The 71,583-nt window shown below is 38.3% G+C and overlaps 3 protein-coding genes, 1 long non-coding RNA gene and 5 other non-coding genes across 11 annotated transcripts in view; 5 read left to right on the top strand and 4 right to left on the bottom strand.

The window, feature by feature from the left end:
* The window catches only part of gmeb1 (glucocorticoid modulatory element binding protein 1), a 12,306-nt gene extending 451 nt beyond the window's left edge, over positions 1 to 11,855 (bottom strand). Inside the window, exons 1-10 of one of the 3 annotated variants that reach the window (XM_041808203.1) lie at positions 11,801 to 11,855; positions 7,788 to 7,977; positions 7,610 to 7,662; positions 7,391 to 7,506; positions 5,989 to 6,092; positions 5,373 to 5,521; positions 3,702 to 3,827; positions 3,462 to 3,599; positions 2,969 to 3,106; positions 1 to 974 (exon numbers count right to left, since the gene is read on the bottom strand). The exon at positions 1 to 974 is cut by the window's left edge and continues 451 nt beyond it. In XM_041808203.1, the coding sequence (XP_041664137.1) occupies positions 121 to 974; positions 2,969 to 3,106; positions 3,462 to 3,599; positions 3,702 to 3,827; positions 5,373 to 5,521; positions 5,989 to 6,092; positions 7,391 to 7,506; positions 7,610 to 7,662; positions 7,788 to 7,915 (1,806 nt within the window). In that variant the 5' untranslated portion in view covers positions 7,916 to 7,977; positions 11,801 to 11,855 and the 3' untranslated portion in view covers positions 1 to 120. Of the gene's footprint in view, positions 975 to 2,968; positions 3,107 to 3,461; positions 3,600 to 3,701; positions 3,828 to 5,372; positions 5,522 to 5,988; positions 6,093 to 7,390; positions 7,507 to 7,609; positions 7,663 to 7,787; positions 7,978 to 11,483; positions 11,542 to 11,800 lie in introns of those variants that run through there. The other 2 variants (XM_041808202.1, XM_041808204.1) reach the window with 2 other exon arrangements.
* Positions 11,856 to 14,615: 2,760 nt separating this feature from the next.
* On the bottom strand, positions 14,616 to 14,749 carry LOC121524617. Its single transcript, XR_005993153.1, has one exon. It is a non-coding gene; the product is annotated as a U11 spliceosomal RNA (small nuclear RNA).
* Positions 14,750 to 16,885: 2,136 nt separating this feature from the next.
* Positions 16,886 to 30,745, bottom strand: rab42a (RAB42, member RAS oncogene family a). The gene is made up of 2 exons (XM_041808005.1): positions 30,442 to 30,745; positions 16,886 to 26,421 (listed from the first exon to the last, which is right to left on the bottom strand). The coding sequence occupies exons 1-2, from the start codon at positions 30,654 to 30,656 to the stop codon at positions 25,983 to 25,985; spliced, it is 654 nt and encodes a 217-aa protein (XP_041663939.1). The 5' UTR covers positions 30,657 to 30,745; the 3' UTR covers positions 16,886 to 25,982.
* A 1,761-nt stretch (positions 30,746 to 32,506) lies between these two features.
* Positions 32,507 to 35,103, top strand: LOC121524500. Its single transcript, XR_005993124.1, has 6 exons — positions 32,507 to 32,592; positions 33,565 to 33,620; positions 33,871 to 33,926; positions 34,093 to 34,147; positions 34,400 to 34,475; positions 34,914 to 35,103. It is a non-coding gene; the product is annotated as an uncharacterized LOC121524500 (long non-coding RNA).
* On the top strand, positions 33,661 to 33,796 carry LOC121524601. Its single transcript, XR_005993138.1, has one exon. It is a non-coding gene; the product is annotated as a small nucleolar RNA SNORA16B/SNORA16A family (small nucleolar RNA).
* On the top strand, positions 33,960 to 34,030 carry LOC121524600. The gene has a single exon (XR_005993137.1). It is a non-coding gene; the product is annotated as a small nucleolar RNA SNORD103/SNORD85 (small nucleolar RNA).
* LOC121524612 lies at positions 34,187 to 34,316 on the top strand. Its single transcript, XR_005993148.1, has one exon. It is a non-coding gene; the product is annotated as a small nucleolar RNA SNORA44 (small nucleolar RNA).
* On the top strand, positions 34,773 to 34,846 carry LOC121524620. The gene has a single exon (XR_005993155.1). It is a non-coding gene; the product is annotated as a small nucleolar RNA SNORD99 (small nucleolar RNA).
* Position 35,104: 1 nt separating the features above from the next.
* ctps1a (CTP synthase 1a) lies at positions 35,105 to 46,985 on the bottom strand. The gene is made up of 19 exons (XM_041809918.1): positions 46,793 to 46,985; positions 43,956 to 44,137; positions 43,674 to 43,844; positions 43,485 to 43,585; positions 43,260 to 43,376; positions 41,567 to 41,650; positions 40,917 to 40,997; positions 40,684 to 40,835; positions 40,458 to 40,590; positions 38,994 to 39,082; positions 38,811 to 38,905; positions 38,594 to 38,656; positions 37,505 to 37,548; positions 37,306 to 37,402; positions 37,162 to 37,217; positions 36,977 to 37,073; positions 36,284 to 36,428; positions 36,102 to 36,193; positions 35,105 to 35,415 (listed from the first exon to the last, which is right to left on the bottom strand). Exons 2-18 carry the CDS (start codon positions 44,122 to 44,124, stop codon positions 36,109 to 36,111), a joined length of 1,779 nt encoding a protein of 592 aa, XP_041665852.1. The 5' UTR covers positions 44,125 to 44,137; positions 46,793 to 46,985; the 3' UTR covers positions 35,105 to 35,415; positions 36,102 to 36,108.
* Positions 46,986 to 71,583: the final 24,598 nt, after the last annotated feature.

Raw genomic sequence — 71,583 nt, 5'->3', positions numbered from 1 at the left:
TGCACTCACACCAAAATAGGAGAAATGGCTACCCTAGTGCCTGGTCGAGGCCAAGGCAAGTTGTGGATTTGAAGGATTTGTGTATTTACAGTTCCACGAGTCCACTCCTGGAGGCGTTTCTCATTTGACCTTGTTTTCTTCCTGAGTATTTTCCTCTATGACCACGATCTGTACACCCGACAACTGTCCACTGGCGTCCAGCTGCAGCCCCTGAACCCCATCAGTCTGCGCCTCCTGCATTTGGCACTGTGACTCCTCTGACTCTGCTGCCATCGTCACTTCCATCCCACTCTGGACCATCATGGTGGCTTCCTCTCTGCCTGACTCCCCGCTCAGCTGCAGCTCCATTACTCCAACTGTCTGCTCCATTGGGGCCGGGTTGATCTCGATGACCGTGTGCTCCTGGCCGGCCTCCACCTCACCCTGCATCACCTCTTGCTGCACCAGCATGGTGCCGTCCACCACCTGGCCTTCTATGGGAACCACCTCTGCCCCCCCAGCTTGCTGGCTCAGATGCACCAGCTCTAAGGGGCTCACCATCGTGCCCAGCTGGCTAGAGTCCTGCACAGGGGTGGTGCCCAAGAGCGTTAGGCCAGAAGATGGATGCAAGGTGATGGTGTCCGCCTTTCCGTCTCCGGTCACCATGTAGCGGGTGAAGAGCTGCGAGCCTGCAGGCAGGAGGGTGACCGTATTGGAGGACTGGGCCAAAGAGGCAATGGGAAGGCCAGCCACAGTGAACGGCTGACCCACAGAGGACAGAGAAATGGGCGAGAGAACAGTGAACTGCTGCGGCTGCAGAGTGGCCTGCTGGCTGATGGAAGAGGTCAGAAGGGTGGTGGCGGAAGCTGGCCTCTGGAGACGAGGTCGCTTGGTCTGACGTTTGGTGGGAGTTTTGTTTTTGGCAGGCTGAGGACAGGACAGGAGAGCTCGCACCTGCTGCTGCTTCCTCTGCTCTTCCAGCTGAACCTCGAGGTCTAAATAGAGCACACAACAGAGAAGAGAGAGTGAGGGCAGAGCAGAAAAACATTTTTCTTTTCCAACATTTGTCTCTTTAAAGGTGCTTAGTGACTCAGCAGATTCTTTCCTTGTTACATTAAATCCTCCTCTTATGATTAGAAAGTAAGCGGCATACAGTTCAAGACCAAACAGTTGAAGGTTGTAACTATTTCAGCTCTATTTTTTCTGAGTTGAGAGAACACATTTTAGTTTTAAGTAAGTACTTAAAGTCAGATTTAAGTACTCAAAATATTTGACAATCATCCCTTAATCGGTTTTCTGAGTTTTGTCAGAATGCCTACGGGCATTAAACTCTTTTTCACCATGACACAAAATCATACAAAAATTCAGTTGAAGTTTCATTTTTTTAAATCTTCTCTTGAGTCTACGACGTCACAAACTAATTGAGAAAACGTTCACTTTATGCTTAAGCATCCCATATTCACATCACATAAAAAAGTCATATTAAAAATAGTAAGAAGCAGGAAAAGGTTTGACTTTTAGTCCTCTTTGTAGCAAGAAAAGGTTTTACAAGTCTTACCATTTTACAATTAAAAAATAAAAATATTTAAGCCAAGTCAGTTTTATTTATACAATGGTGCTCATTGTTGTTTTTATTTTATTGGTAATAATAATAATAATGATAATGATATTAACAATAATAACAATTTTATTTACATCACATCTTAAAAATGTTTCCAAAGTGCTTAACAGACATCAAAAGCATAACCTCTGGAGAAATTAGAAATCAAGAATTAGACCAAATATTAGTCTAAACTAAGAATTGCCAATTTAATTAATCCAACACCAGTTAAACACTGACACTTTTTCTCCACATCAGACAAAATAAATGACAAAAGGTGGCATGCAAGTTGAATCCTCTGAGCCTCTGTGTCTCTCCTGTGCGTTTTGTCTTGAAAAGCTTTTAAAACATCAACCCTGTGGTGCACAGTCAAGCTCTAAATATCATTTTTCTGGGACAACCTGGGCTTTAAGAATATGTGTGCTGCAGTAATGTCACTTAAATTTTTAAAAAGTTACGGGACTAAAAAAATAAAGAGCTAAAAAAAAAAAGGAAAACCATGTGTGACACAACAAACATTAACAACTAAGGTTTGTTTTTTTTGCACTAACTTGTTCACTCATCTCTTTGGGACCAAAAAAATTATTCTGTGTCAAAAAGTGTTTAAAATATTCACATTTTTACATTAAAAACTTATCATGTTAGCATATGTTTGGTAGCATACACAATAAAGTATCACTATATTACCACATTAATAGTTAGCTGAAATTAAGAATTAAAAAGGGATAGTCACTTATCACCCTAGCCCTAATTTTAAGTATTTTACGGTCTAAATGACATTAAAAAGACTTTATAATTGCAGCAGTAAATTATATCAGCAAGCAGCCATGAAACAGGCTGGAATAACAATGTCAAAATCCCTGCAGGGAATGACACACATCAAATAAACCTTAATACTAAATAAACACAAAAGGGCTTGTCTGTTTTCTCTTTCAGGCTCTTAATCTTGATGTTTGCCAATTTAAGAGTAACCTGCTTTTTAAGGCCCAACACAGTTCATTTCTGTCTCTTTAAAGCAACCAGACTGTTAAAAACTCTCCAGTTTCGGCTCAGAACAACAACACTGCTGCTCTGTTGTTGCCCTATTGGTCTGTCTAAGCAGCAACTCATGTTATATTTGACAAAATTGCCAAGGTGCAGATTAGCTGTGTGGTTGTAATGCATTTGATATGAAGTTTTTTTGGACATAGTATTTTTGCACAAAAAAATGTTTTTAAAGCATTTCCTCCTAAACAGACAAAGACAGGATGAAGATTTTGTATGTGTTGAAAAGTTTCAAACAAAGAAATCAAACGAGGAGATATATCAGTCCTCCCTGGTTTACAGAGACATATTGGAAGTCCATATTTTCACTCCTGAAGTGTGGGTCTAGTTGTGTTCAGTACTCACTGTTGAGCGTACTGAGGATCTGCTCCTGGCCAGGATCCGTCTGCTGCCTCCTCCTCTCCAGTAACTTTTTCACCGAGTCGAGCAGGCCGAACACCTGGGCGAGGTTACTGAGCACCGCCACCTCTACCAGACAGGAATCTGGGATCAGTGCGGCAATCGATCAAAGGATCACATGGTCAGTCAGAAAGGAGGAACAAATTCAGCTGTTGTAAACAATCAACCATTCAGTGTTCATTCACAGAAACTAACAGTATCTGTTTGACAGCTTTCAACTGCAGCTGAATTTGTTCCTTCTTTTCTTTTGTTTCACATTTGAGCATCTTTCAAGGATGTGATTAGCAAAGGATGAAAAGCAGGAAAAACATTTCCAGCACTTATTTCTTTCACTGTGTTCTGTTTTTATTCATAAAATCCAATTTTATGGATAATAAAATCTCATGACTCAATGTTTCAGAAAGCATAACTGAGAGTTACATTAGTGTTGTAGCTGTACCTGTTTCCTGTAAAGCTGCAGGCTCTTTGCGCTGCTGCACGCCGTTCAACAGCTCCTGCAGCTCTGTGCTGATGTTGGTGACCACTTCGCCGAGCAAACCCACATCAGCAATGCCCTTCCAGAAGTTCAGTGTGTCCTCTGTGGACACACACAGACACAGAAGTCTCAGTCACTGGTGAGCTGGGGGTCATCGTTAGTGTGGAATGAATGATTTGTGCTGGTATGTGAGCGCTGTGTGACCTGAGATCTCATTAGATTCCTTTTTGTCTGCAGACTCCAGAGAGCCTGAGCTCCAGTCCGCCTTCCCGCTCAGAGCCTCGGTTCTTTCTTCACCGACTGCCCCACCATTTCCCAGAACCACCTGAGCTGCAATGTGCATGAAAAAACATCATGAATTTGGATGGTTCAGTAGTCAGCAAGTCTTTCTTAACATCGACTAATTTTTGCTACTTTGTGTGCCTAAAGAGTTTTTATTTTTCTCATTGTGTCATTTTGTGTATTTTTATTAGAACTGTCAAACAATTATCTTGTGATTCAATGAGATGGCGGATATGAACATTTCCTCCGATATTTACATCAAATTTATTGTCTGTAAATATCAGCCTTTAGCAGCTGTAAACATAAACTATAAGGTGCCTAAAGTATTCACCCCTTTAATGTTTTAACCTTTTATTGATTTGATAAATCAATCATGGTCAATATACTTTGGCTTCCTTGACAAAAATAAAAATGTTATTTAATGTTAAAGTGAAAACAGATATCGACAAGGTTATGTCAACTGAATAAAAATATGTAATTTAAAATAAATGACTGCATAAATATTTACCACCTTTAAAGTGACTGACCTAATTCAACAGAGGTCAAGCTAACTGGTGCTAGTAGTCTCACAATTAACAATTTGGATCACCAGAGTGCAGTGAATGTGTCTCAAAGGATTTTAGTATAAAGCCACCTGTGTCTGGAAGGTCCAGTCACTGGTTAGTAAGTATTTCTGGCTAACATTACACCATCCAGACAAAAGAACACTCAGAGAAAAGTTATTAAAAAGTATAAGTCAGGAGATGGATATGAAAAAACTCCAAGCCACTGAACATCCCCGGAGTTAAACTAATCATCAAGAAAAGGAAGGAATACGGCACATGTGCAAATCTGCCTAAATCATTCTATTCTCACAAACCAAGGTTATAACAGTTTTAGATTTTTCATTGGTTTTTATTTTTATTTCATTTTCATTTTCTCCGATGAACTTCAGTTTTGTTTTTATTAGTTTTTACTACTGGATTTTTAGTTAAGTTTAGTTTTTAATTTTCAAAAGTGTTTTGTTTTAGTTTAGTTTTTATTAGTTTTAGCGTTAGTTTTAGTTTACAGATAGATGTCAGGGCTGAGTGAACATCATATATTTTTAAAAACATTTTCAAACAGGCTACTCTTCACTTTTATTTTATTTATTTGAAGATTATGTTTGAATACAAATCTTGGCATGACCCTAATTTTAATAACCTCGGAGCAAAAAGGCCCTGAAATCCAGCTTCAAGGTTCTGATTTAGTCAAATACGCTGTTTAACACTATTTTGCTGTCCTGCATTTACAAAATAACTCACTGAAGTTCAATGACCCCTGGTTAAGGTGACTGCATTTACACTTCCAGGAGTTTATGTTATTTGCTGTCTTTGCGTTAAGATGAAGATTTCTATATTAGCGTATTTGTCACACTAGTTTATATGACGCAGTCCAATTTTTAGATTAAAAAAAGGTATTAAAAATGGGTAATAAACACCAAATTTTACAGTGAATGTTCTGAAAAGAAATGTATTTTTGTATTTCTCTTGTATTGTATAAATTGAGTCAAAACATGGCGGTTTGTTATAAATGAAGTGCTTTCTGCCAGACTGAATCTTGTCACGCTCTAACCTTGAGAGGACGTCGGCGTGGTCAGCCCAGTGCCATCAGGTGGAAACCGTGTGTTGTTGATCAGGAGGTCAAACTTGGTGCTGCGACACGTGTTGGTGCACAGTGTGCTGTGCTGGTAAAAGTCCAGCTGACCCGAATCCATCATTTTTCTTGGAGAGAAATCAAATCAACAAACAGTTTATATGTTGAAGAGAACTGTTTACAGCTAGATCACATAAATGAGCCCTTCAGAAATGCTGAAACATATTTCTATAATCAGCTGGAATTCAAACAGATTTTTTACATTCATGCACATAAAATAAAAAAAAATTAAAAAACACTTAAGATATGGGTTATTCAAAGAGATGGGGCATTCAATGAAAAGCCAAGAAACATCATCATCTCATTTACAACTTAAAGATGACCAAATTAAATGCAGCTGATATATTCAAATAAAGATACACAGAATATTTAATCTTGCCATCAGCTCAGATGTTTATTTAAGATTTCTGAATCACACTATTTTTCAGAAACAAGCTTTCATGCTGACTGTAATTAAACCATCCTGTTGTGCATCTAACAAGCTCAGAATATTAAAACATGGCTTTAAGGCTTGATGACAGAAATGTCTCTTCACCTTAGCATGACTCCGCCCATCCTGATGGCTCTCTTCCAGTCCTTCAGAGTGGCTTTTCCAGAAATGTGCACAAATTGCTTCGGGCTAATCAGTTGGTCCTCATACTAAAGGAGAGAGTATCAGGTAAATAAGCACACTAGGTGATGATAAAACACGGTAAACATGTAAAATTATAAGACTTTGTATGTGAGTACAAAGTAGTTTATGAATGAGTATGGCTATAAGGCGGGGGTGTAAAGATACACAGATTTGTGCCAAACCATTTTAGTACAGGACTCTGAGCACAGAGCAGAACAATCCAAATACCTCCCACATAGGCCAAACACGCCGTATAATCCAGTGTATAACCTGCACTTTTAACACCTATTTTTTCATCTGAAAAGCTGGCTGTGGCTTATATACTCAGGCGACCTGTATACGAGTATAAAGCTAAAACACTCAGTTATTATCACAAGGGCAGACTACACAAGACTGAACACTTGCTTTAATGTCTGCTTTGACAAAAGTCAGCCGAATTCTTTTTTAGTTGATTGAAATGTCAGATTTGACAACTTGTCAACATACTTAAATTCATTTCAAGGGAAAAGAGGAAACATGTATGTCAGTTGTTTGTGTATGTTGTACTTTGTTTGGTACACAAATGTTTAACAAAAAAAATTAGTTGTAAAGTCAGAATAGTTCTTTGCTTTTGATGTAAACAAGAGTGATGGCAGTTAGAACGAGTTACACATTTTTTTAAATCAACAAATGAAAAAAGATGATCGGCTCTTATCGATTATCGTCCATCAGTAGTACAAAATTATCTGTTACTGGTATCGGTTGAAAAAAATACTTATTGTGCATCACTAGCACTAATTATAGCCTCCAATTAATCATGATTAATGCATTAGAGCTGACAGCCCTAACAGTATTTCATGGTAATGCCACTAGCACCCTTTATTATTTCTTTAACTGTTATAAAAGCCTTGGAAAAACATTATTTAAGTTGAAACCCTGTGTTGCTCTTTACAAGCTCAGCTCCTCTACCTCAGACTGATCAGAGGAAGCATCCATGATTGAGCGATGTGTGAAATGAAGATGGAAAATCAATCACATTGCTGACATTTCAATCAGTATTTAGCTGTGTGAAGCTTACTAGTAACAAAAAAATAAATAAGTGGTTGTATGTGAGACACCAGAAGCAGTGCATGTTTATTTCCTGCAAAGAGACAGACTATTGAATGACCTATTTACTATTCAGCTATGTATAGCAATGTTTTATAACAAGCTGTAACTGTTTACTTTCATTTCTGACTGCTTATATATCAGTGTTTCAGCGTTTTGTGAGTCATTTTTACTCAAAATATGATCAACAGTGAAATTGGCAGTAATCTGCAACAATGTAGACCTGATGATTACCAACCTTGACACATTTGACGTTGATTCCTGGGCACACAAATTTCTTCACAAGCAGCACAGCTTTACAGTCACCACATGTTATTGGGCAGCCAATCTCAACGTCGTCTCCCTCAGTTGGTTCTAAAAGTAGAAAAGAGATAGACAATTTTGTAAGATAACCTGCTAAATAAATGCATCATTACATCTTTCCAAGTTGTCCAAACATCATCAGACAATCTCTTACCTGGATTAGCTTCAACGGCCATGACAGCAGCGTCTGTTTCTGCAGATTCATCTCTGAAAAATTAAATTTACAGTTTGGTTTTTGGTGGTTTATTTGATGTTTCAGATGGACAGGACTATTACTATGAACTCCATCCTTGCATAGACTCATTTAAGTATCCCCTGTCTTTAAAACATACCCAGTGGTGATTGGCTGTAGCTGGAGGATAACCTGAGTCTTATTAGGATCACTAGGGTCCTCTTCCCCATCAGTCTTCACCATCACCACCTCGGCCATGGACACTGTGACCTCCTCATTGGTTGCCATCACTCTCAGAGTAAACTGCAGAGGGGGGCCGCTTTAATATAACAGCTATTGGGTTTGTTCATCTGAAATGAATGAATGAATTTGAAAAAAAAACTGTGAGTGATCACAATTCTTTAGCAATGGTATCTGGATGATGAAAAGCTGGCATCATTTGAATAACTTTCATAGGGCTACGTAGAGAGCATAAGGGTTGTAAAGATTAAACAATATTGATGTTAGTTTTGATACCACAAAGACAAAACAAAATTCAAAGTATTGTCAGTTTTCATGCTGGAGGGTAGTTGTCAGAGGAAATGATTTATGGCACACTAAAATAAAAAGCCTCTGTGTACATTATCCACTGCAAATATTTACAGAGTAATACATTTCACTGTCAAAAGATGGATGAGATTTTCTCAGTAAGCAGCATAGACCGGTGGTGTTCAATCATTTTTAACTGAGGGCCACAAAATGAAAAATATAAGGATGACAGGGCTGCTTTGATATCAACTTCAGTGTTTTAAAGTTAGTAAAGCCGACCCAATGTTGGTTAAGAAACGCCAAGTACTCGAAAATTCTTAAAAAAAAAAAGTGTGCATCACCGCTTTTCATTCATGTCATCAGGGCAAATAGGCTGTCATTTTTGAGGACTTTTAGGGTGTCCAATCAGCTTTCAGGGGGACCCTAGTCTGCCAGTGCAGGATGACAACACCATGCAGCAAAGAGCAGAGATTAGAGCTTAACAATTTGGGAGAAAAATATGTTTTTTTCCCTAATATTGCAATTTATTATGCAATTATTTTCTTAATTTCCCCTTCTTTTTATTTTTTAACCATCACAATCCAACATAATATCAGATAGATTAAATTAGAGATGCATGATTTTGAAGAAATATCTATTATTTGGACTCATATTGCAAATTCAAAATGAACTGTATTAAAGAGAATGGTCATTTTTATGTCATTCATATTTTGATTAAGAAATACACAAAAACAAGGAAAATAGGATTTTTTGGAAACTACTGAAAAGAAATGAATGAATGACATGTAGAGTATAACATCTCTTTTAGTGTTTTGATGTACATTTCAGTTTTAAAAATACTGAACCTTCTGCAATTTTAAAGTTACAGTTATTGCAAATTCATCTAAATTTCAATTAATTGCTCAGCATTGGATCCAACTGTTTGTGCAACTAAAGGACGGGAGCTTTGTTATAGGTTAACGTTAGGGATCCACAATATTATCAACATGATACTGGTGTTGGCAGATATTAGCCAAAAAAAAGTAAATTGTTTGTGTCATCAGATATGAATATATCTGCTGATATTTTCCAACTATAAATTGGCTCTTTTTTTCTATATCCACTGTAAATACTCAGTGCTTAACAAGTTTATTAGCCCACCACCCAAGTAAGGTTTATGCCACAGCTACCCTAAATTAACAGCATTGGTAATTACCAAAATCATTTTATTTTATGTTTCTGCAATGGTAAATACACCAATATGTAGAAGCTCTTTAACCCAAATGATATTTTTAATGCTAAAATATAAGTATTATTGTTATCCATGAATTTTCAAATTTACTGATTTACAAAAAAACTGAAAAATAGTAAATCACATTATTTTTTCTTGATTAATATGTCAAATTATAGTTATTTACTTGCATTCCTGAACAGAAAAATTAGTTTTAATGTTATGCTTGATTAATTTCTGACAAATTTGGGTATGAAAAGGTGAATTCAGTTTGAAATTCCTCATTCCTGTTCAAAATGGTGAAACGTGGAGAGCTCACTGAAAATGAAAGAGCATTAAAGCACTTCATGATGCTGGATGGTCTCTGAGACAAATATGACAGGTGGTCTAATAAATTTGTTAAGCACCATATCTGCCATAACTATGAAGCTTAGCATGATCAGCTAACAGCCTAAGGATCCCAGCTCCCTCAGCCGATCACAGGCCTTTTTCTCAATACAGCAGTGTATTCAAATGTGCCATACGTCTTACTAAACCTGCTTGCATTAATGCTGATGCATCACACTGCTGCTGGCAAAGCTTAACCTCCTCTACCCCAGCCTCCTCCTTTATAGCATAAAGCTTGTTGCCCCCTCACATACAGATTCATGCTACTATGGATTAATTGCTTTTAAACTAATTTTATTGTATTCAATACACACTGTCATAAATGTATCTATCCATTTGGGGGTTTGTAGCCCTGCGCTCCTTGGAAAGTCAAAGCATGCTGCTTGACTAACCCAGCGAGCATCTTTTTAGCAGAGCTTTCTCTGCCAAGTAAATGGTTAAATGTATGATGATTATGCTTTCCGTTTGGAGGGCCACAAGGACACAAACTGAAGTGTAATCGTGGTGCCAAAACATCAGGTGTGTTTTTACCTAGCACTGGCTTCCTCCTCGCTCCAAACTAATATTTTCCCAAAAGCTAGGGGGCAGTGTCTTCAAAAAACACGTCTGTTGCATGTTTTGACTTCTAGCCTTCTAGCACATCTGCGTCTGTAAAAACTTTGGAGATGTGCAGAAACTCACCACATGAGACAGAGAAAGCAAGATTTTATGTTTGACACTCGTGTTTCCATGGATGTGTCAAACATCAAACCGGCTTTGAAACAAGAATGAAACAGGAGTGTTTCTGTTTTTCATTCTTAAGCTTTGAAGAATGTGTTGAGGACTCATGTTTTAAGTCTGAAATACATACTTAAACATCAGTATTGATACTGGTATTTGCTGAAATGAATCTCTAAATATCTGCATCAGATATTAGAAAAATCCAACAGCCTGTCCTGCATCCCTAGTTAATTGGGCTGTGTTCCATACTTTATGACACCACACTTTTAAATATGAAACAATCTGTTATTTAAAAAATCAGCAGCATGGAAAAGTACAAAACAAGTGACTAGATTAAACTACTATATTAGTGAGTCCCTGAATGTAAGTATTTGTATTTAGTTTGAAAATATCTGTGCATCCCCAGAACTAACTATTGCAAATCATAACTTTAAAATTTTCTAATTTATCCATCTAAATTTTCTGTAATGGACATTTATGACCTTTTAAATGTATTTATAACCAAACATTTAGCCAAACATTCGTATGTCAGAAATGATGCAACTGAGCCTGAATTATATATTGTTAAGGTTCGCTTTTAAAATTGGCATTCATTTATTACATTTAATGATAATGAAATGAGAGCTATATTTTTTTAAAGCCACAACGAAAAGCAAACTGTCATAACCCGTCCAACTTCTCATCATGTTTCAAAGCTAGAGCTGGCGTTAGTGTTATTTCCCTCTGTGCATGGAGGTTTAAAATTGCAGCTTGGTGTGATTCATGAGGATGCTAACTGATCGGAGGAGACTCAACCGTTACTCAAACGTAACTGCCAAATTCGCTGCAGATGAAACGAGAATGATTCCCTCTACTTGCTTGTGATATCACGGTCACAGTGGGAAACTGACAGCTTTTCTCGGCTGAGATCCACACAGCCACTCAGACTAGAGTCGACGGTAGCCATTACAGCTAACGCAAGGGCGTAACATGATGTGTGAGAAACGGTACAATATTGTGAACTATACTGACCGAGACGGTTAAAGCTTTGCATTTACAGTGTGACGGTTACGTGCCGCTTGTCTCTGAACCGTACGTCCCTTCGTAACTCTGCATTTTAACTCTCCGCTCCCCCTCAAAATGACGTCTCCCTGTGCGGCGGCACGTACAGCAAACAACGGCACGGCGACGGCGTTACCCCTCCATTCTCTCCGAGCCTGGCTGCATGAACCCCTCCGCAATTTACCCGAAACCCCCGGCTTAAAGTATCGTTAGTGTCGTTAAAACGTCCGATATTTCACAGACAAGTATGCTGAAAAACACACAGTAAACTGTAAGCTTGTCCTTACCGTTTTATGAAGAGAAACGCAGCCCTAGATTGTACAGAGCTGCGGCGCATGCGTGCTTTGCTGATGTAGCTTGACTTCCTGCTGAATAGCGCTTGCTTGTTTTCACGGCGACAAAATCTGAAACTTATTTTATAGACTCTGGCTTTGCTCTGCTTTATTGCAGCTTCACTTTGGGAAATACTGAATAATGACTGATACTACATGTTGATGTGATGCGTGTTTAAAATGGCCACAGAACTGGACTGAATATGTTCTGCATAACTAACTTTGTCTGTTGTGCACCTGCCATGAATAGTTGAATACATCTTTTGAGTACTACAGCATATCTCTGTTTATCTAGGCCTCATCTATTAAGATGTCTTATATGATAATTTATCTTTATTTTCCATCACTTATCCTCATTCATGTTGTAGTTTAACTTAAAACAATAATATTGGTGTCATAAACGTTTAGATTTTCTGCTACATACTTAGAAATGCACTGTTTATGAGAATTTAGGACGTAGGCTACTGAAACAGAGGGTCGAAATCATGCCAATACTGCTGCCAATATTCTTTTCATCATGGCATAAGACTCCCCTCTTGACTGGACACAACAGATAACCATAACTGATATCTGTTCATGTCACATTGCAGAAGGCCATTGTTGTCAACAGGACCAATATGCTGATACCATCAGTGCATTGTCACCTTCCTACATGTATGTCATATTAACTCTATTTCTAGTCCTACAATGCTATAAAAAGTATTCACCCCTTAGATCTTTTACCTTTTTACTGATTTTATAAATCAATCATGGTCATTATAATTTGGCCTTTTAGACAAAAAAAACTACAATAAGAACTCTTTAATATCAAAGTGAAAACAGATTTCTACAAAGTTATAGAAATCACATAAAATATGTAAGGTGAAATTGAAGATTGAAAACATATTCACCTTTAAAAGTGACTGACCTTTTTAACAGAGAGTCAGTCAGTTGGTGCTAGTAGTCTCACAACTAGTGAAATGGGGATCACCTGAGTGCAGTGAATATGTCTCAGGTGGTTGTAGTGTAAAGACATCTGTGTCCAGAAGGTCCAGTCACTGGTTAATCAGTATTCCTGGCTGCCATTACACCCTGAAGACAAAAGAACACTCGAGGCGACTAAGGGAAAAGGTTATTGAAAACTATAAGTACAAGATAATGACCCAAAGCATACAGCAAAGCCCAGACCTCACTCCAATATAGAATTTGGGGCTTGACTTGAAAAGGGCTGTGTACATCCAATAAGTACTCTTTCAGTTTATGATATAAACATCCATCAGATTAACCTGGCACGCCAGATGGATGTGGGAAACAAATCCATCTGGAAAATCACTCATAGACAGCAATTGGGAAAGGGCAGAGCCTTTGAAAAAAAAACACTTGGAGAGTAAGTGGGTTAATCTTCTGTCTGTTACATTTTTACGGGCCAATCAGAGCAACAAAACACATGACGTAGCCGCTCCCGAGCAGCACTCCCACTGAAGGAGTAAATGGCAACTCATGTAAGTACACGACTTCTGTCGTTTTCAAAAAGAAAACAACTCACTGCTGTTCTTTGCTCTTTTAACAAAGAAAAATCAAGTAAAACTGGCGCTTTAGCAGCATCCACGCTAATGTCTTCCGCCATAGTTGAATCAGCCTCTTGTTGCTGCTTGCTTACGTCACGACTCCACCGCGCCCAAAAGTATTACCCCTCATCGCTGATTGGTCCTGTCACTTTCTAACTGTGCCTAAACGGTTCAGACGGGAGCTTTGCAAGATGGATTTGCAAGTGAGAAACATGGAAACATCTGCTTTGCAAGGTTACCATCAGATATGTTTATCTACAAATATATGTTCTTGCCTGTATCTTTACCATCATCACTTAAAACCTATTTAAATTAAATTCACATATTCATTCATATAATACTGATGTTGACTTAAACTATAAAGCTTGAAACTAAAATAGAATAGAAAGAAAAGCTCTATTGTCATTGCACATTGTACAATGAAATATGCAGTACTTCTCACATGAAATGTTACCATTGTTAATGCGCAGGATATTTCAAGTATGAAGAACAGTATTGCACCTTAAAGTTAGACAACAAATATTTATACAGGTTAGCATATTGCATCAGGATAATCTGTGTAAGGAAAGTTTTGCTTAATTTAATATAAATGCACTTGTAAATGATGAACCATAAAGTTTGCATAAATGTTATGCACACATGCTCACTATATCATACGAATCTGAGGTGTAGAGCTGTTCTGTGACTAAAAGTAAAAGCCATTTTAATCCAACAACTAAAACTGTATTTAAAATAGCCACCAGAAATACGATTGTATACCAGCTGTAAATATCAACTGAAAAGTTCTTATCTTTCAAAACTGACAATAACCTTAAGGCTATCTGCTGACACTGATATAATGTCAATAATACATGGATTAATTCATTTTGTAAATAACAAAGTGTATGTTATAGAGCTGCTCTTTTTGTAAACAATATGAAAATTACATTTATTATTGAATTGGCACTTACTGATTCATGGTATGTGAAGAACATTGTGTTGCCATGTGTATAAAATGTCATTTGGAGTTTGATTTAATCGATTAACCCAGTTGTTAAACAGTTTGTTCCTAATACACATTACCACTCATTTATTTGCATCACGTCACCTTAATAATCGTTATATTGCTACTTCTTATTGTTTGTTTAGCTTTTTTATCCGTCTATCTAGCTTTTATAATCGCTTCATCGACTCTTTCCCTTTTGAGCTTATATCCTCTAGACTCTGATTTCACAGTTTGTGGACGGGGCGCCAGGACGCGTGATCACCGGCAACCCCTGTGTTAAAAATTATGCTTCCGAAATCTCTTGATGGCGATTCCGCACGAGGAGTGGATTTCCCCACCCCTCATGTGCCAGTCATAGCAGAAGCCCTTTTTAAACGGAATATTTGAGCGTACCACTATTTAAATAGTAGTGACATGTTCTTCAGTCAGGGTAAAGACGCTGTAAATCCACTTCAGAATTTGAATAATTAAAACCACGACGCCATTTTTAAATGCACAATAACAATCGCTGATAGATCATGCTGTTTTTAATCGACTGTTTATAAAAGAAGAACGTATTTTGCAGCGCGAGTTGAGCTGTTGCTAAGGATGACGGGTAAAAAAGGCGGGACTATTGAACGATAGTCAGCTGTCATTGGTTTCTTTTCCCTTCCAACAACTCGTGAGACGTTCGGGTAAAATGGGAAAATGAACGATTATTGGAACAGAAATTCCAAAACGTCGACACATCAATTAGCCTCTTGTGCTCCTGCAAATATATTAAATACTTGTACAATACTTTTTGGCACACAGCTTTTTAATATGTGTACTTATTTATTTTTTAACAATAATTTGTTCCATATTTTCAGTCTTTTCTTTTTGTCTGTATACTAGAATTTGACATGCCTTTTGTGTTTTGTTTTGTTTTTCATTTACAGATTTGCATAGAAAATGTGTGAATATGTTTCAATTAACAGAGATTAGTATCATCAGGACCTCCACTATGGAAAATACTGAATTCAAATTTAAAAAGTCTTTGATGAGAATGATATATATTTTTTTATTTTCATATATAGTTTGATGTATAAGGACGTCATTTTGTTTATTTTTTCCTGGTTTTAAACAGACCATATAATGGCAATTCAGAGATGTAGAGACTTAGTTGGAGCATCCTTAAAGGTTTTCTCTCACAAGGTTTATAATTTTGTCTATTGAGGGACAAATTAGGTTGAGGGGGACACTTAGTATGTAGACCACAACTTAAATATACCTAACCATATCTAAGCATGTCTCACTTACTGGTATTCCTATGACTCTACTTTCACATCCCTCCAATCACTGTTCCTTTAGTCTAAATACTATCTGTCCTCAAGCCCTCTCCTTATAGAGACCCTGTCTGTTTGACTGGAGCAATTTAATAAATGATAAAAATCCTATCGCCCTGTCTGTTCAGTGGCCCAAAAATCACAATTTGTACATTCAAAATTCTAACATTGATGCACTGATGCAACCCCATACATCAGCGATACTGGTTTTTGAATTGTGCTGAAAACAAGCTGGATGGTCCCTCTCCTATTCAGTCTGCAAGATATGGCATCTGTGGTTTCTAAGAAAAATGTAGAATTTGATTTATCTTAGCAGTTTTCCATTTAGCCTCAGTCCATTTTTAATGAGCTTTGTCCCAGAGAGACGCCAGCATTTCGGTATTGTGTTCATATATGGCTTTTCTTTGTATGATACAGCTTTGACTTACATTTGTGGATGGCACAGCGAACTGCATTGGTAGACAGTGATTTCTGGAAGTGTTCCTGAGCCCATGCATAGATTTCCAGTACAGAATTATACTTGTTTTTAATGCAGTGCAGCCTGAGGTCCGAAAATGCATGGAAGTCCATATTGAACTTTGACCTTTTCCCTTGTGCACAGAGATTTTTCCAGATTTTCCAGATTTTTTCTGAAATTGCTCCACAATTTCAAGATTTCATATTTACCTCTAAGAGGCTCTGCTTCTCTAAAATACTTCTTTTAAACTCAGTCATGTTACTGACCTGTTGCTACTAAACCGAATTAGTTGCAAAAGGCTTCTCCAGCTGTTTTTCAGTAGTACCACTTACTTTTCCTGCCTTGTGTTGTCCTGTCTCTACTTTATTTGAGATGTGCAGCTGCGTTCACATTCAAAGTGAGCTCGCATTTTTCATGAAATAGTAAAATGTCCCATTTTCAACATGTGATGTTTTGTCAGAATAAAGTATGTGTTGATGGGATTTGCAAATTCTGTTTTTATAAACTTTATACACAGCGCCCCAACTTTTTTGGAATGAAGGTTACATTTCTTTAAAAGTCTTGTTTCAGAAAAAAAATAAGAGGATGTAATAGGCTCGATTTGGTTCATATCGCTTTTGAATTAACCCATTTCTAGATTAAAACATGCCAGAAGAGGCAATATAGGTCATGCTGATGTTGCTTAAAGTCACCAGAAGAGGGAGCCAAACTCCTGTTAAAAAGAGAGAACATGAGTCAACACAGTGCTCATTGGACATCTATTTATTTTTTTAACCAATCAGTAAAACACAATAAATGAAAGGCAAATACCTTATACAGAATATATAAAATAAATAACATTTATTCAATAAAGCTGTGAGATGTGACCATGGGGAGCAGGAGCTGAATGAGCTGTGCGGTGTACCGTCATGCAGGCCTTAAATCTGTAATCATCTGATACAGGAGCCATATCGGTGGATAAATGTGATCGTTTTGAGGATCATTTAAAATACCACAAAAGGCATACAGTTCAACATTTATAGAGTCCAGTTTTAACCAAAAACTAGTTGCCTCCTGGCTCAGTTCTATAACTTGATTGTTATTCTAAACATTATAATGTTTTTTTTTTTCACCTTTTTTCCACCCCAGAAGTGTGCATTTGAAACATATTGGTCTAATTTAGTAAGCAATAAGCTAGATAAGGCTGTTAGCATTATCATAATGATACAGTACTGTGACTGTTTACAGGATTATAGTGAGATTAAAATGCTTCTGTAAATTTCCTGTACATTTATTAGCTAGTAAACACTGTTGTCTTATTATGGTAAATGCCATGTCCTCCCTTGGAGTCAGTCTTTCAAGAAGCCATGCCATTAGTGTCCTTTAAATGGGCTTTTCCAGCAGTCTTTCATCATCACGCTTTGCAGCGTAATGCGCCCTGCTGGTGTGCAGGCAGCATTCAAGGATGGAAATCAGAGTAACTGTTAATTAAAAACATACAAAGTCAAACAATATCAGACAAGTCAACCCTGTTTAGATGAGAGCAGAAAGGTAGTTTTAGTTTCAACACAGTTGGACAACAACAAAAACTTCCAACAAATAAATAAATAAACTAACAATTGAAGGTCAACTGCAGAAAAATTCAATAGAAAGGCAAAAGCCTTTCACAAAAGGTAAGTACATTTGGGTTCCATGAATTTTTCTTCAGTACTTTATTGTGATGTGGTTAATAATTAGAGTGTTATTTTTCATCAACTGTATGCTCCCTTTTGTTACACTTTTGTTACACCACTGCAACGTCTTCATGCAGCCACAGCGATGTAAAATAAGTCCACCACTGTTTCTTAATGTCTCATTCAGTTTTTTAAAAAATGACCGCTCACACTGTAAGACCAAAGAGCTGAGGGTTGTTAAAAGAACTGAGTTGACCTAAACATTCAAAATAACTATTTCAGTTCTCTTTTTCTGAGCTGACCAGACACATTTAATCTAACAGTACTGAATCACTCTAAGTGATTTTTGTCATTGTACTGAAATTTCCAGAGTTTCCCCTGAATGCCTTTGGGCGTTAGACACTTTCACACCATGAATGAAGTTACTGACTCAGTCAGTCCCATCTGTAGTGAGAAATGGTGGACAGTATACTGACCATCTTGATGGAGAACCTGCCGCTTCAGAGTTCACCTTTTACTCACTGTTACTTCCCTTAAATTGGTCTATCTTGAGTGGCATAAATATTACAGACTAAATAATGTGATCGAAATAAGGGAAGATTACAGTGGATGAAGAATAGTGTTACAAAAACACTTTAAGGTGTTATGACTTGAATTCAAACAGATTAGGACCGTTATCACAGCTTAACTTTTGAAAAGTCAAGGTAACCCCATATTGATGTACAGGTAATGATTAGAAATAAAGTCTTTTCCACTACTTAAAACCTTGCAATCAATTGTTGACAAAAAATATGAGCAGTTTCAACTTGTTTGGTTTTACAGTGCAGTGGGCAAGTCAAAATTCATCTGATATCAAACCAAAGGCGGAGCGAGGGGGTGGCTAATGGGGCTTTAGCCCTGAATGTTTCAGGTTGGTTGTGCTTATCAGCGCTCTGAGAGATAAATACAAAAAGACATGTGATAAACAACTGGGCCTTTGTGATCATAACATTGGAATTTAATTGTTGAATCCAAACTTAATTTTTTAAAAATCAGATTTTTTTTCTGTATCATTAAGAACGTTAAGACAGTATAAACATTACTTCTAATGTTGCTCTAAATATAAATATTTTCAGCAATTTGGGAATAAATCATATACTGCCATGATTTATTTAATGTAGGATTCTTTGGGATGATAAATAGCTCCAATTGTAAACTTTTACAACAAATTCCTACTCTACCTATGTAAAAATTTAAAATGGACATTTTAAGGAGGTGGAAGGGAAAAAAAATCCTCAACCAAAATGCAAAAAATGCAAAATAGTGGGATTTCAAAATGTGACAAAAAAGGAGTAAAACAAACATTAAATCACAAAATGTGTTTGCATCCAATTAAATGTTTCTGCAGTTGACCTTCAGGGCCACCATACAGACTGGATGTCAATGGTGATTTTTAATGTTAAATGGTAGTTCAACAAGATCTCCTAGAGTGACCCCCTAATGAGGACACAAAATGTTATGATTGTCAAACAAACAAAAACTATGTGGTGTAACAGCATGTATTATTATATTCAGTTAATAAACCTGAATGTAACAGATGGTGGTTAAACTGGAAGTATGAAGTCTGAATCAGCACTACATAAAGGGATGGTGCAACATTCCTTATCAGATACAAAGCAGCAACTACACGCTGTACTGTACACCCTCTGGATCACCCATACTCAGTAACGTAGATGTTAGTTTAGTCACATGAATACTAAGTAAACACTACAGAATGCATAATCTCCCAGGTTATTGTGGTGAGATGCTGGTGAAAGGTGAATAAGTGTTATGAGTTGAGGCAAATTGGACTGTGGTCTATTGATTGTGTGCTCCAGGTCTGTAAACAACTGATTACTAATGTCTGCATCAAAAGCTTCTGGAGACTAAAGTCATACATGACCCTCAGTGTCAAAGGGAGAAACTGCCAGGTTTGAGAGCTCCATTTAAGCTGTTACAAGTCAGTTATTTAAAAATATCCTACCTCATGTAAAACAAGACATTAGTCTCTAAACAAATCATAAATGATGGGGAAGAAGAAGCTGTAAACATGTGAAAAAAGACTAAGAACTGTGTTTGGATTATGGATTTAGAGTGTTAGAAACTTTCACTTCATTTCTAGATTCAGGGGGTTTTAGGGGGCCACATGGGGAGCTTGATGATGTTCCTTAGCATTATACAAATCCCTTACACTGTGAGAATATAAAGGTACTGAGCTCTTTAGCATCTTTAGCTCTCCTTGATTGAAAAATACTGTTTCATTCAGCAGTTTCTTACAACAAGCATCGCTGTCTGGCCACACTCTTGACCAGTTCTTCAATCTACTTATAGCATCAACTGCATTAACACCACTTAAATGCATGTCTTTTAGATATTTTTAATTACTGAATATCAAAATCTATGTGTTCTTTTCTATGCCTGACTTTCAATTTAAAATAAAAATGACATATAACACGTTATAAATGAAACTAATGTGAGGAAAACATATAAAAAAATATGCTTACTGCAGAGTTTTTAATAATTTATTACATGTCTTACACTTATTATCAGCATATATATATATCAGCATCTTGCCAACGCCATCTTGGCAACGTCAAAAATGTTTTTTGTATTTTCTTTATTGGAACAATGGTTGTATGTAAGAACATTTAAATGTTTTATCCTTCACCAGTGGGCATCTATTTATTTAGCATCGAATGAAATACTTTAATATCTGTCCCACCACTGTTACTTAAAATTTTGCAAACTGGAGCTCAGCAACTTCTGCAGACAATGTGGAAGTACAAATAAACCCTGCAGTCCCCTGACTGACCACTTGAGGCTGGTTCCAAAAGCACCTTTAACACCCATGTTAAATGTGTATTTTTACAGCAGAAACAAGCCCGTTTGCAGCCTGGTTCCAAAAGTAGAGTGAATATGAATAGCTTATATCTTTGTTCATTCACACTTTGGAGGTTAATTTTTCCTACATAAACAAAATATTTTTTTAATATCAACTTCTGAGTTTTGCATAATTAGGAGCATCGAAGATCTGACTGATCGGCAGTCACATGTCCCCAACTCCACCTACACTGTATGCACAAAAGTATTTGGCCACACCTGTTAGTTACTGAATTCAAGTGTTTCAATCAGACTCATTGCCAAGGTGTATAAAGTCAAGCACCCAGCACATTAACACTCAATGTCTGATAAGGGCAGCATCATGCAGTCACCATTTCAAGTGTGGTACTGTGGATGCCATCTTTGCAATGAAACGCTTCATGAAATTTCACTTACAGTCAGCTGGAAATGATATTAATAGAAAGTGGAAGCGTTCAGGAACGCATGGTACATATAGTTGCCAACGCTCTGATGATTCCATAGCTGAAGAGTTCTGAACATAAACTGTACGGCGGGAGCTTCTTGAAATGTGTTTCCATGGCTGAGCAGCTGCATGTAAGCCACACATCACCAAGTCCGATGGCAAGCATACAAACACTGGACTGTGGATGCCAGGAGAATATAACTATCTAGCTATCGCTGTGCCAACGTAAAGCTTGGGCGAGGGGGGATAGTGGTATGGGGCAGTTTTCCAGGTTTTGAGCCAGGCCCCTTTTCTCCAGTGAAGACAATCTTAATGCTTCAGCATACCAAGACAGCGGTATTCCTCCAACATTGTGGCAACTGTTTGGGGAAGGCCCTATACTATTCCAACATGACTGTGCCCCAGTGCACAAAACAAAGACTATAAAGACATGGTTTGATGAGTTTAGTGTGGAAGGACTTGATTTACTCGCAAGGAGCCCTAGCCTCAACTCCATCAGGCACCTTTGGGATGAACTGGAATGGAGATTGCGAGCCAGACCTTCTCATCCAACATCAGTCCCTCACCTCATAAATGCTTTACAGAATGAATGAGAAGACACTCCCGCAGAAACACTCAAAAATCTTGTGGAAAGCCTTCCATGTAGAATGGAGGCTGTTGTAGCTGCAATAGCGGGGTCATCTAAGTACAAGTATTTGAATACGATGTCATTTCAGACCCTGTTGATGTAATGGGGAGGTGGCTGAATACTTTTGTCCATATAGTGTGTTTGCCTACTGCAAAGTCAACCAGAAATGAAAAACTGCATTTCCAGTATGGCACAATCATTATTGCTAACCCCTTCAGTGCCTTACCCCCTTTTTAAAAATCTGCTTTCAAGATGTCTGATCAGAAAACTCTCATATTAGTTGGCTAAGCGTAAGCAGAGATGTGAGCAGCTGACACATTTGAGCGCTACAGGCTACTTCAAAATCCAATCAATATCTGCTGCAAACCCTCTGTCAAATACTGTTTTCACAGGAAAATGTGAATATGCAAAATCAGATCAGCCCTTTAGCAGCTTAACTGAAAGTCACTGTTGGGAGCACTTCTAAAACTATAAAAGAAGCCAGACTTGTTAAGTGTTCAGACAGGCTGATAAAATTTGTACCAAAGCAAACTCTTGAAAAGTGTTCGACCCTAAATGTATATAAATACATCTTGTTAGCCCAGCAGAGATACAACAAGCACTTACTGAGTTAAAAACATGCAACTAAAAAGCATGAATTAGCCGGGGCAATGACATGTGATCCATCCACAAACCTAATCCAGGGTGCTGAGCTCTATAGCTCCAGTCTGCCGAGACTCTGTTGGATTTGGAGGGCTGTAAAATTCATGATAAAAGAAATACTTAATAGCTTTTGCAAGGTTTTTGACTTGAAAGCCTGTCTTTATATGGAGTTAAACCCAAATATTCCTACTGACACCTCCTGAACACAGCGTAAAGACGAGGCCCACAAAAGCAGCACAGATCCACACGACTAGATTGAATGAGTTGGCATGATCTCAGCTCAGAATAGAATATCACTTTTGAGATTTGAGCTAAAGAAGCAGCTGTTTGTTTAAGACACAAACAGCTGCAGGTGAAATTCAGACTTCCTTTTTTTCTAAATCAAACACATCTTTACAACAGCTGGTGGAGTCTTGACAGAGCAACTTGCAGGTTGGAGACCCTAGTTAATTGTTTTGTAGGAAAATAACAAGAAAAATAAATTAATCTACTATAGTGATTCCAGAGGTCATTTTTGTAAGTTTGCTTTCAATTCCACATTGAAAATAGTATAGGGAGCCCTGCTGGTTTCAGTGTGTTAGACATTAAATGGATATAATTTGGTCTTGACAATGAAAAGAAAGAACTTATGCATTCATATTCATATGAAGTCTACAGGCTTGTACTTTTAAACCTGCTAGGCAACAAACAGATTTAGGATGAGGAGAATTTACAGTGACAGGAGAGGAATAAAGCTTTTGTGTCACCAAAACCAGTGGAGAATGGTTCAGGTGCCAAGGTGAATATCCTGCATTAGCTAGCAGTATTTAAAAATGCATTCATGTCACAATACTGTTAAGTCTGTCAAATGTCAAAAACTTTAAAATAATCAATAGTTGTGAGTGAAACTGATGGTTTGTGGCCAGCAGATCAGACTTAAATACTCTCAAATGCTATGATTTTGCATGATGCAGTCAAAAATAAGCACTACAGATGATTTTTAGTGTTGTTTTAAAATTTATAAAATGCTAAGCACATAAATTTCATGAGAGAGATGCGTATGAGGGCATGGTGTCTAAAAAATGCCATGCTATGACCCCGCTCTCCCTCAACTGAGCCTGCCATGTGACACTCTTGTACATGAGACAAAAGAAAGATGTATCTACAAATCACTGTGTGTTCATTTCTCAATGCACTGATGTGTTTGACTGAGTATCTATGGATAATTGTGCCTGTGAATCCTTGCTGTATTTTTAGACATTTGTTATGCTAAGCTACTGTTGAAAATACCCCTATATTCTGATAGGTTGTTTCATAATAAAGAGATTCTAAAGATTCTAAAGCATCTTTTTCAGTGATCACAGACAGAGAACTACAGGGTATAAACAAATGTGAAATAAAAAAATAAACGGCTCTTAGAAGAGCATCATAACTCACACTCGCAAATGTTAACATCTCTGTAGGCCAGGTGGAAGTTGTAAAATTTAAAAAAAAGTGCTTTTTATGCAATATCTCATCTTCGGCAACAAAAAATACATTTCCATGTATTGCATGCCTTTTTGGGACTTTTTGAGATAATCCTAATCTATATTGATAATATTTATTTGCTCTTGGCTTCTTAGTACTTTTAGACATATTTCTCATATTTGATGCACACTTATAATGACTATATCTGGAAGAAGAGCCCCTTCTGAGCAGGGTCACGGCTGTCTGGCTGATAGGTTAGCAGATTCACCCCACATTACACAATAACACTCTAATTTGGTGGGTACATGTGCTGATTTCCAACCCTGTTTGGGACAACTGTAGAAAGAAATTCCTGTTATTCACCTGCACAAAATGCACCGAGGCATTGAGTTAGCTTTTTTCCCAGTTTGGGAAACAGTGAACTCAGCATCCTGTCAGGTCTGTGTTTTTGCAGCCAATGCAAACCTGATACAATGAAGTGTAGGACTATAAAAACAGTACAAATACAATGTAAAAACCAGTCAAACTGCAACAACCTACTACTGTAGGTTGATCTGAGCAGAGTTGAGTCCCTTTAGTCACATAATATGACATGATGTTCCAAAACAGAGCATAATGAGTTAAAAAGACATGTTTTCCTCTTCATTTGCACCTTTTTTGTTGTATTACCTTTAAAAACAATGATTAACTAAGTCAAAAGCCTTATCAGAGAAGATCTAGCGTTAATGTAAAAAATGATCCTGCAAGTTGCTCTTCAAAGGTCTGACGACAGCTGACATGCTGGATGCTGATGCTATCATACAATGACCTAAATGGGACCACCTACCTTAATTACAATGGCCTATATTTGTGTGAACACCTAAACTAGAATTATCTATACTCTTTTAACAAAAACAGTAATCATCTATTCACAGGATGATCAGAGTCAGTTTGGCGTTAGTGCACACACAGCTTACAGTAGCGGGAGTAGCACATTGATTAACATGGTGACACTTATTGAAGAGTGCACTGTGTCTGTTCACATTAGTATTTAAATAGCTTTAGTGACCTTTTAGCATTTATCTCTATAGATTTCACTATTATTTACAATTTTACAGTCACAAAAGATTGCAGGAGAAGCATGGCATACACTTTGACAGGTAGAAACCCACAATAGATGACTGGACGTCATCGTCCACTGATTAACCTTCAGTGAGCTTGGTAGTCCATGAACCCCAGATTTGTGAAAAGGAGTACTGGCTACATGCTAAGCTAAATCCAAGGCATGATCACATCTGCACGATTTCTTGGCCCAAAATAGGCTGCCTCATGCTACACCACATGGACTTTGGGCATTTTCACACCTACCTTGTCGAGTCTATTTGCTGTTTGTTTGCGCTGGTGTGAAAGCTGTCGAACGAGCCCCAGTGTGGAACAAACAACTGCTTGAAAAGGTGGGCCTAGGTCTGCTTTTTCAGACTCAGGTTGTGGATCATTTCTAAAACTATAAACACACCTCAATCCAATCTAACTGCAGGAAGTGTTGCACTTTTTTGGATCAAACTAGCTACCTGCTCACCCTCCAATATCTGTATCTCCAATATAGACAGAGCTGGGCCTCATTTTCAAACTTTTTCATTTTCTTTAAAATGAAAAAGTTTGAGAATTTAAGTATTTAAAAACCACATAATTGAAGTTCTCTGTCCATTTTAAAGTTGAAAAGTGACTTTGGAGCAGCTACAGCCAAACAGGAGTCAACTAGTCTTTTTTACTTTTCATGAAAGAAATTGCGGCTGATTACAGACATTTCCCCATTGTGGTTCGCTTTTAAATGTCTTCATGTGCTCAAAGACAAAAGCTAAGGTAATTACCCAGCAATGTACAAAATTAACCGCTGATTCAGACCAGAGCAAACAAGCTATCTATGTGAAAACGCCCATAGAGATACGACTTGCCTAAAAGATACACATCAGGATGTACAATGATGCCCTGTTAGACAAAAAAAATCCCAGTTTTCAGAAGAACCTGAACACGAAGGGCACAAAGCACAAGGTGAGGAAGTGATGAATAGTGATTTCAGGGTGCTCAGCCTGAGTGACTTGGTTTCGATGGACGACTGTGAGACAAGGTGAGCTCTTGGTGTGACAGGATGATGTTTGGACACAGAGTTCTCAGTCAGCAGTGGCAGCCCTTTTCAGCCGTTGCTGTAGCTAGCTCCTCTTCGTCCTCCGGGTAGAGGACCTTGGCAGTGAGGCCGCTCTTCACCCCGTCCCATCCGTCGCGGGTGACAATCTCCCCCATCTTCATCAGCTCGTAGATGTCTCTGGTCAGCAGCTCGAAGGCCCGGTCCACGTTGCTGTTGCACTTGGCCGACGTCTCCACATAGCGGATGCCGAGTTCTGCTGCAAGCTGCTCCGCCTCATCCCGGCTCACCTTGCGGTCCTTGTTGAGGTCGCTCTTGTGGCCGATGAGGATGTAGACCATGTGGTGAGGCAGGATGTGCTCACTCACCTCCTTGTGCCACTCCCTCACGTGGTCAAAGGTCTTACGGTTGGTGAGATCAAAGACGAGCAGCCCGCCCACAGAGTTTCGGTAGTATGACGTTGTGATGGACCTGTTGGGTAGATAAATCAATGGTATGTTAGAAATCAAGGCCAAAGGTATCTAGACTATTGCTGTCTACACACAAGCAGATTCTCCTGCCTGATTCAAGGCTTACTGCAACTGATGGTGTCAGTACACTTATTGATCTGCTCCAGATCGAGTCATAGCCTCTCCAATCTTTAATCACTAATAAAAAGCATGTTTGACGTCCAAAACTCCAGATCAGGCTGCCTCAGACAGTTCCTGCAACACCCAGTGAAAGCGAACAAACCTGGGAGCATCCCCAAATGTATGTTGCTTACTTTTAAAGCTCACAAACGAAATCACAACTTTGCCCCAGTAGATTACTGTAAAATAGACAACATGAGTGCCCAAAGAATGTCTCTTGCAAAACACACAACAAAGCTGACATTGATCATCCTCCAGGTTTGTTTTCTTTCTGGAGTTATGTTTGATCACATCAGTTTCTGTGTTTGTAGAATTGCAAATGTAAAATTGTTGCTACACATAGCAGCTAAATGGTCTCACAATCAAAACTGTCCCTTTGTCTTTGGGCCCCCACGTTTTTAAAACTACATTTTAAACTTTTTAAATGGTCTTGTATGTAGCTAGCCCATGTCTCCAGTCAAGTCTTGGGTTGGTAGAGTTGCCTCAATCTACCCAACCATTCATCAGTTTAGTTCTCTCAGTACTGGCCCATGGCTCAGTTCATTTTACTGCTTATTCAAGGGATCAACTTTACTGCCACTTACAGCTATGTAAGGCTGAGCAGTGTGCAGTTTGATAAACATATAACTAATACAGACCCTGCTCTGCACAGTACAAGGATTTCTCAGATGGACACCAGCTATTTGCATGCTATTCAGATAAGGAGCGCTTGTCAACCTGTTTTCAGCTGAAGCAGAAAGACAGACAGCTGCTGCAATCTGACTTTCTACGGCAGAATGAACTCAGAATAAGAGCTTAAACTGTAATTGAGTGGAAGAAAGGATGTCAATTAAAATCTTGCCTAAATGAAAGAATGTCAGAATGAACTTTTGTAAATTGTAAATGGGTTGTCCAATTATTTTGTACATACCCTGTTGTCCTCAAGCACCCATTATGTACAATATTCTGGCATATTTAGATGATAATAATAATGATATTACACTAGATAATGATACAAGGTATCTTTTAAAAAAGGGATTCATAAGTAAAGTAACTAAAGAAGTGCTTTAACCAGTATTCTTACTTACAGCTGATAGGTGGCACCTTAAGGCGCCTTTAAACAGCAACAACTTTCCCAGGAACAAGGAACCTTTTGAGGAATTCTGTACTTTACAACTGCAGAAACCAGGGTCTAAATGTAGACCTCTACCACTTGAAAAGTCCCTGCTCAGGGGGCAGTACTCTCCAAAGGCCCAGGGACTATCAGGGATGGGGCTGAAGTGCTGAGCATTTCTGGTTGATTAAAGCTACAAACAGTCTGCTTACAGAAGTCGTGTTGATTGCATTTGGTCAGTTAAATATTTGCTCATTGCTAATGGGTGACGATACTGGGGCCAATACTGGTTATTAGTAGTTGATGACACCAGTAACTGATATTTGGAACCAATATGCATTTATTATAATGTAAAAATGTACTTGATGTGGAGAAAGTGAAATTGCATTATCAATTGCAAAAATAAACAATTTAGCCCTTCCTATATCAGCATAAGAAATGGCACTGAGCAACACAGTAGCAGCAGGAAAACAAGTGATTCCATACACTCATGGACACCCAGGCTTAAGTGTTGATTGGCTCAAGTGACGTCTAGCCAATCAAATTGTGTTATATAAAGAACATTTGTTGAGACTGTGGAGAGTGAAAATAAAGCCAGGGGGAAGACGCAGTGGAGCCACAGTAGTGCCCCTTTCAAATAACCAATTTTATCAATCATCTGTAAAATGGAATTCTGATACCAATAATCAGCCAAATGCCAAATATCAGCCTCAATACTCGATCAGACCAGTAATGGTCAACCACTGATCATTGGCATCATCTAAATCTTTATTGGTCAATCATCTGATATCACATAATCCTCATGATTTACTTTGTCTTCCCGAAACCTGCCTATGTCACAAACCCTGATTTGCACAGTCTTCATGGAACTGTAGCCTCAGTGGAAATATAGACAACAGTGGGTCACAGAATCAATTGAGCTTCTTGGAAAGAAGCTCCTGGAACTACTTACTTGTAAAGCGTCTTAATTTGGTTTTAAAAATAAAGGATTGCAGTAACATTAAAATCCCAAATAGTATTTCAGCTCTATTTTTCTGAGATGACTGGACACATTTTTAATTTCAAGTAAACAAGACTCAATCATTCTTAGTATTTTTGTAACTGTACCCAAATTATTTGACAATCATCCTTTAATTAGCAGAGTATTCCTAGAATGCCTTAGGGCATTAGACACTTTTGCACCATGAGTGAAGTTGCTGACTCAGTTAGATAAGCCAGGAGCAACTATAATATACTGAACTTGGTGAAGGAGAACTTCCTGATTCAGTGTGCATCTTTCACTTATTGCCAATTATAGTTGGCCCTACCCAAGGTGGTTAACATACCACCGGATGGGCAGTAATGTTCAAGACTGAAGAATGTTATAGAAATAACGAATAATTGCAGTGGATGAAGATTGTGTAGCCTTACCACATGTTGTTTTTAGTTGGATGTAAAACAAATTACAAGGGTAGGACTGTTGTAACAATGTAGTTTGAATTATAAAACTCAAGTTAAACCAACATAAATGTACTAGTAATGATTATTCAAAACATCTATTTCTACTTCTATAAGACATTGATATAAACAGTTTCAACAACATTTTTAGCAGTTCCAACTTGTACTGCTTTACAGTGTAGGCTGGGCAGACATAAATAAAGCCGTGCTTTTTGTTTACTAGTGGAGTGCTGCAGATTACGTCAGCTGACCTGGAGGTTTTAAATGCACAACCAATCTAGTTTGGATGAAGGAAACCCAGACGGACTCCATGTGCAGTCTGCGCTATTTGGTATCTAATCATCTTCAGTGTGCAGTGAAGTGCGCCTGTTACTGCACTGTACAAAAACAGGATGTTTAAGGCCGGGCTTCAGTGATTGAAAAGTTACAACTGTCTTGACCTTTAAATGAGGATGAGCAAAGCAATATGAATCAACCTTTACCTCTAAATACAAGCACTTCCTGTTCTAGAAAAAAACAGATGGCTTCAACTTAAGTGCTGAACAAGAGTCCTAAAAACGAAGCATTGGTGCACAAGGGGTATTACAGTGCATATAGCTTCATCAAGTTCTGTCAAGTCTGTAGGGGGAAATGACTAAATGGACCTTGAAAACCTGGCTAGGGTAGTCAAACGACCAAAAATAGAGCAGTTGTTGCTCAAGCCAAGCGTGGCAATGGTCCATTTTTATAGACGACATATAGGCCTTTAATAGTGCACAGTGGCTGTGTGATATAGCTGACTGGCTTCCCAAACACTTCTCATATTGACTTCAGACAGAAGTGAAAGACTTGTGTGGTGAAGCCTAACAGGAAAACACCCTCTGAAGCTCTGGCTTCAAACGAGAAAGCAGATCTGAGAGCAGAGCTGCTTCTGCAGACACAGAGAAGAAGTGCTTTAAAGGAAATTATCCGTGACAGCAGAGACACATAAAACAGTCAAAGCAACAGGGTGGATGAATGCTAAACACAGGATTTGGGTACATGGTTGTCATCTTTGTGTTGCCCTGGAGACCGTGGAGTCAATCTGAGGCCTAAATATGAGGCTGCCCATCATCCACCCATGAATGAATGCAATGATGCAACTCCATTTTCGCTGTTATTATAAGGGCGAGGGCATCCTCACATCGAGGGCAATGTAGCGTTAATGGGAGCAAGAAAATAGGCAATTTAAATGGTTTAACTTTATGTAAAGCAAACACGGGAGCGAGTAAAGGCCTTTACATTATTTAACGCCAAATCACATCGGCGAAGAGTAGGCTACTGAATCCATATCATAGCTTGATTTTTATTTACCTGAATCGTTCCTGTCCAGCCGTGTCCCAAAGCTGAAGCTTAATTTTCACCCCGGGCTCGACATCAAGCGAGCGGGCATAAAAATCTACCCCGACCGTCGGATCCGCCACATCGCTATAAATCCCATCCGTGAAGCGCTTCAGCAACGACGACTTCCCCACCGTGGAGTCCCCGAGTAGAATTATCCTGAACTGGTATTGCCACAAAATATCCATGGCATGACTAGAAGAAAGGGGGATGCCTGCGAGGAGCGTGTGTGTGCGTTTGAAACAAAGCCGTGAATGCTCGTTGTGTTTACATGAAGCCCCGCTGCTCCCGCTGCTGCTGCTGCTGCCTTCTGCTCACAGACGCTGAGCAATCATGTGATAGCTTTACCTACTGTGTGCACCGCTTCACATGACATTTGACAACAACTGTAAATCTGCCGAAGACGTGAATGAGACAATTGTACGTTAAGGTTAGAGATAAGCCTTTGTTTGACATTAAGCCACGAGAAAAATTCATGGTCGTATCTGACTAAGCCATAAGTCAGCTGCTTGCAGGAATTTCAACGTCAACTGACACTCGAGGGACCAAGAGGATTTTGTCAACACTGTGTGACATTCTTGACGATTTTTTTCCACATAACTTCAAGTTTACTTTGCCATGGTCGTTTATGAACAACATAAAACAACTGTTTTGTGTTGTATAACACTGGATAGTCGTTTCACAAGCCTGTATTTGTGAGCAGGCTGCTGTCCGTGGTTCTGAAGCATAGATATACGTGCGTAGACGACGCTTAGCTCGCTGGGGTCCACGTCACCGCCATGTTGGAAGTGGCATATGCCTCACTCCTGCTGCTTGGAGCTGTAACCGTTGCATCAATGACATAATTAACCGAAAACTAGCGAGATGAATAAAACTACAATGTAAATATTGTTCACTGTTATGTAATTGTGTGTCGTAATTTTTTCAGTAATGTACAAGTTCTGTGAACCCTCTTTCAGATGTAACGTCCCGGTAGGACGGGCGCTTGAAGGATGGGCGAAAAGGAGTTTGCAAATCGTGCAGTTATTAAACAACTACACAACGATCACTGCCTGCCGTGACCATGCCAAAACAGTCAACACTAACGGCTAGCTCTTGTGCTCTCGATCACTTCTCAGTCCTTCCTCCTCTCCAGCTACCCACAGTCCAGCTAGGCCTCAGTCGCCAGTCTCCCTCATGCCAGCCCCCCCCTACCAGCAACAGACCTGGCTCTGCACAGATTCACAGAACATAAAACAGATTTACTGAAGAAATTACAACACAAAATTATAACAGGTCGATTTAATATGTAAAGTTTCTCAGTTACAAATGGGAAACATTGGGTAAAAGGGTTAGGTGCTGGCCTATGTGATTAAAGTTTTGTAGTATTTTTTAAGGTAAATAACGTGGTAAAATTGACATTATTTTTTTGAAAGAAAGAACCATCCAAATCTGTATAATGCAATCCGCCTCACATTACTAATGTAACTTACTAATATTTAATATTATACTATTAAAGCATAATATTTAAGCATACAGGCTCATTGTTAATAGTTGTCCAACATTTTTATCAACACGTGTTCATTTCTTGTCACCAAGATTGTCACTGATCACTCATATGAAAATCATATCTTAGCGGGGATTCATTAAAAACAGATACATGCAAGCATTAATGCTTTTTACTTAGCAAAACAGTTTCCATGTATGCTAATATTTATTTACAGGGCGTACTTGCCACTTCCAATATGGCACACGAGCTGGCGTAACATTGTAGCTGGCCAACACTGTCAATGCAACATCTACTTTCACAAGTCTGTGTTCCAAAGTAAGTTGAACAGACTAAATTCAGTCTTCATGTACAGAGTATTTCTTTAATGATGTAAAATAAGCTTTTGTTTTGTCCTGTGAATAAGTTAAATGTCTTTACTGGGGTGTCAAGGTATCCGTTCTGTCGTTATCTCCGTGTCAACGTGACAATAAATCCAAAAGGGAGCCCGAATTAGCACGTGTATGAAACTACATATCCCACAATGCACTTAGTAAGGGTGAGCGGCACGAGCGTATATAAGAGCACGGAAGGCTTTTCTCTGCCTCTTCCTCTTCACGCCGATTGCGGAGAAGAGACTACGACCCAAAAGAAGTTCGGTAAGGCCTTTAATCTCTCATTTTATCAACATCAAAAATGTCAATTTGTCTGGATTACCTTGTCAGCGGCTGATTAAAACTTCCAAAGACCTTATTTGACATATTGAAGCGCAGCTAATTGATCAGTTTATGCTGTAAAAAGACCTTGCCGTTAACATGCTACAGCTAGCTACGGCAGCTACTTGCAATACTTAATCAGTGCTTCATGCTTTAATTTATTGCACTATAAAAGACGCATATTTTATGGCTTTTCTATAATGTCAACGTGGATTTTATGCAAACTTTGGGTAGGGTTGGAGGTGAATCTAACGTGTTTGTTGAACTAAATATTCGCACTAGGTTAGTTCGAGTAAAACACGTGGTTAGATGCACGCTAGCCTTAACTGGAAATGCTACAACACATATAGCACTTTAGACAACGGGTCTTCACATAAAGGCGTGGCATTTATTGATTAGTCAAAGCTCATCTGAGTATTACGTCTTAATAAATTCAGAATTCATACCCATTTCTCCCCTTGAGTTTGTAAATGTCCTTGTCTTCATTTGGGTAGTGCCTCAATAAGAAGCAGGCTTTAAACCAATTTCCAACAGTCTTTGCACAACAAGGATAAGGAAGACCATCAAAGTGCATTTAATCTAATTTTAAGTCACTAGTATGGTTAAGCTTTTAATTATCACAATACCAGAGTTTGAACTCTTGTTTTAAGGTGGTTTTAAATGAAGCAGGAGCTCCTTGGGGAAATTGACAGCAAAGCTGATGCTTTAATGCCATGAAGTGTAAAAATTAAGCTGTCTAAAGCAGATGTTAAAGGCATGTAGAAGTTTCGAGTTCGTTGCTTTTTCTTTTGATACAATTTCCACACTAAATGCAGAAAACCCCTCATAGGATTAATGGTTGAAAGGTTTAAATTCTTTAGCCTATAATGTTGTTTTTTGTAAAATAACGTTTACATTTTATTTATATTTGTGCAGGTTCAACTTGAAGCTACACCTATTCCCCAGACCATGGGTACCCATTCAAACTACAGGTATGCTTTTTCGTCCTTGGAGTTGTTTGGTCTGTGTGCCACAGGCTCCTATCGAAGCCGATCATGCTCTCCTGTAGCAGTGAACGGTCAAAAGGAAGCCAAAATCAAGACTTTCACCGACGGTCGCTGTTCAGTTTGATGTAACTGCTCCAGCAACATTTAGGGGAAGGACAAATATCAATCGTAGGGATAACGTATGCAGCGGCAAATTTGAAACTTGTTCTGACCATTTTCCTCCATCTTTGTGCAGGTATTCCACACTGAAGATGGAAAGGGAGACAATGGACATGACTGGAGAACATGGAGGTAACTACCTCGGTTATGTATCTGAATAATTATTCTGGCTGTGATGACAAACTTGCCCTCACTGAGATCAGTCTTGATTGAGACATTTTATTAACTGAGCCACATTATAATAATAAAATAAAAAGTGAAGAGTTATACAGAATCTGATCAGATGTCTTTGCCACAGGTTACCCTCATGGCTGACCCTGAGTCTGGAGTGGATAAAGCAATCTATTGTAAAGGTAATTTCGTTTAATCAGTTTTATCTTAGCTTCTCAGTAACGCATGCTATCCTAAGGACCTGGGCTTGTCTGTAGTTCTTGGTTCTCCAAGTGCATGCAAGAAAATCGGGTGGTCTTTGACTGCTGTGGCCTCTTGTGCCATCAGCAGCCACTCAGCTGTCCAACAGTCATCGTGATTGTTGCTGCATCAGTCAGAACTGGTAGATATGCCATGAAACTTCATGTTCCTAACAATCTTTTGATTTACCACAGGCATTGGTAAGCTTGACTGATCCTCCATCTGATGTTGGTTGCTGCCTGTCTGCTCATGCCTCCCTGGCTTGTACAGGTATGTAAAAATCATTATTTTACAGTAGGGATGCATCAGAGCCACTTTTGTTAAATATAAAGTACTTTCATTTGGGTACTCAATGATGATTAAAAATATGGCCCAGTTACATCTTTGCAGTTTAATTTTGAAAGTTAATATTCATCGATTCCTCACTCCCTTTCACAGCAGTGAATAGTGTGTTGTAATTAATTACAGTTGCAGACATGGGTGCAACGGAGAGCAGTATCTGCAGTTTTTTGAGTATAAGAACTTGGACATGGCATTGATGCATCCCTACTTTAAATGTATACTTGTTCTGACCAATGATGACACCATATTACAATAACGACTGCTGGATGAAGTTTGCGGATATGGGACTGAGATCGGCTCCATGTTTTCTGAATTTCAGAGCTGAGGCTCATGAGCTACACTAAGAAACTTCTGCTTTAATTTCAGGTCCAGCAGCATGATGGAAGAGGACCTGTCCAGACAGTCATGGAGCTGTATTGCAGGGGGTTCACCACTATGAAGTGTCTTCTTGTGATCACTTTTACTGAAGCAGTTGTGCAAGGATTATGTAGCAGTGAAATGTTCAAAATGGATGGACTTGAATCTGTTTGAATGAAATAAAATGTCTTGAATCAAACTTTTGTATTTGGATGCCTTTATTTCACTCATTGACATTCAGAATTAGACACCATGGATAAGCAAGCTGCATCTCCTTGTAATACTTATTTACAGCAAGGCCACAGATGTGTAGAGTGACTGTATGGTACTGGAGCTGCAAGGTCCAGAAGACCTAAAGACAGTTATGAGCTTCTCTACAGGATCAAGATCAGTGCAGTTCTTTGTCCTTGTACTGGAAACACTTCATCAAAAGCAGCATGATCTCAGTTGTCATCTGTGTCTGAAGGGATCCAGAGTTCACTTTCAAACCAGTCCAGAGCAGTCATGGACACTAAAGAGGAAGACATCTGGTTTTACAGCATGTTGAAAACTTGCAGGTGGAAAGGGCACTTAAAGTGACATGGGTACAATTGAGTTGAATTCCTAAAAATCTGCCATTACACAAGATACAGAAAGGCTTTTACATTACTAATAGCACCACTATTGCACTTTGTAGAAGTGACTTGTTTTGCAAACAATTTAGTAACTTTGAGAGCAGTACTGTGAAAACTTGAGGCTTAGTTTTATGCTACTTGTGTTTAAGTTGAGAAATACACTTCCATTCTCTGTTATCAAGGGAAATATAGACAAATTACACCTACGCACTGACCAACTGATTTGTTGTAAAGGGGGAAAAATAACCACTTTATCTCAAAATCAGTTGAATCTGTTACAGGTTCATTGCAGTCTGGATGATCTTAAAAATGATCATAAGCATTATTTTTATCCTTATGGATTTTTGACAGGGCAAGTAAAGGTGTGTGTTTTCGAAAACAAGGTTTTTTTTTTTTATTGTCCTATGTGATTTTGGTTGTTTTATCTGAAATACATAGGTTAATGGATCATATTGAAAGTTCAAATGATTTGCTTTGGCCAGTTTTGTTAATTCACAAAAAAAACGACAGTTTTTTATCAGGTGTGTAGGATTTTAATATCCTCTAAAAATGAAATCAATATGTCACTTCCTGATGGAGCTACCTGTGAGTCATTCGCTTGAGATGGACGGTAATTTCAGCTCTGATATCTCTGAGTCCGGGGTGCTGCTGCCGCTCCGATCGCTGTAAGTGTCCCTAAAACAGAGAATACAAAAGTCAATGACAGAGCTAACAACAGACCATTTACACTAATCCAGGTAAAATAAAACAGCACATCTTTTTTACCGTGGAGACAGACGGCAGCCCTTCTGTAAGTAGCTCTGTAGCTTCCCAGCAGCAGCGAGCAGTAAACCAAAGTAAGGAGGTGATGGTTTGATGGGACGAGAGGTGAACTCAGGATGGTACTGCACACCAACAAAATATGGGTGATCTGAGAACAGAAAAGAACATTTTAAATAAATCATTAAAAGAGGTTTGTAAATTTACCCCTTAAAACCTCAAAAGCAGATGTTTACAAAGATTAAAAAGGGCAAGAGGAGGTGATGGGGAATTCCTCAATTTTTAATCCTGATTATATTTATTTGCTCTGTAATCCCAACAGACAAATGCTCTCTGAATCTTTTCAAAGCTCTTCTTTTTTTTATCTCAGTGAGGGTAAGATTGTTTTTCAAAGTGTCTGACAACTTTAACAGAGAGGATCCCCAATAAAATAGACCTTTTCTGACCTGAAAGATTTTTTAAAAAATGGATTAAGAATTAAAAAAAAAAAAAAAAAATGGAAGCTACATGCTTATCACTGCATTTACTGATTGGTTTATTTGTGTTATCGGCAGGTGTGATTTTGATTTTTTAAATTTTGGTTCACCTTGTGAATTTCCAAGACAAAAACTACTGCTACACCTCGGTTTAAAAAAAACCCACAATCACCCTGAAAGTAGGACTTGATAATAACTGAATTAAGTTTTTCATGCTGCATACCATCCAGCTCAATGACCTCCATCCTTTCTCCTTCGACATCTTGACCTACGAAGCGGAAACCTTTCTCCTCAAAGTGACTCGTGAGCTCAGGATTGACCTGAACATGAAAAATGGAAAATCATTCAAATACATGAAGAGAAAACTGTCAGAGTCACACTATGAGTGATAAACAGAGGTAAACAAACCTCAAAGCGGTGTCTGTGTCTTTCCTCCACGTACTCTGCATCTCCATAAAGTCTGCCTGGAATACAAACACACAGCTGTGAGCACAGAGCAGAGAAATCAGCATATCAGTAATGCCCTTTAACGGAATTTAAAGTTTGTCCTACGTAATACACTGTTGGTCGTCTTGAAAATGGTCCGTCTCTTTCCGAGCCTCATTGTACCACCCATCTGACCTGGGTTATGTTCTGGCATATCAATTACCTAAAAAAGTTAAGAACATAACAGTCTTATAGTCAGTCAAAAAAAACACCTCTCTGTGCTTTAAAACGTCCAAGTCCTTTAGTTTTATATAAATAAGCTCACCACTGGATGCTTCAGTTCTGGGTGGAATTCAGTTGAGTTGGCATCTAAGTAAAAAGGCAAAGATGTGACATTAGTAATAGTAAGGTGCAATAAGCCAGCTAAATGACTGTCTATAATTACTCGTCAGTTGTTTTATTCTTTAAGCTTTCTAACCTAAACACACAAACCTTCTAACCTTGGTTTTTATGATTCTATGATTCTTCTATTAACCGTCTAAAAATATAAGGTCTGAACTCAAATTTGTTTCTTAAATATTATTGGTTACGTTTTTAAAACACATCTGAAATCGGGTGTAATCTGCTGGAAATCCACGATCCATTTTTGTTCATTCTGTTCATTGTGCTGCTTTTGTTAGTTTAGGCATTCTCAAACTTTTCAGCCTGTGAAATTTTACCAAATGACCATTTTTTAATTTTGCATTTAAATTATTTTATGCAGGATTTTGTAAGAATGGGCAAGATATGAAATTTGAAATAATTTAAAAATATTCTTTGTCTTGAAAGGCATCTGGAGACACCCAGGGGGGTGTCTAAACTACAAAAATAGGCTGTTTTTGGAAAAGACTTTTGGAAAAGATTTTTGTAGATGCTTATACATCAGACGTTATAATATTTGAATTCTTTATTTTTAAGTCAATTTCACAAAAGCTTTAGTATTTTCCTCATCAAATCAGACCTACAATCCCAGTCAAGTAATTTGTCTTTTGATCTAAAAAATGGGGGTGATGTTGTGCATAGGCTGTGCTAAAATAAGTAACAGGTACTTGGGATGTTTTCTGTAAAATTGCAACACTTTTAAAGACAAAGGTTCAAAGTTACTTCATAGTTTCAAGGTAAACAAGAACCCTTAATGCTAAATAATAAAAATATGGATTCAAACATAAAATATGTGGACTTGTAATGAGAAACACAGATCTTTGTTCTTCATGTTAAAAATATATTGTTCTTCATCAAAACACCGAAATCCTTCAGCAATAAAACTACCAAACTCCTTGCATTGCTGCTTTTGGCCTTTCAAATAAAAATTACATTTTTACTAGATTTTAAACCAATCAAATTCCCTTTTACAAAGTACAAGGGCTAATGGTACCTTCCCAGCCGAGCACATTCCTCGCAAATTCGCATACAGCCAGCTGCATCCCTAAACAAACACCTGCAGATACACAAATGTCAGTAAGGAGGTTGGTCAATTTCATAAAGGCAGTTGTTCAGATTAATGTGATAAATAGGAAGGGGATAAAAAGACATTGGGTATGAAGTAAGATTAGGTTTAAAGGATGTTAAAGGTGGTTGAAAGTAACCTGTACCTAGAAAAGGTTTCTTCTGTTTCCTGGCCCAGTTGATGGCATGAATCTTCCCTTCAGTTCCTCTGACACCAAAACCTCCAGGGACCAGGATACCGCTGCGGACAAAAGAGGTAAAATAGTTCATTAAACATTAGATACAATATCAAAGATTTTTTTTGAGAAAAAAACAGTCCCAACACTCACTCAGCACTACAGAGCTTCTGCCAAGCTTCGTGATACTTCACCGGTTCCTCCTGCAGCGTGCTCGGCTCCAAACATGCAGAATCTATATACTGAGGATGAAAGGCAGAGACTTCAGTGAGCAGATCAGTAAGTTAAAATAGCAATCAACCAGTCAGTTGATGTTTAGGTTGTGCAAAAGAGTGTGGCTGAATCGTAAAATTGCAGAATAAGTCACTCTTCTTTTGTCTGGTTTGCTTGTTTAGTGAAATATTTAGTTATAAGGACATGCGATAAAGTTCTCCAACTGCCCTAAAGGAAACTCCAGTGACATTTGTCACAGTCCATTCTGACATCACTCAAGCAACGTAAGAGTTCAGGTTGTGCACGACCATCTGACTGTACAATGTGAGCACATAAATCATGCATGATGGCTCTGCATCATAAACTATTCAGTCATACAGTGTGATCTGACATGCCACCAAACCTGTTAAAGAGTCTGCACTGAAACTGCACAGTGTATGCCAGGCTTTAGCTTGACACAGCACAGTAAAATCATCACAGTAGCACATTTTTGGACCTCAAAATTATTCTAGTTAAAAAAAAAAGATAAGTCCTTTGCTTCTTTTTGGTAGGGAAAGCATAGAAAACTTACTTTTCTTCAAGTCTTAAAGACGGTGAATTATGACAAGTTTATAGGTGCCATATTGAAAGCTTAAATAATTTTTCCTGAGGCTTAACAAGAATGTTTCAGAAGCCTTCACAATCAGTGTGCTAAAGAAAATAACACCTTTTAAGAGGCAAAACTCAAAATACAGAAACCAGAGGAGCCATGAGGCAACTTGTTTAGCTTGAGGAATCTAAAAATTGATTTTCTGATATTGTTTGTACTCATCTTAAAGAGGAAAAGGCCACAACTCTTAACAAAGCTGCTGTCCAAGCAGATGAGCCACAAGCTGAACTCTGACAAAAACCAGGGTAAGCAAAAGGGAAAAACTGTTTCAAAAGCCATTTCCACCTCATCTAAAAAGCCCACTCCTGGAAATAACTCTTCAGACAAAGGTTGCTTTAATTCAAGAAACCTGGTCACCTTAATGCAAGCTGCCCTGTTATGAGGAAGCGTTTAAATGTTTCTTTCTTAAAAATGTCTCGTTTTTTTATTAGAAACATTTTTGTTTTACTCAAGATAGTCTGAATTCACAGTCTGAATTGCACAAATACATTGGCAATATTATAGTTCTGAAACAATACCAATGTATCTGTGCATATGTTTGATGAAATAAGATGTTTTTTTAAAGCTTCAGTGCTTTGTGATACAATTAATCAATAACACAGAATAAATAATTTTAAAACACCTGCTACCTGATAGTAATGAAAAGTAGTGATTGAAAATTCACACAACCTTGTAAAGAAGGATTCATGAATAGTTCTTGTGCATAGTTTTTCATTAAAGCTGACATTTTGTGTTTGATATCTTTGAGTTCGTACCTTGACTTCTAGTTTATGGCTGATAGCAAGGGCTGAGTGCTCCAGGGCTTTAATGACTGAAGCATACGAGTCTGAAAACTTTGTGTATTTTCCAACCAGGGCAATTGAGCAGTGCTCCAGCAGTCTGTCCGACCTGAGAGAACAGAAAATGTATAAGTCTATAGTCAGTGTATCACAGAGGGGTGAGGATAGAGGTAAAGTTACAAGTCTCTATTGTTGCTCTCACCTGTCGGACATCTCCTTCCATTTGGTTAGCATCCTGCGAGGTCGGGTCTCGATGGGCATGTTGAGTCTGCGGCTCAGATAGCCCACCACGCCCTGATTCTCCAGCAGCAACGGGACTCTGTAGATGGATGAGACGTCGTGTACACAAATGACCTGGGACAAGACAGGTCAGTGAGTTTGGAGAGTTGGTGCTCAGCTTTTTTTCAAGGATGACCACACACTGTTGTGACTCACCTGTTCTGGTTCTACGTGGCAGAACATGGAGATTTTCTCTTTGACTGAGTTTTCCAGAGCTGTGGAGCAGCGACACATGATCTGTAAGAAAAATAAATTGATGATTCATTAATGAAAACAACGGTTAATACATCGATTTCCAGTGATTTTAGACAGTTACTTAACCAAAGGTAGCTCTGAGTGGATCACATTAATGGTAGCTATGCTGTAGATGAGTTTAGACGTAACTGGCTCAATATGGACTCAAAATTATAAAACATGTTTGGCATCCAGACTGGGTTCCTACAGAAAGCCTGTAATAGCACTAGCAAAGAATATAATTTACAGAAGGATGAGTGCAAACAGTAGATGATCAGCAGGCAAAGATTACAGGAGGCAAAGAGTTTCTCTTTGCTGCTTACTTAACTTGCAATGACCTGCTACATAATAAGACATCCTGATTAATCTTGCACTTGTATTTATATTTGAATGAATAGCTGCTCATCGTCTGTCAGAAGCATGTCAACCGAGCTACTCCCTGTCTTGGCTAGGAAACTCTTGAAAAGGATATTTTCAGTTCTAGTGAAGTTTCCCAGATTAAATAAAGGTTTGTTTTTTCATTTGATCAATCAATCGGTCAGCCAGTCAACCAATACATAAATAGCACTCACCAAATCAGGAGACAAACCGAGTCCTCTCAGCTCTCTGACGCTGTTCTGGGTTGGTTTGGTCTTTTGCTCTCCTGTTGCACTGGGCTGCAGAGGACAAGAAATGACACGACACACATTTATTACTCTGGCTGTGTGGACCGAAAAAATATAAAACAGACACTGTAATCTTAAATGGAAAAACATAACACAATACGTCTTTTCCTTTAGAGCATCAGGGCATTTTATCAGATTTCGGATGTCTTTTCTTACAACTGCCTATTAAGCTGCATCTTCACCAAGCAGTCCGGTTCAGTTAGCTCATTACACAATTATTTTAATTTTCAGTGCCATAGTTGCCAAAATAACTCCAAACTGTTGTGTGTTTTTGGTGCCCTTCTGCTGTGGTACCGAGCCATTCCTATCTGACCCTAAAAAGTGAAGCTATACTCAATGCAGTCCACTGATTAGTGTAAAGAATTTCACTTCCTGTGCGACAGCAGTCACCTGACATGCCAGATAGGCTGTTTCACATATCCACAGTATGTATCTATATGGGCAACATCCAGTAGACGGTGTTTGATAGGGGCAGAACCTTAAAAGAAAAACTCTTGAGGGTGACTAGACGATTGCTTTGTCTGTCACACTTACTATGGGCAATACAGAGTAGTAAAATATAGAATGCAACAGGCTGGCGCTGCCACTTAGGAGTAATCACAATGCAAACACAACATACACCAGTCATCACTGATCACTATCAGTAAAGACAGTTGGAAAACTGAACTTTTGCTGAAGATGGATGCGAGAAGAGCAAAATCATCTTTTCCTCTACTTCCAATGTGGTTCTTTGCTTGTATTTTAAGAATAAATCTTATTTGATAAAGAAATGTTGTTCTACTACCTCTTTCTCCTAAAATGACCCTGGTTGGTCCCGTCATTCCCTGACCAGGAACAACGTTATCAGCTTGAAGCTTTGCAGGATGGATCTGCCTGATGGCAGACATGGAATCTGGCCAATCCATCAGCTTAGCAAAGTTACAGCAGTGGTAATAATGATGAAATACAAACGTACCATGTTTTGAACTGAGCTGAAAAGCTTTTCTCCTTTGTTTTGTCACAAACATGCTTTTAAAAGAAACCATGATATACTATTAAGCAAATAAACTCTGTGTGGTACTGGTTTAAGTAAAATGATGTCTCAATTCTATGGGCCATGTTGATTTGTCATTTGCAGAAGTGCCATTTGTAAGCAACTGTTCCCATTTGAGACGGTTTACTTTTTATCCAGTTTTATTGTTGTTGATTAATAGATATAAAAACCCAAACTGGTATTAAATAAAGAGCCATTCAGGAGCAGAAAGACTGGCTCTTGTTACTGAGCTGAGCCAAATGATCTGATCTCCACACGGAGCTGGAATTCCAATCACTCCAAGCGAGGCCAGATAGAAAATGGCTGTGGAAAAACTGAGATTTACTGTATCAAATTATGCCAATTTTTGTGAGACTTTCTGTTATTTCTATCAAAACCATTTGTTGAGGAATTTTTTTCCACAAGACTCTTCTTTGCAGCCATCACTTATTCATGTTAGAAATCTAACCTTCTAGAGTATTTGGAATATTTTTGTTGTAATGAGTAATAAAAGGCATTAGTTCACAATTCAAACAATCCATGTTCTAGTTGAATCAAAATAAAAGCCTTCACTTGTTCCCTTCTTACCTGAGGTATTAAACTGACGTGAATGTTACAGAAGTTCTCTCTCCTCACTTTAAACTGGAACTGTCTGAAGGCCTCGATGAACGGCATACTCTCGATATCTCCAACAGTGCCTCCTAACTGCAGACAGTCACAAATATCATCAGTGCCAGCCTTTGTCTCAGCAGAGCGCTGATTCTGTTTGATGGTGCAGTTACAAAATAATAAAACAAGATTTTTTTAGCTTACTTCTATTACACAAACTTGAGGTTCTACATCGTCATCATCGACAGGCACTTTTGCTTGTTTTACAACCCACTCCTGGATGGCATCTGTGATGTGTGGCACCACTGAAAAACAAAGAAATTTGCTGAATTATTCTAGACATTTCTCTTTATAGTAGGTTCCCCTTTACCAAGGTTTAAAGCTGTTGCTTACCCTGCACAGTCTTCCCTAGGTAGTCCCCCCTCCTCTCTTTGTTTATGACTGACTGGTAGATCTTCCCCGTGGTCAGGTTGTTATCCCTGGTCAGCCGGATGTCAAGGAAGCGTTCATAGTTCCCCAGATCTAAATCCACCTCCCCTCCATCATCCAAAACAAAAACTTCACCTGCACAGAGAGAGAGGCAAAAGTGCAACATAAAAACACACTGTGTACCTTCTTTTTGAATTATTTATATGTAAAATGAGGTTTAGAGTGATGAGTTTTCCATTGTCGTACCATGCTCATAGGGTGAAAATGTGCCCGCGTCTATGTTGATGTATGGGTCGATCTTGATGGCCGTTACATGCAGGCCGCAGGACTTCAGGATTGTGCCCACACTGCTCGCTATAATCCCTTTGCCGATACCTGAGATGACTCCTCCAGTTACCAGGATGTATTTCATCATTTTGCTCTGGTATCTGAAGGTAAAAGACAGATGAAAAGTTAACAACAGACCAGGGCTTCACAGCAATTGAGCTTGAATTAACATACAACTACATCTTAAGCTCACGGTATGTTAAGTCTGACACTGGGTGCTCTCAATCAAAACAGAAAAAAAAAGATGACTAGTAAAGAAGTGCTGCTGAGGCCTACTTCCCTTACTTAATTCTTATTGTGAATTGAGGACACTGTTCAATAGAAACTGCACTCTATAAGGCAAGGTTTCACAGTTAGTTTTTTCCTACGGGTCAAATTGTGTCAAGATTTAAAAGCTGAACATTGCAACATCTGCAAATTTTTTAAAATTAAATTAAAAATTAACAAATCCTGTATTGAAGTCACATAAGTTAGAAGTGAGGCAAATCTGAGAAAGTATGAGAAAATACTTAAAATGGGAAGCCCAAATTTAACAGCTTTTCTCCCTCATTATGTGAAATGGATCCACAAAAAAAGAAAGTGATGCACTCTTTAGTAAATACAGTTTATACAGTGCAGTTTTTTTTTTTTTTTTTTATGGTGGTGAGAGGGACGAAGTTAACATGTCACAGGGGAGCTTGGCTGACACAACGCACAGTGTAAGGCAGAGAATAACTGTGGTTCATCACAAGTTTGTTTTTCTTTTTCCATAGGAAGTTCTTGCTTCATTAGCCATCATTAAAGAAATATCCAGCATTTCAATGAGAAGTATAAGCATTAGGGATGCACAATATCATCGACATAAGTTTGATATCGGCAGATATGAAAATTTTTGTTGATATTTATAATCGATATATCAGCTTCAAATTAGGCCCATTTCACCTGTAAAAATTAGCTGTAAATAAAAATAAATTTGTGGAGTTTTAAGCTAGACCAACAGACCTACATTATCCTAAGTCTTTTTCTACATTTGTCTTCATTCCTATATATTTAAAGTGTGTTTAAAGGACTGAAGTTTGTTTATTGGTTCATCTTTTAACTTTAAAGAGTACTTTAAGCTCTACAGTTTTAGGTCTAAAATAGATCCATAAATATTGATACTGATATAAGTAACAGCTACAATGATTTTTTAAATATCATATATCACCAGAAATTCATGCATCCCTAATAATATGATATGTTTCATGGTGGACAAGACACCTCCTTTACAAGTATTTCAAAATAAAAAACAAGTATTTATTTGGCTTTGAAAACAGTAAAATTTACAGTATGTATTCAACTAAAATATATCTATCATATGTTTAGTCATTCTTTAATTAATTTAGACATTTAAGTGATTCTGCATGTTATATCATTAAATATGGAATTAAAAAAGAACTGCATTTTCTTTACAAAATACAGTAAGAAGATAAAACACTTTCTTGATCAAAAGTAAGGAACTTTTGTGTTGCAGCAGTAAGAAGACTAGAAAAAGTGTGCAATTAAGAACAAATAAAGCAAGGACGTACAAAAACAAAGAAAATTAAATGTACATATGAGTATTATTTAGATTACTATAAACTATACATAATTTTTTAAACAAGGTTAATTAATACTTTTACAATTACAGAAAGAACAGGTTTTGAATTGCTCGTTTTGTTTAAATATATTTATCATTTTTTTCCCCCAGAAGTGTAATTGATTATCAAGAAAGCGTTAACTACTTTTAAAGCAATTAAGTGAACTTAAACTATACTACGGCACCATTTAAAATAGGTTTCAGCCGACCTGCTTCCCAAAGACAGCAAAATAAAACAGCTAAACAGACAATTCAATATAGCAGATTGATCACAATAAAGAGCTTATTATCCAAAAATATGGGCTCTGATTGTATCCTTGTATTTCAAAATAAGACTTTATTTTTTTACCAAAGCAACTGAATGGAAGGCAAATAAAAATAAAAATTTCTAAAATTACTAGTTCGCTTGCATTCTCAAAGTTGTTAGAAAAATATATTAAATGTGTGACAGTTAAAGCTATTTATTCGAACAACAACAGTATGAGTTTACCCATACAAAGCATGGCACATTGGAGCGCTCCGTTTATCACACACAGTGTGCCGGCGGGAGAGGACAGTCCTACAGCGCGGGGAGCCAGGAAGCGAATGCACCGCCCGTCCGGTTTACCCACGTGCACATAATTAACTACCCCAAAGTAAAAGCGCCAGCACGTTAGCTTTCGGCTAACACTTATTGTCCTTGATGCGCTAAAATAACCCACGGACACACAAAACAAATAAATAGGATTATGCCTACAGTTAAAGAGAGAGACGATGAACGATTTCTGAAGGACAGAGAATTTCAGGTACTGTCTTTAATAACAAAGGGGACCTTAATCGTTCATTTTGAGAGGCGGCATCAATTTCAAGTAATGAATAGAGAACGCACCGGCATCCTTCAAAATAAAAGCGAAATGGCACGTTGACAGTAGAGAATTGGCATTAAAATAGTGAAATATTAACAACTACGTAAAAGGTCAACATCTACCTTGATTATGAATCTATGACTTATTTAAATTCACTCATTAAATTTAATTACAATGCAGAATTTAACACAGATTTTATTGTTTCGACCGTTTACAACCGGAAGACACTTAAGAAGAGCGTATTTAGCCGTTAACTTTGAAGTGTTTGCTAGCTAGCAAACATCCTCAGTTAACAGCATCAAATTTCAACTCACCTAAATGTTCTTCAACCAGAGTTGTCCTTCAAAACAAACCGACGAGGACGAAAACAGTTTAGACTTTAACCAGAGACGAAGTTTCTATAACACCTACGGCTGTGCTGTTGTTTTTACTACAGACCCATCTAAGCATCCACAGATTGACTCCACACGTGTATGGACCACGATCCACAGATCTGCAGCACATCATTCATTCTAATTCACGCTTACAACACCGTGCTGCCTTCAGGATGGCCTCGGAACTAAACCCTTTACACATGGACACATTGCGAATCGCATTTACATTAATGTATGTGCATAGTAAACATTATACAACAGAACTGCAAAGAAATACAGTCATAACTATGATTTACAAATAATTATGTAGTATCTTTTGAAACAGGAGTTTTACAAAGGACTTTGACATATAAGCAGAAGAAAATAAGAGGACCAAAACCGAAGCAGGAAAGAAATAGGATGGGGGACGATATTGGATTTTTTTACCAATATTTACAAATTTATCTTTGAATTAGCAATATTGATACTGATTTTGAATGCTGTTCAGATTTTAAATTTCAGTCCTTATACAATTTAAATTTAGGTATAAATAACACACTTCCATCCTTAGGGCGCACTTAAAAGTTGAAGGAATGAGGATGAGCAAAGAATGATATCAGCTGTCATCAATCTGTTGCTACTGCCTAAAACTCATTTAGTTTACAGCCAATACATCCGTTGTAAATATTGCTGGATTTTTTTCGTTTCTGCTGATAGTGATATTTAACTATATAAAGCTATCCTGCTGATAATATCATGCATCCCTAAAAGAAACCAAGCATCCCCTATATATAGGCCTACCCAAACATTTGAATTACCCAACATCATGAACAGAGTCCGAGAGGACCAAGGCTAGGTACATTTATTATGGCAATTAAAAAAAAAAAAAAAAAAACAGTACAAAGAAATTTGGATAGGGTGACCAGACCCCAGATCACCAGATGTGGGACAAAGACTATGTTTTTGTGGGACAATTCAGGACACCAATGTCTCGAAGTAGTCTAAAATAACCTTAAAAAATAAAAACAATCTGGGGAGCAGGTGGCTCAGTGGTTAAAGGTGCTCCCCATGTACGTGGGCGACCAGGGTTCAAATCCGGCCTGAGGCTCTTTACCGCATGTCTCTCCCCCACTCTTGACCCTGTTTCTGACTCTATCCACTGTCCTCCCCTATCTAATAAAGGCACAAAAATGCCCAAAAATAAAAAAATCTATAATGCCCCTTAGCTTATACCATTTTTGTACTTCAGCGTTTAGTTGATTCAGTTGCACACAATAGACTTGGCAAATTAAAAAATTAACAAATATATTTTATTTAAATACAAATGTCCTTATGCGCTTTAAAGTGCTTTAAAGTGGTTATGGCTTGCCTGTATCAAAACAACAGATAGCAATAACAAAACCCCAGCACAACGCCAGACACCATAACACTGAAGTTATTTAGACCTTTCTAGTAGAACAATATACTGAACCATGTATTCAAGTAGAACATGGACTGAAGTAGGATGGAAACCTATCCTGCCTCCTACCTGCTACTACTGTAAGGCTCAGGAAACCTTTATAGATGTTTTAGCTTATTAGAGCTTTTAAGGAATGAAATAACTTAATATAAAGAGGGCTTCTACTCAATATTGTAATATTTTGAGAAATGTTTTTTATTTTCATGAAATTGTTCCTTTTTTTGAAGTATATTACAGTGAAAAAATTTTTTTCCATGTTGTTCTGATTTTCTGGGATTCACCAGTATATGTAGGAATATGTAACAACACTTTAAGATAGACAAGATGAGAGTAGGAGAAAAGAAGATAATATGAGATAAAATAAGATATGACAAAGGCAAGGTTGCAGCAAAACAAGAAAGATAAGGCAAGTAAACAAAATGGGGAAATAGGTAAATAAAAATTCAGAATTTTGCAGTGTAGTGTTAACATTGTAACAATTTAAACATGGCACATCTTTACTTCAGTCTTAGTTGGCCTATGGAAATGGTTTTCAAGAAATTTTTAGCCAATTTATGGTAAGTCTGAACCAAATAACTTTGTGAGCACATGTGGCTAATCTCAGCAAGGCTTTCCTGGTTAATAAAGGTTAAATAAAATTTAAAATGAATAATTATCATATGCTGACCTATCTGACCTCTGGTTTTAGTAAATAGACAACTATAACCTTAAAGATATAGAGGACTCAGGGTCACAGTCTAGTTAAGTGAAATCTGAGCGGTAATTTTTGGGTCATTCTTGGGGTTTAAAGTTCAGAACTTATGCTTTAATTCTACAACTATAAATGATATGCATGAAAAATTAAAGCCAGGCTGTATTTTGATAGGAAAATATTTACATGAATCACTGCAATAATTATGTTAAAGACACTCAAATCTGTGTTGTCTCCTGTCGGTTTTTTTATGATGAGCACCTGAAGGCAGCACTCACTCCACTTTGTATCAGCAGGGGGCGCTCTTGTCTTGCATTTGAATCTCCTGTTGGACAAGACAAGAAAAAAAAGTTGCTTTTTTATGTAGCAGTGCTTTTAACCATCTGAGGAGAGGGGGAGACGTTTGCTCTCCTGGTATTTATCAGCATTAGTGTTATTTATCTCCTGGCATTGTTCATATTGTTTCTCCCCACAGGGACACTTATGAAAATTCATTTGTTCATACAGTATCTTTTTCTTTCAATAAAGAACACATTTATGTGACTCCAGGAATAGAAGAAGCTTAAACGCAGCTGTCAGAGCCGCTTTGTCTTTGTGACAATAGACCTAACAATGAATCCGTGTGACTCTAGTAATAATGTAAGCTGCTCTGAAGCCACAAACCAAGGCTGAATTGATCCTGCAGTAGAAACTCTTTAACGGTCAGAGGCACAGAGAGGTTTTCCTGTGGGGTTACAACACACCGGTTCCTCTTTCGCTCCCCGACACAAAACATCACTTTCTGCTCTCGATAATAAACGGCCACAGTCCAGCGCTGTTAGATACAGTCCGCTGAGGAAAGGTCAACGGCCTCATGACAGAAATGGCTGTGTATTATCCTCATTGTACCCACAGTGATTTAAAGTCCAGGCAGGAAACTGTGCTCTCGATTTAGCCAAGGTGTGACATCTTATATGACTGAACTAGGGCTGGGAGATACCTACCAAAATTCATTTCTTGATTTTTTTTTAATACACAATATACATCTCAATATTTTTTAAAGAAATGAATGGTTGTCACAATACCAGAATTAACATTCTTTGAAGATTCTTGTAAAAACAAACAATATTGAAAATCTGTTTGATACTGCGACAACAAAAATCGAAGACCCAGACACCCAAAACTGGGCAATTTTAGTTTTTATCATCAATCAACTCCTACGCATTGTCTAGATTGGCAGCTGATTTGCCTGAAGCATGCTTTTGGCTAATTACACTCACAGCCATGGGCTATGCTTTGCTGCTCCATCTGCAAGCTGCTTTTTTTTTTAACTCTCCTCCATCCCAGCTCCTCCTTTATGCTACATCTGACTTAATCAATGTCATTCTGTTGTTGCTGATGCCTGCTCTGCCCTGGGCTTATTGCGGCTTCTCTCCCCGTCTCAGGCTTTCCTTGTAGGCAGAGCAGGAATGTGTGATGTTCCTGCTCGATGCTATCTGATCCCAGAACAGCCACACCACCCAATTTAAAAAACAGCAAAATGAGCAAATGAATTACTGCTAATGAAGAGAAAGATTCATGACCACAAATCATGCATTTTTCTTAACAAATTGGTCCTGACTGAAATACAGTAGATTATGTGTAAAAAGTGCAATTTGGAAATAGGGCTGAGCCTTTATTCTCTCACTCTGCTTTAACACACACAGCCCAGGAGTGTGCCTCTCTGTTTGCAGTCCTTTGCATCACCCTACCCCTCTATTAAAACAAGAATCAGGACGTCCTACTTCTAGATGGTAATGAAAACATAGAGGTAGGGCTGAGTGGTAGGGATAAGGGTTGTATAGACTGGGTGGACAAGAAGGTGTAACTGGCAAGAAGCCACACTTTTCCAAATGTTGTCAGCACATTTTTGTTCAACTTAAACACCACTCACATTGTTTTGGTCAAAACTGTCTGAAGATTGTTAAGTTTCTGTTCTTTTTTTGCCACCACTGCTCATTAAAATAACAGAGTTGATCATTTTGAAAAACATGAAGAGTTGATTACAATTTGACAATCTTAATATGTATCAATGTTGTCAGTGTTTTTGTATAATTCAGACAGTATTAAGGGGTTTGTCAACAATTTTTGATGACTAAAATAACCCAATATTGTGTATGTTGCATGTCTTTGTTGCCATAATTTCAAACAGGGTTCAATATCATCTCATTTGCACAAGTATGAACGATCCTACATCAAATAAAATGAATACAGTGATAATTTCCCACTTAGATTATTGTGTGGTCAACAAGCACGCCCCTGTAAGTGGTTCTAATTGTAAACAATAATTTTTTTAAGCACATCTATAACCCAATTACAAAAAAGTCGGAACACTATAAAATGGGAATTAAAAACAATACGATGATTTGCAAACAGGGCTGGGAAATTAATTGCAAATTAGATTAAGTCACAATATGGCCTGCTGCAGTTTACAAATCACAGATGTTGCACTACTTCTTTGATTTGAAATTTGTCAAAATAGCAGTTTAATGCAGTCATTTTTTGCAGCAGAGATTTTATGTACATTGTGGAAACATGAAGTGTCAATTTTTTTTAAGGTTTACAAAAATTCTCCTTTTCCTGTATTATTTTAGTCAAATTGAGTCTCATAAAACCAATAATCCTCTTCAGTGAAAGAATTGGTATCAAATTTGCAATCTGCACAAAACAAACAAACAAACAAACAAAAAACTAGCTCATTTTAATATTGATGAAGCTTAGCATTAGTTCATGGAAGTCATACCCCAAGCTGCTGTCAGCTTATATTCAGCCTCATCTCCCCCACCCTAGCTGCCTCCTTTATAGCTTAAAACTTGTTGCACCCTCATGTTCTGATTCATGCTACTATGGATTAATTGCCTCTAAAATAATTCCATTGTTTTCAGTACACATTGTCATTTATCTATCCATCCATATGGGAGTTTCTAGCCATGTGCCCCCTGAAAAGTCAAAGCACGATGCTTGACCAACTCCGGGAGCATCTTTAGAGCTGAGTCATCTCTGCCAAGTAAAACTGCATATTCATTTTGCAATAAAATGGTAAAATGTATAATTGTTTCTGACTGAACATAGGTTGTTATATAGAATGATTTATTCCTTTAATTTGTTGAAAAATGGATAAGTCAAAGAACCTAATAATAATGATCGCATATTAAATCACAATCATAATATCAGAGAAAAAATCGCAATTTGATTATTTTTGCAAATCGTTCAGCCCTATTTGCATATCCTTTTCAATGGATGTTGAATAATCCATTGCAAAAGATACGCAAACTAGAAAAGCACTCGGAGTGTGCAGACCTCCGCCATTAGCCCTATCTCCCAATAGTAAAGAATCCTTTAAAATAGTCCAGGATCCAGACGGTGATCTGGATCACTCCCAAAATCTAATCAGTTCTTCCTTATGCCATTTCTGACATTTCCTGGCAATTTCATCAAAATCCATCCAGAACTTTATGAGTTGTGTTGCTAACAAAAAACTAACAAACAAACTAACTAACCCTGCTTATCACATAACCTCCTTGGCGGCGGTAATAATAAATAATAGTGGACATCAAGTCCTCCAGCATAAGAGGAAAAGCATCATGCAGGTTGTAATCAAGGCAAAGTTCAAAAGTTGGCATCTGTGATGATGTATTACAGGTGTATTAGTGTCAATTGCATGGGTTACTTGCACATCTGTGAATGTAGCATCAATACAAAGAGGTACATAGAGGTTTCAGAGCAACATATGCTTCCAGCCAGATGACGTCTGGAAAAGAAGATTATCACAGTGGTAAACATGCTCTTATCCCAACTTTTTTGGGACATGTTGCAGGCAACAAATTCAAAATGTGTATCCATCCAAAAAAAAAAAAAAAAATCAAAACAAACAAAAAAAAAACCCATCCAGTTCACACATTAAATATCTTTAGCTTTTTTTTTTTATTACATTTTTAATAAAGCCCTGATTTTGGCCTGTTAGTTCCAAATCAACACAAACCATATGCACAGCATTCTCTTTAAGCCTTTATCTCTTTAAAAGTCATCAATATGTCTTAAAAACTGGATATATTTCCCACTCCTACACTGAACAGCACACATCAGTAACATCAGTGTGTGGGTGAACACCAGCGCTGCAAATTAAAATAAAAAAAAAATGATGGAGTTGGTGACTGATGTCTGACTCACAGGCAGAGCTGACGGATGCTTCTATGTAACACCCAAATCTCCACTTGTGAGCAGAGGCAGCCAGCTTAGTCTCTGGAACACAGGAGGGGGCTTAATGAGAGTTTTAATTCATTTTTGACCGGAGCTGTGATTGAATTAAACTCCCACAGAAGGGCTGGATCCTCTCCTCGCCACGAGCCATTTCCTCCTATTAGAGATGTAACACAAGCAGCAGGCCGAGAGGCAGGTCAGTCTGAGATGAAACTGACCGCTCGTCCTTCATTTTATGGACACGTATACTCTCAGACTGTGTTAGCAAGCACATAAAGAGCACCATGGAAACTCTGATTTCATCAACAGTCTGCTGAAGGACTCGTACACAATCTTCACAGTGGTGTATGCAAAGCAGCTAAATTAGAAACATGAGTGATTGTGCTGTCATGTTGCTGAAGGAGAGTTTGTTGTTGTCTTGTTATCATTCAATAAGAGGCAGAAGGAGATGGATGGGAGGGAGAATTGACACTAACACTCAGTACATCTACATGCAGTTAGAAAAAGTTTATTTGTTGTGTTCGTTCAACTAAAACTAGACTCTAAAACTGACTGAAATCATACTAAATTGAACTTCAGGCTACTACTGCCACTTCTAGAAAATGTAGTTGGAGTTCCTCTTACTTGTGCATGTTGGTGCATCTCAAAAAATTACAATATCATGTAAAAGATCTTTTTTTTTCTTGTTATTTAATTCAAAAAGTGACACTTCCATAAATACTAGATTTATCACACACAAAGTGCATTAATTAAATAAAAACACATCTGGACACTGAAATTTTACTCCATTCTTTGTTTCAAAACTGCTCAAGCTCTGTCAAGTTGCACAGGGTTCAGTCATTGGACTGAGGTCTGTGCTTTGACACGGCCACACTAGAATATTCGCTTGTTGTCTTTAAACCATTTCTGTGTAGCTTTTATTATTAGCTTCAGGTCATTAACTAAGTGGGAAATAAACCTCCCAAACCGTAGCTCTCTTGCAGACTGAATGTCCTCTAGGAATTTCCCATACAGTATTTTACCAAATTCATTTTTACCCTCTACCTTGACAACCCCTCCAGGGCTGGTTGCTGAGATGCATCCCAACAGCATGATGCTGCCGCCACTGTGCTTCACATTGAGGATGGTGTTTGTGGTGATGTGCAGTGTTTGGTGACCTGACTTGTACTTTTCAATAACCTTTTCTCTGTGTTGCTTGGAGTGTTCTTTGTCTTCATGGTGTAATGGTTGCCAGGAATACTGATAAACCAGTGGCTGGACCTTCCAAACACAGATGTCTTTTAACTTCAGTCACTTGAAAAACACTGACTAAGCTGTACACTACTACCTGATGAGCAAGATGGAAACTGCAGACATGGTGACATGTCAGTATCTTAATGTTTAGGTCAGTTTTGCCCTAATTGAAACTGACAGTAGCATCTGACCAATTCAGGGGACTGCTCACATGTGAAAAGAACAGACCATCAGCATCATCTTTATTGTTTTTGTTTATATGTTCCTTGTACATAGTTGTTACTGTCTGGTTGTTTTAGTGCAACACCTGTGACTTCAGGCTAAATGCATCCGTAGATGATTTCCATTGCTAAAGTCCCGTAAAAAGAAGAAAATCTGAAACATGGTGGATCTAAATGTGACATTTCTTGAATTAAAATATGACTGTTACATTTCTAATGCTTGGCCCAACTCTTATCCCACTGTGGAAATGTGGCTCTGTGTCACTAAAACTTTGATTATTACGTGTGAGTTAAACTGCATGCTGATGCAGTCGAGGGCTGAGGGCTGTCTTTACACCAGTGTGTGAGCAGATTGAGACTGTGAAGGGGGGATGGGCAAGATGTCTCACACCACAGTGATGAAGTCTCTCTCTAATTCACACTGTCTGTTTTTCTCCTCTAAACCTGCCTCCTTTAATGGAAGAACATAGAGAAGGTTGTTAATGTGCTGGGCTGATATCAGATACTTTCACTCAAGCTGAGGTGAGACATGACAAAAAAAATAGAATGACTGCTGGTGGTTATTTAACAATCAAAAGACAGTAAAAGTACAGTGTTAGGCCTAGAAGAAGAGCGAGAGTGGTTTCTGTGGTAGTGGGGTTGATAGAATCTTCCTTAGTTGATGGTGTACGCTTATTTTTGTATTACAAATTGGATTGCAGGGCACGTGTTAAGTGTATGTGGGTCAAACTGATGCATATAGAAAAAAAAAATGTTAGAAACGGCAAGAAATGAAATTGCTTGCATGTGTTCACATGCTTAACATAACCAAACAAACCTATTTTTGTTAAAAGACAAATCACTGGCATTGGGACAAAACCTTTTATCTCCATTTTACATGATTTTAATTCTTTTCATAAATCAGGGCTATTGGTCACCATTTACATCAGTCAGTGGGTTTTAACAATTTTCAAATGAATAAATAGTCAAAAAGATGCTGACTCTGACTATTGAGTGTAAAATCATGTGAAAAAACAGCATTTTTTAAAATTCTCTCAGAAGTGGGGATTTTGGAGTTAGGAGGTTTTGACTGGATGCCAGTGAAAAACTAGTAAGTTTACACTTATTCAAATCAGACATTTCATTTCAATCTTCAAACTCAGACACAACAATGACTGACAGATATACTGGTATGTAAACATAACTGAAGCAAAGTTCTCACTCAGAGTTTTCTGATTTTATTGATTCAAAGAGTGTCTCAGGTGCTTGATAAGGCCCCAAAATGACAAAAAGCTGCAGTTTGAGTTAGCATTTCAGTTTTCCTGTGGCTGATATGTGATATGAATCTGCCATTTTGGAGAATAAAATGCCCAGTGCTGCAGCTCCACGTAGTGTTTAATGGTAGTTACAACTGTAATGAGCTAGATTTGCTCTCTATGCCTCCACACAGTCACAAGACATTAATCTATTATTAATGTAATCAGGGATAAACAACTGTAAACAACAGGTAGATAGGACACCATTTATATACAAAGTACAACATATACAGGCGCATCTAAAAAAAAAAAAAGAAAATCTTGAAAAAAAAAGATTATATTTATTTATTTCACCATTAACTTATGAAATTGATTAATTATAAAGTTCGCTACTTTGGTTCCACTGCAAAGCGTGTCTTCCCTTCTGGCTTTGTTTACACTCTCCATAGTCTCAGCAAATGTCCTGTAAATAACACAATCTGATTGGCTAAATGTCACATAAGTACTAGCCAATCAACTCTCAATCCTGCTTGCCACTGACTCAGTGAGTGTATGGCATCACTTCCTATGTTTTTGCTGCTACTGTGTTTTTGCTGCTACTGTGTTGCTCTCTTTTATTTCTCATACTGATAGAGCATAGGCTAAATTGTTCATTTTCTTAATTTGGCATGCAGTTTTACTTTTGCCACATTAATCACATTTTGTATGTCATAAATGTATGCTTATACCAAATATCATTACCGGTCTCACGAGCTACTAATAATGAAAAACCAGTTCAGTTCTTTTCTTCAGATTTGAATACTATTGGAAATATTTGAGGTGATGTATTATCCACCTGAAAAGTATACAAAATAGAAGTTGTCGTTTCTTACATAATGTCGTCATTTCAGTGCAAAAATTCAACATGTTTACCTTTAAATTAGATCCACCAGTTGCAGTAATGCCCTGTAACACCCTACACATCTTCTACTTCATAACTCCATCTGTCCATACTGTGGCTAACATATGTCGAGGTGTTGAGCTCTCCCAGCAGAGATAAAATCCAGCATGTTTATATCACAGCACATTAAACTGATGTCACACAGCATCACAACAGTCTTCACATTTTTACAGCTCATTCCTCTCTGAGATTTTGATCTCATTTTAATAAGAATGAGAGGACGACAACAGCGCAGGGCTTTTTTCACGCTAAGATATGACTCTGATGTGTGGGAACATCAGTGGGCAGCAGTACGCCTGATCATCCTCCACCTTTTTATTCACATGCAGGGTAATTTCATTCGTCATCTCTCCTCTGGGTTCGACAGTGTGAGTGGAACAGCTGGGCCTGTTCGTGGAGCTCAGATCCTCAGAGACAAAAATATAAACTGATCCTGCTATCATTGATTAATACAGAGAGAAGTGAAGGGTAAACCCGAGCAGCAACCTCCAGTGTTAAAAAGGAAGCCATTGAAGAAGTGCAAAAACTGCAGTTCCATAAAATGTCCAGTTGAGGTTTGCTGTTTTTCATACCTTAAATTATCATATTAAGTCATGCATTATTAGGGAAATGCCGGTTCTACTGATCCTGTCTCACCTCTGTAACTTCTGCTATACCTCCGGGGCCAGTGTAGTTACACCTTTACGACCTTCATGGTGAAGGCAAAACATTGCATGAGCATAAATATCCCGTCTTTAAACAGCACTGAGAATTAGCTTTCTGTCTGGGGCGTCCTTTGGGCTGGCGCCTGTGAGAGGATGCAAGATTAAAAAAAGACTTGTTTTGGTTAATCAAGGCCAGTGGTGAATCTGCGTCCAATGGGACTTTGGGAGTCTCTGTTTATACTTTCTACCTTCGGAGGCCAGGGCACTGATTGGGGATTGTGTATACCATCAGAGTTTTGGCTTGTAAGGTCCCAGACTGCCACCATGAAGCACAATCACATAAGAAGAGAGAAGAGACTTTGATGGGCTGGTCTGTTTACTGGTGTAAACAATCCAAATTGCATGTTGTTAAAATGGGTAACAAGATGGTGAAAACTTGAAACTTGAAAATTAAGTTTATTTTAAAGTTTACAGAAGTTAAAAGCATAAATAATTGAATATTTAAATCATCCACAGCAGACAAAATCATGCCCAAAATTTCCAGCCCAACCATACCTGAGCCTGTGCACTTTCTCTCCAAGCCTGGCCTGGACTATTAACTGCATTAATCGGCCTAAGCATGATGTTAACCCAAGCGGCAACCTCCACCAATGTGGAAGTGCAAAAAATTGCAATACGGCGAGTGTCCACTTGAGGCTGGCTGCAGGAACACCAGAAGTCCCATCTGAACACATGTTAAAAAGCTGTTTTTTACCCTGATTCAATATAGAAGCTGCTGCGGATTGGCTTCAAGAGCTGTTTGAGTCTGCCTATTGTAAGCAGACGACTGACGTCACACAGGGTTTGTCCAATTCTTTTTACAGTCTATGTGTAAACCCAGCTTTTTTTTTAACAAGTTGGCTGCTATATTTGATTTAAAACTAGAATGTAAGCTGTTAAAATGACCGAAATCTGTTAGGATGAGATTTTCATGAAGCATGTATCTCAGATTGGGTCTACTTCATGTTTGTAATAATCAGAGCAGTGAGGATGAGGAGTGGAAGCGCAGACATCACTAAACACTGACCGCAAAGAGCTTTTTGGGCATCATCAGCCTGTTAACAGAGACTACGGACCTTGGGGGATCGAGCTTTTGCCATCACCGCCTCCACCCTCTGGAACTCAATCCCCCTCCAAATCAGAAACGCTGACTCTCTGCTCACGTTCAAAAATTCACCCAAAACCTACCTGTTTAACAATGCATATAACTCCTAACCATTTGATATTTTCCCCCTGTCCCATCTGTGTTTTTTGTTTTGTTCTGTAAAGCGTCTTTGAGTTTCCTTGAAAAGCGCTATATAAGTCTGATGTATTATTATAATTATTGTTACTACAGCTGCTGCTGTTCTTTGTTCATTTCTTGATGTTTCATAAATATGCCACTTGGAATTTGGTGTTTTTTTTTAAATGAAATAGACATTTTAATTCGAAAAATATAACCAGGACTTGTCGGCTTTAATTTGTGCAGTTGGTCTGCTCAGAGGAAATTTGTTCTGCAGTTAATACAAGAAAAATTGATTAAAACTCTAAAAGGTGGGATAAAATATAATTGTGCTGCTATGTCTTACAGGATATCTTTGACTTCTTTCAAGACTGACCAGGCCTTGGCTCTAAGGGAGGGGCAAGGACCCAGGCCTGACCTGTTTGCAGGGTCATGTCAGGCTTGTCTCTAAATCCAGTGCAGCAGAGAGAGAAATATGTAGGCTTCTATAGAATATGAAAAAAACCCCAGCCAATCCAGTCTTACCAGTAAATGCATGAATAGTTGGACAGGGGCTGACCTGATTGCCTAAAAGTATATATTTATGAGTCAGGTCAATTGTTGCAAAGTTTGAAGGAAATCCCTTAAAGTGTCTTTTAGTTATCATATTGATAAGCCAGGTATGAACAAGGGACCCAATTATCTTAACTTTGACCAACAAATAATCTTCATTTCCTCCTTGTGTCAGAGTGGATATCCAGCAAAGTTTGACAGAAATCCTCCAAAACATGCTTGAGATATGTTCTCAATGGCAAGGAGTGAACATGAGGTCCAGTATCTTGAACTATGACCCCTCAGAATCTGACCAGCTCTTGTTGAAGTTAGAGCTGACATTCATGCAAAGTTCGATGAAAGTCCCTCCATGCATTCTTGAGATATTGTTTTTATAAGTCAGGGATTAATCTAAGGGCCAATGACCTTGACCTTCAAAGTTTATTCAGGTCATCCTTGAGTCAGAGTAGACATTTGTACAAAGTTTGAAGAAAATCCCTCAATGCATTCTTGACATATTGCATGCTCAGGCAGTTTCCTTGAGGTTAAAAGACCCTGCTCTTTGACCTTAGACCTCCATAGTCACATCAGTTAATGCAGAGTGGTCATTTGTGAAAAGCATGAAGAAAGCCTCTCTGAGCACCGTAGAAATAATGTGTTAACAAGCCAGGAATGAATGTTAGGCCAAATGACCTTGACCTTTGACTTTGACCTCCAAATTTTAATGAGTTCATCCTCATGTCACACTGAATGTTTGTGCAAAGTTTTACAAAAATCCCCCCAAAGTGTACTTGAGATTTCAGGTTTGTTAGTAAGTAACCAAGGCCAATGACCTCGATCTCAGACTTGAAACCTCCATAGTCAAATCAGTTCATCCTTGATTCAGACTGGACATTTGTGCAACATTCAAACAAATTATCTTGATTCATTCTTGTAACATTCACAAATTTAAAACGACCACAAACTTACCAGTCATTCTTGCTTGGGATCCTGTTCTTCAAGCCAGTTCATGATGGAAATCTGAAGCTATTTTACAGATGTTTAACAGAGACAAGATGCCTCCTTCAGAAGCATTAGTTGTAGCCAGAATTAAGGTGAGAAGAATAAGTTTAACAGGCCAAACATCGGGCCCTATGCAGTATTTTGCTCCCACTTTGCGGTTTAAATTGCTCAGTGTCATGTGTCACAAACCCAGTAGTAGAACATCTTCAAGTTTCTCTTGTCTTTCCGTCTTCATATTGAAAATATCTTACCTAACTAGATGTATGGTTTTGTTTTCACAGCTGTCCCAGTGACCTTCTTTGGTGGTGGCCAGTAGCCTTCATCATTTAAGTGTGGTGCACCACAGCTGTGTCATTTTGGCTACCCATCCCATCCAGAAATTCTTCCTACCATCTGGAAGGTTGGCCTTCAGTTGTCATGATTTAGTTCTTTTCTTTTTGTAGGGGAAGAAATAGTTTGGTAACAGCAGAAGTATAAGCAAATGTTTCAGAAGTCAGAACTGTAGAAATTGTAATAGTATCACTAGCAGCAGTAATTTTATGAGATGAAGCATGCAAGGAACAAAACCAGTATGTCAGTAATGGTAGGTAGTAATTCTGTGGGGTGACTAGATTTTCACACTTTCATTTCACAGCAAAAAACACTCATTTTCTGAGCAAAAGTATTTGGCCACACCTCAATCCCATTGAGCACCCTTGAGATGAATTGGAACCGAGACTGTGATCCTAGCTTTCTCATTCAACATCATTGTCTGTCATAAATGCTTTACGATATGAATGGACACAAATTCCCACAAAAACACTCTTGCGGTGAGTGACTGCCTGTGCATGTCCTGTCCAGATAATGCTCCTTCAAAATAAAAGTCTTTAATCAATATCTGGACTTTTATTGTGACAAATTTGGCTGGAATGAGATGGGTCCATCGTTGGACGCTTTATTGAACTTGAACTTGAACTTGGCAATGCTAGTGAAGAGCAGGGATTCTCAACACATGACTATTGACTTTGTTGAAACATCTACACCATATAAAATGTTTTTATTAGTGAATAAAAGCTATAACTAACAAACATCTGCTGCTTTAGAGAGCCATGGAGTGTAAATGTGGTGTGAATCAACCATTACAGACATTTAAAATCACACTTGTTCTGAACCACATTCTTTACTTGTCATTTAGACACCTAGTGGTGTAAAAATGCACTGCACTTGTGTTATTTTAACTTGCAGTACATAGTTGAGTTCAAGTTTCACTTTCCAATGATTGCACATGCAGCAGTTGCCAAGCACTTTTCGACCTTTTCTCATATGAAGGTAAGTAATCTGGTGTGTACCATGTAACTTTATGCTGCTACTTAGATTCTTTGAAGGCTATTGTCTGTGTTGAGTTCTTTTGTGCAGAATTGCTAAATATGCTAACTACGATTAGCGTTTGCCATTAAAAACAATGTGGAAAATTTGCTTAAATGCTTACTTGGCCCTTGTGCCTCAGATTTACCCTGCAGTTTTAAGTTTCATCTCTCTCCTGTTGAGGTCTATCAAACTGCTATTGGTAATACCACATGTCCTGATGTGGGGTTCACAAAAAAATAACAACTACAGACTTTTATTGTGAAGAACTTATCAGAAATAACCTGTTTATCATTGCTTCCACTGTTATGAAGTAACTGTGACGTCTTCTCAGTTTGGTCTACTAGTTAGGGCATTTGTAACAGTAGCAGAAGCAAGAGAAGTACTGATAACTGCATTTGCAATGTGTATACTTAAAAATAGTAGTAAAAGCTGCATCAGAAAATGTCCAGCTGATGTTTTATTAGCAGTGGGTGGTAGAGGTAGCATTGGTTGGAGTCTCTGTAGTTGCAGTTATAATGGAGAAGTGTCTTGTTGGTAGTATTTGCACTCAAACAGCAGCAGCAGCACTAAGTTTTCATCGTGCTAGCAGCAGTGTGAATACTGCCTGTGTAGCATGTTCTAAGTTGCTCTCTCTGCACTTGCTGCCTGCTCGGGCTGTTTTCCAGGGAGTAACAGCTCTGCAGCCACGTGTCTGGGTGGTCAGGGAGGTCGGAGAAGTGGAGGGGGAGCAGGGAAGAGAAGCAGAGGGGAAAATCACATGTTCCCAGGAATGTTGGGCTCTGTTGTGGGTGAGCAGCGGGAGACTCAGGGCCATCAGCATGAAAACAGTGAAGAGCTCAGTTAATTCCAGGATGGAGAAGAAGAAATATGCCTCAGGATGGTTATGGTGCTAGGGAGCAGCCATAAATAACATGGAAATGTGGATTTTTCTTTTCTTTATCTATTTCTGTAACTATAAAACATGTACATATATTCACTCAAATAAGACCAATGGGCCTGATGGAATGAACTTCTTCTATATGTTTTATTTACAACAATCATATAAATAATAATGTTTCCGTTAAGCAAGTATCACATAAAACCTGATCATTTATTCAAAACTTACAGCCAGTTCATAAACCCACTACATGTTAGAAAGTTGCTTTGAAAATGTCAAAAAAATTGGACCCAAACTGATCAACACCACTAATAAAAAACAATTCACCTAAAACATGAGGCCTAAGGGTTTAATACTCTGTATAACACAGTGGTGGCTCAAAATGTGCAAAGTTTGCAATGACAGTAGGACACCCCCCTACATGGCCCCAAATAATCCTCCTGCTTCTCCTGGATGACCCTCCATTCATCTGAAACATTAAAATGACACAGGTTTGAAAGTGTTGATCATCCTTACACTTCATATGCAGTCAAATCACGACTTGTTACAGTCTGTTTAAGCGTGGCCCGTAAATACTCACCCATGATTCTAATAAATTCTTCTCCAATCACACTGCAGAGGTGGATGACACTACTAACTGGATAATAAAAAAGCCCTCCTCCATGACCACTTCACTGCATTTATTAGAGCTGATCTTATAATCTGCAGCTTGCTGTTAGCTTGTACAGCTTTGGCTCACACAGCGAGGGAGAAGCAGGCCGCTGTGATCTCCATACAACAGCGGTCTGCTTTTGCCTCTAGCTTATTGAATTCCCTCCAGTCACCGCAGGAAGAAAATCCTAATTGACAATTTCACACCGGCTCCCTCCCTCCCCGTTATTCATTTCCTATCATTAGTCCATGATGGGTCTTAACTGTATTCCATCTCTTTATTAAAATTACGTACACATTTCCTCTTCTCCCCCATCAGTGGCTCTGCTCACCACTGCGCTCACAGTGCCCTTGTGAGGCGAGTCTTAGACGAGAGCTCTGAATTGGTTGTATAATTGTCCGTTGCGTAACCGGGAGAATTAGGCAGGAGATATGTTTAAAATGAGGGCACGGATTGGTGGCAGCGAAGAATACTGTGTTCTAGCTTTTTGCCTCGCAGAATAAAGAGGAGGGAGAGTTTGTCTGTGTATGTGTGACAGCAGCAGTGAGCGATGGAGAGGAAGAGACAGAGGCAGATAAAGCTGGTGTGCAGCACAGGGATAGATGCGTAGGCATGGTGTAACAGCATGAGTCATCACAACTTAGCTGATGGACGTGTGGCCTGAATCCAAAGAGGCCCCCTGCCTGCAAACCTACTGTATATATCAAAAACTTTAGCTATTAAAGCATTTCAAGTTGTAAAATCAAACCCTAGTTGTCATATTTTGCTGCCTGTTTTTATTCTTAAAGCTTATTACTGTTGTGTTTTTAGACTGGGCTAACTAGAGAACACCTGTCAGTCGATACATGGATGATGCTTTGAATCATTTTCCTACAATTAAAGGTCTCCTGAGGGGTAACACTTTACAATTAACTAAAACGCAGAGATTCAGCTGAGGTTAATCTATCCTGGAATTTTAAAAAATGCCTTTAGAACGTCATAAACATGTTACCGTCGGTCCCTCGCCAGCTCCAGCTATTCGCAGGTAGCCAGGTCCTAATCCGCTTAACCGTCCCTCTCAGCTCTATGCAGCCCCTCTGCCCAATCACAGACAAAAGACTGGAAAATAATGTCCTGCCAATGACCTTTGCTGGCTGTCTTATGTAGCGCTGACTTGCTAGGTTACAAATGAAAAAATGATTAAGAAATAGCAGAATTAAAACTAAAATTGGAAAATTTGGGTAAAAGTGGCATTCAGAAGCAGAAATAAGTGGTAAAAAGTGGTGAAAATTGGCAAAAATTGTCCAGAAGTGGCAGAAACAGGTGGTAAAATGGTGAAAAGCAGTTGAGAAGTGGCAAAAATAGATTATTAGAAACAATTTTGAGGTAATAGTGGCTAGACCCTGCAGAAATAAGTGGTAAACTGTTGTAAGAGTGGCAAATAATAGGTTAAAAGTGTCAAAATAGGTTAAAAGAGGCAAAAAAGGGATATGGCAGCAAATATGGGTTTAAAAAGTGGCAAAAACGGGTCTTTAATTGTCTTAAAGTGGCATCAATTTGTGGTTAAATGATGAAAAGATGTTCAAAAGTGGCAGGAATGGGCTAAAATGGGCTAAAAAAGGATGGCTAAACTGGTGAAAAGAGTCAAAGGTGGCAAAAACTGGCTAAAGCTGGCAAAAAAAGGGTTTTATGGGAAAACAAATAAGGCTAAATGGGCAGAAACAGTGATTAAAACAGGTTAAAAAGTGGCAAAAATGAATAGTTTGAAAATCAGAACTCAACGTTAGCTTCAGCTCCAGAATGAAGTAACTGTTGGCCTGGATGCTTGCACCAATTTTACTGATCCAACTAAGATGCAGTGATATCATCAATAAATCACAATGGGGGACAATGATATGAAACTTACCACTTCCACCACTTCTTCAGCAGGGTTTATGCTCCACCTTTTTGTAAATAAAACTGAAGAAGCTTGACTACGGAGCCATTAAAGGTCTCGTTGTACGAAACAGGTCTCTGGTGTTTGTGCCATGCACAAACTGGTTGCTGGGCAACCAGAGCAGTTGGCAGCAAGAAAGATGCCTTCTTGAGTTATATCTTTGAATCGTAGAGTTATTTCATAATTAAGTCGACTACATATGTTGAAATCTATGACAACAAGAAGAGGGATAGTCCGGTACACCTTTGGGAGAAAGAACGGGAAATTTCCATCAAGAAAAACACAAATAAGACCTAAAAGAAGACCTCAGTCGCAATTACAACTCCTGGCTAGTTTAAATGCTTACAACAACTGCCAGTAACTGCCACGGAACACTGCTTGATCAACAGGAGACTACTGAGTGCTACCTACTGGGACAGCATGGGGTGGCGAGTACAAACGCAGCAGCCTGGCACTCCATCACTAGCAGCAAAACAAAGCCCTACATTCACACCAGAACTGACATTCTGTGTATAAGAGACTGCTTCTTTGACTACTGAAAAGGAAGCATGCCCACGGAGTTTACATTTTTCCCGACGGAGATTATCTGGAGAACGGGGACACTCAGAGACTGAGAGGAGGAGGAGGACATAGAGCAGCATGACACCTACAGCCAGGTGGGGAGGAGGCAGAGACGGCATTGTGCGAGAAGGCAAAAGCAGAGCAAACAAGCCGGGCTGCAGGATAGGCAAAGTGCGGCCCCACCTAACCTGACGTACCAAGCATTTTTCTTGCGGGTGCCCGCTCCCTCGCCAGCAGGATAGACAACGTAAGGCTGCGTATTTATAACCACTGCTTGGACGACTGTGTTTGCTGCTACAGGGGAGACTGCCAAGAGTAATTTCATTGTACTTTTACAATGCAATGACAATAAACGACTTTCTAGGATGTGCTTGAGGGAGTCTCCCATCTCAGCCAGCTGTCATTGTTTTGGCAAGATGTTGTTGTATGCCAACAGTGACCGCAGCCTGGTCTGTGCAAACTGCAACTATCTTTCATTGTCCAGTCATCCATCTGTATCATCTGTGTTCCTCCTTCATGTGAATGATATGGAGCATCAACGTTTACTCATATCTTTAGCATATGACGACACGTGACGAGCATGTTTAGCTATATGGAAGGCAAGCAGAAAAGTAATACTCATATCTTGTCAATGTTCTTCATTATGCCTGGTTTGCTATAAGACGAGTGGGCAGATGAATATTTCCTTTAGACTAGTTTATTTTATTATCAGTAGCTTATGCCATGTATGCGTGCCATACACTTTTCAAATAATTTGAGCGCTTCAAAGACTGCTATATGTGGATGTGAGTGGCATACCTAGCAACATATTTCAGTGTATTCATCATCCGCTTGAAGCCATGGAAAGACTTGGAGCCACTTCTTAGAAAAATAACTCAGAACCGTATATTTTAGTGAACAAGTGCTGTTGAATTCAAAATAGTAAAATTAATGCTACCATTTTTTATGTGAAAATGGCATTAGAAAAAAATTCTGATCCAATTTGCTTTAGGATTTAGAACAGAGATCTCTAAAATATCAACATGTACAGTTAGTCTACACATGAAGGATATTTAATGAATCAAAAATACATTTCTCAAACCACATCAAAACAAATCAATAAACTGCAGTTAACATGAGAGGAAACTGCATCGACATTGGACATTTCCCTCTCACATCTCTCCCCCTCACTAATGAGCCCATTAGCAATTACACATCGAATCAGGCTTCTATGGCAACACAGCACGACAACACGGTTTGGGATGGAAAATTTACACAGCATCGACTCTCACTGCTGATTTTTATTTGATGGGAAAAAACCCATGAGGAAAAAACAGATAGATAGATAGATAGATAGAGTTATCTGTCATCTTGTTTAGATCACTTTTTCTTTTTTACATTTTATATATAGACCATGAGCAGCAGAAGTGTACTGCATTCACCAAAGGCATTTTCCTACCTCTTTTCTCATAATTACACATTTTTTTCCTGTATCTTAGTTGCGAGATAATCAGCTGGCATGGATGCACTTGAAATGCATTTGTGGCACAAGAAATAAAGAAGAAAATGGTGCAAACAACATCTAAAAACAACCAAATACAGTGCCTATAAACAGTATTCACGCCCTTGAATTTTTTATCCTTACACTGATTTTACAAACCAATAATTGTCAATATAAAAAAAACTACAAAAGCACTCGGAGAGCACAGACATCAGCCATTAGCCCTGTCCCCCAATAGTGAAGAATCCTTCAAAAAGTTCCTAGATCGGTCCCCATGTGCCCCCCACCACGGCATTCACTGATTACTCCCTCGCTGGTGGGGTGGAAATACGATGAAGCAAAGCATTGGCTTTGCTATGGGTGGACTGCGATGGTGGAAGCTTTGCCTGCCAGTGCCAACAGATGCACTGACAGTCTCACCCATGGTCTCACCGAACGACTGGAAGTCATGGCAGAGGGTGAATATTCCTCTATTCCTCCCAGCATTGTGAGTATTCTCGCTACAATTCGCTTTCTTTCTCTCTGTTATGCTCCGACTCGTCTCCTTGACCGGGCGTGCGTCTTTCAATCTCAATAAACTCCAAAACTTTGAATAGAAACACACCCAAAAATGCTGCTGGGATTGAAGCTACTCATGTCCACCATCTCCTGGTGTAAAGTGGTAACAGTACAGACCTCCGCCATTAGCCCTATCTCCCAATAGTAAAGAATTCTTTTAAAAAATTCCTGGATCCAGACGGTGATCCGGATCAGTCCCAAAATCTAATCAGTTCTTCCTAATGCCATTTCTGACATTTCCTGAAAATTTCATCAAAATCCATCCATAACTTTTTGAGTTATGTTGCTAACAAACAAACAAACCATGTGGATCACATAACCTCCTTGGTGGAGGTAATAAATACAAAAAACAGAGACCCAGCCAGTTGGTGCTAGTAGTCTCACAATAGTAAAATGGGGATCACTTTAGTGCAGTGAATTTGTTTCAAATGATTTTAGTATAAAGACACCTTTGTCTGGAAGGTCCAGTCACTGGTTAATCAGTATTACACAAGGAGTGTTCCTTTGTCTTCATGGTGTAATGAATACCAGGAATAATCTTTAACAAGTGACTGGATCTTCCATACACGTGTCAATACTACAACCACTTGAGACGCTTGATTGGTAAACTACTAGCAGCAACTGGCTGGACCTCTGTTCAATTAGGTCAGTCATTTTAAAGTGGGCAAGTGTTTATGTGATCACTTATTTCACCTTACATATTTTTGTTTTATTGACATTACTTTGAAGAAATCTGTTTTCATATACACTTGAATTTTTTGGAATCTTTTTTTTTTTTGTCAAAGAAGCCAAACTATATTGACAATGATTGATTTAAGTCCATAGAAGGGTAAAACATCTAAAACTTATGGCTTATGACAGACTTAAGTTTTAGAGAAAGCCTACAAAGCGTGTGGACAAAAATAAAGAACTTGGTGCGTAAAGCCCTTAAATCCATACAGTCTTTATTTGGCTAACCCTGACTAGGATGTGAAAATTAAAGTGGATGCATGGACATTAGAATGGTGCGGAATTTCCCTATCTGGAAGTCAAATTGTTGTGTTAGTCTGACCAAAACTGGACTTTTAAAATCAATGTCAATATATAAGTGTTAAAATCAGAATCAGTCCAAATCCAGTTTCTCAAAGTTAGACTAAAAAAGAGAAGAAAAAAAAAAGAAAATCCTTGAAATATTTGCACTGTCTGTTTCTCTCCTACCTGTTAGCGTGTAGCTAGCTGATCGGGCTTGTGGAATGATGTTGGCATTACACAATGGATAGTACCCCTTTCTGCTGAAGTTTTGGACAAAAGGGACAAAAACAACATCATACCTCATTCTGACTTCAGAGGTTTTCTGCTTTTCTGTAGTGCTGTCATTGAAACTGCTAACATGCACTGCTGTTTCACTGAGGTGTACAGTATTACGCACAGCCTGTGTGCAATATGTAGTGTAAAATCCAGATAAGTCGCCCCAATATAAGACTTAGTCTTTTTTTTAAATCTCCCTATGGGGAAATAGATTTAACAATCCTCTTGTGTGACAACTTCCATTTCATTCAGTAAAGTCCACAATAAGCAGCTTCTTTGCAGATGTGTCGCTCTTTTGGTAACATCTTTTTTTGCGATATGGAATTTGCTCATCTACTATCTATATTACGGTAGTTGAGTTGAGTAAGTTGCTCTGTCTTCCCTCAGCTGTCACCTGTTGCCCTTAAGAGTTCTCTCTGCCAAACAAACATTCCACACAGCTTTGTTTTTTCACAGTATACTTACTGTTTTCTTTAAATGCATGATTATGACACACAAAATGCACAGTAACACATTACTTTTCCAAGTATGCCTTTATTTTGAGAGGACAGCTGAAGAGGGACAGGAAATAGCAGGAGAGAGACTGACACTGTTTACAAACAAATCAAATCAAATGAATACTAATAAAATTGCAGAGTATTTTCAGAGTATTTGGTTTAAATGGGAAGAGATTTCTTGAACCTGACAAATGGTCAGTTTAAAGAGAAGTGAAAAGCACATTTCTAATGAATGCATTTACACCATTAAAGCAATACGGTGCTTAAGTGACAACAGCCAATCTTATATTATGTTCTGTAAAGATTAGTGTTGTCCCATTGAGGATAACTCATATTTAATATTCTTCCTTTTTAATCTCTTGGTCATAAATTGAGTCACACTGCTTATAAAAACAGCATATGTGAGGAGTCATAGAGTATGGTGAGGATTTTAGACCTTATTCACTGATGTGGGAGTCGTCAGCGCAGATTCGGCTGTTCCGTCCTGATCCTTCACTGATTGCTAGGCCAGAGGGGAAAATCAGTAAGTGCTCTCCATAGTCTAATCAGGACCAAACATGATTTTTTGTCATACAACTCAGCCCAGTAGAGAGCTAAAAGCCTAATGAATAATGGGACTGTGTCTACCTACTGAAATCTCTTGATTGCTAAGAGAAAAAAACTCACCGCTGAATTAAATCCTGCGTATGTGACGACGTGTTATAAGCTCAGATGCTCCATGATGTAGTCTTTGAGAGCACTCTTTAGTCATCTGTGCTAATCTGAGCTGTCTGCTTGGTGAAATGAATGGGGAAGATGATGTTTTAGCAGCAAGTTGTTATGAATGAGCCTCAGCAGTGACCTCAATGAAGTCTGACGAGAATCAGGAATGTTAAGAATGTTTCATTTCCACGGCAAAGCATGAGACCAAAACAGCCCAAGGTGTGAAGGAGAACATTATTCAAGTGTTAAGTGACATGAAAGCCCATATTGACGTCCCTGTAATGAGCTAATCTGATATCATTTGTGATACCATGCAGTATTTTTAGAGCTGAAGTCCAAGACTAAAAATTTAACATTAAAATATTCCAGCTTAAAATCCAGTTATCTGCTTTTTCTTTGGTAGTGAATGTGATGATTAAAACCCCATTAACAAATTATTTAACAGTTAGGGATGTTCCCAGCAATCAATTTCCCCTTCGATTAAAAGGAAAAAAAAAAATCTGTTGAAAAAAGGTAAGAAAATAAGCAGGAAACAAACAAAATCAAACACTGTCCAAAACCATTTCGTGTCCTTTTTTTTTCAAATCCCCAAAAAGTTGGGATGTTGTGTAAATGTTTTTGAAACAGAATCAAATAATTTAAAAATACTTTTAAACTGACAATCAATTTACAAAAGACAGGATATTTAACGTCATAAAGTCTGGCACTTACTTTCATGAAATAACAATCGTAGAAATATTACAGACTAAGTAACAGTTCATAAACTAGAAAAGCACTCGTAGAGTGCAGACCTCCACCATTAGCCCTATCTCCCAATAGCACAGAATCCTGTAAAAAAATTCCTGGATCCAGATGGTGATCCGGATCAGTCCCAAAATCTAATCAGTTCCTCCTTATGCCATTTCTGATATTTCCTGAAAATTTCATCCATATCCGTCCATAACTTTTTGAGTTATGTTGCTAACAAACAACCAAACAAACAACCAAACAAACCCTCCTGATCACATAACCCCCTTGGCGGAGGTAATCAAATAGAGAAAAACATCTGAGATCTAATTATGTTATAGAAAAAAAATGATATGTATAGACCCATTTTAGGAGAAGTTACATGAATGATGGCTCCGTTTAGCTTCATTAGCTTTAGCTATAGCTATGTAACTATATAGTAGTTAGCAACATTAGCTACATGGCTATGTAGCTTATTCAGTTAAACAAGCTACGTAAGCTACACTTGTCATGTTAGAATGTTTTTCATGGTGCACAAACTTATATTCTGTGAGCAGACTGACTGTTTACTCTGCTTTATTCAAAGTTTTATAATCAGGTTTAGCAGGTCTGGTTTTAACTTTTATCTTTTGGTATCTTAACCATTACCTTAGTCGTTACCCTAAATTTAATGTGATTTAATTTCAAAAGTTTTAGTGTGTTTTCTTAATTATAA

The sequence above is a fragment of the Cheilinus undulatus genome, linkage group 16 (genome assembly GCF_018320785.1).
Source record: "Cheilinus undulatus linkage group 16, ASM1832078v1, whole genome shotgun sequence".
Lineage (NCBI taxonomy): Eukaryota > Metazoa > Chordata > Actinopteri > Labriformes > Labridae > Cheilinus > Cheilinus undulatus.
Note: the sequence above shows the minus strand (reverse complement) of the source record. Positions and strands in the feature narration are given on the sequence as shown.

Bases quoted from the DNA above. Each gene is read 5' to 3' on its own strand.
- rab42a (XM_041808005.1), bottom strand. From the start codon at position 30,656: ATGGATATTTTGTGGCAATACCAGTTCAGGATAATTCTACTCGGGGAC. The intron at 26,422-30,441 runs GTAAATAAAAAT...TCTACCCAACAG, and splicing joins GCTGGACAGGAACGATTCAG to GTCCATCACAACGTCATACT.
- ctps1a (XM_041809918.1), bottom strand. From the start codon at position 44,124: ATGATGAAATACATCCTGGTAACTGGAGGAGTCATCTCAGGTATCGGC. The intron at 43,845-43,955 runs GTACGACAATGG...CTCTCTGTGCAG, and splicing joins ATTTTCACCCTATGAGCATG to GTGAAGTTTTTGTTTTGGAT. The intron at 40,591-40,683 runs GTGAGAGCAACA...CTGTTCTCTCAG, and splicing joins TGGAAGGAGATGTCCGACAG to GTCGGACAGACTGCTGGAGC.